The 65,835-nt window shown below is 55.1% G+C and overlaps 1 long non-coding RNA gene across 5 annotated transcripts; it reads right to left on the bottom strand.

Annotated features, from left to right (window-relative positions):
- Positions 1-11,336: 11,336 nt before the first annotated feature.
- LOC130595102 (uncharacterized) lies at positions 11,337-58,975 on the bottom strand. Of its 5 annotated transcripts, XR_008971225.1 has the most exons (4): positions 58,759-58,975; positions 22,606-22,729; positions 19,206-19,453; positions 11,337-11,660 (listed from the first exon to the last, which is right to left on the bottom strand). It is a non-coding gene; the product is annotated as an uncharacterized LOC130595102 (long non-coding RNA). The 5 variants fall into 5 exon arrangements; XR_008971221.1 differs by lacking the exon at positions 11,337-11,660 and having other exon boundaries at positions 19,043-19,453; XR_008971223.1 differs by lacking the exons at positions 11,337-11,660; positions 58,759-58,975 and adding an exon at positions 58,513-58,705 and having other exon boundaries at positions 19,043-19,453.
- Between the last annotated feature and the right edge of the window lie 6,860 nt (positions 58,976-65,835).

Below are 65,835 nucleotides of genomic sequence, written 5' to 3'. Positions count from 1 at the left end.
CACCGCGACTCCCACGGACAGGGAGTCCCCAAGGCCTTCAGAAGGGGATTGCTGTGGGGACAATGACAGCGACGGAACTGGGTTGGCTGGGGAAAGGAGGCCGCTGTGGATTCCCTTGTGTCTTAATACAGGGCGAGTCCTTCCCCTCCCTTCCCCAGACCCCACCTTGCACAAAACCTGTCGGCACAAAATCTGCTTGAAATCACCCAAAGCGGTCAGAAGGCAGCGGCAATGGGACAATGCTGCATGGACACAAGGGAGTGGAACCCATTCCCACCCAGCCAGCACCCACTTACACCCCAACCTAATAGCCCCAGCAAGGACTTTCTGTGCCCAAACCAGAGCTGCTCACCCCAAAATCCATGGCACAACCAGGATGCAGCTGCTATGCCAGCGCCCCTTGCCATGCTTCCGTGGTGCCTATGTGGAAAACAAAGGGAGATCCCACCTTTGGGAAGCAGCTGTGACCCTGGGACAGCTTTTGGTCCCTGTGGAAGGCCCTGAGCATGCTTGGGGTGCCAGTGACTCCAGAGAAGGGCTGATGGCAGGGGCTGGGAGCATGCATGTAGTTGGCTGCAGAGCTGGGAATGCTGCTCGCACCCGGTTTGCTTTCCAGATTTTAAAGCAATGAGGCTGTCACCAGGGTAAGGACACTGAGCACAGGGCTGATCCCAGGGTGGGCTGGCATTCGGGGAGGTGCATGGGGATGAGCATCCCACACACACAGGTACTTGGACCACCAAACCCCACCAGTTTTCCGCTTCCCGAAGCCACCAGCAGCCATTGCATTCCTGGTTGTCACCTGCACTTTCAAGCGGGCTCTGGAAGTCCACATCCCATCCATGCCACCTGTTTCCCATGGGAGCCTACCTTATTTGTTCCCCTGCTTCCCCCCAAAAAGTCAGTTTTCTCTTTCTCTTTATCACGCTGCACTGAGGCTCCTTAAGACCTTTTCCATCAAGCCCCAGCCACCACCTCCATCCTTCTCCACCACTGAAGCCCTTCATGGTGGCAGAGAGGGGAGAGTGCTGAGGCCCTGCTCCAGCCCCTCAGACTGGAGCATTGCTCTCGGTCCTCGCTTTCCCACCTAAAACTCCATCTGCATCCAGCCCCTGCTCCCACAGCCGAAGAGTCAGGACAGAAACCTGGTGCTGGGCATCTTCTGCACACACGGAGCTCTGCAGAGGTTGCTTTGAATGGGCCGATCTGCTTGCAAATGTTCCCTTTGATTTTATATTCTAAGTATTAAGGCAACAGAGTGTGGCTGGAAATTAAGAGAGGAAGAAGAACCCGGTTGAGCTCCCCTCAGTTCCCCTGACCCCAGCAAAGAGCCGGGGCTGGGAACAAGGGTCCCCCCATTGAGGATGTGCTGCTGAGCCCCACTTTCTGCTGAAGCTGGCTCCAACCTCGGGGCCAGTTCGTGCGCAGCCAAGGCTGCACAACCCGTGTCAGGAGCCGCGGCTCCAGCAGCTGCTCGCTCCCCTCCGAGGCTCAGCTGCCTCCCTGTGGCCTCTGCTTTGCCTCTGACCGGTTTCAATCTCCTCACTGAGCGATTCCTTGTGCTACGAGACAGAAAACACCCCCTAGACCCCCTTCTCCAGCCCATTTGTTTCCCTGCACACTCTCCTCCTGCTCCCACTCACTCGCTGCCTTTCAGGGTAATCACCAGCACCACAGTCCCTCCTCAGGAATATATCTATATATACATATATATGTATTTTTCTTTTCCCCAGGTGCTTAATCACCCTTATTACCCTTTTCCGATTAATTAAGTCTAATTAATTTTGCACTATCGTTTTCGAGGAGAGGTGACCAGGATGGCACATGTTGTTGCAGGTGATTTGCAAGGCAGGTCCTGCAGTGCCAGCACAGCCCTTCTCTCGCTGGCATTTAACCTGAGTCTGGGCACCTGCTGCCCTATTTGCTGCCATTAATAGCAATTAATAGAGCAGTGAAGCCCTCTGTGACCCTGGGAAGAGCCCCGAGGTACTCTGCTGGCACTCACATGGGATGCTCCCATCTCCTTTGCTCTGCTGAGGATGCCGGGTTTGACCCTGGCCAAACCTGCCCCTGCATCCACATCCACCCGGCTCCTCCAGCCACCCCTGAGCCAAGGCTTGGGCAGTCAGAATGGGTTAGGTCAAGGCTTCTCCTTGCACTGCTGAGAGCCACCAAGATGCTCAGAGGGGTGGCAGAGATGCAGGTCCCTTTGCACCAGCCATGCTCCATCACCTCGCATCCTCCAGCACTGGTACCAGCCCTTCGCTGAGCCTCGGCACCAGCTTTTAGGGCTTGGATTCGATACCTCCAGAGGTTCCTTCCACCCTCATGATTCTGTGATTCAACCTCTGCGTTGTCTTGGGGCCTGACATGGTTTGGGTGATCTTACCCCTAAATACCCATGCCCTGAGGAGAGGTCATCATCCCTTTGCTGTCTGTCCCAATGGCTGGTACCACCTCGCTCCCTCAGCCACTGGCTCTCGCTGGGAGGCTGAAGCATCACCACCAGCAGTGCTGAACCCCCAGCAGCCCAAATACAGAACGTCTTTGTTATATATAGTGTAATATATGTGACACACTACATAGCAGATAATAGATATAGTCTGGTAGTGTATATATCTATATGTATAAATATAAAAAACCTCTATGCACTGTGTGTGTAATATTGTGAGTGTAACTGTGATTTATGTGTATCTACACATATATAGTGTATATACACATATATAGTGTAAATGGACAATTTATGCCTATATGTACATACATACATAAAAATATACATATACATATAAATATACATATACACATACACAGATATATGTATATATACAGCATAACATATACACCACACATATATACCCATATATTTGCACCCCAGATAGGGGCATATGCATGTAGAGATATGTACATGGTTACATACATATATATATGTACACACACCGATATATACACATATATGAAACATTTTTATGTATGTATACATGTGTACATGGTATGGTGGGGGAGAGAGTACATATATGTGTGTATATATACATATATGTGTGTGTGGAGTGTATAGTGAGGCTGTGTTGGCTCCATGGCTGCTGCAGGGCAGTGGGGAGGAAGAGGAAAGGGAAGGGGAAGAGGAAGACACAGAGGCAAGCACACAGCAGGCAGGAAGAGGGTGAATACAAACTGCTCCGAGTTCCAAACGCTCCCCCCTTTGATTAATTGTACTTTCTGTTTGATAAATGGGACTCGCCAGTATAAAATATGCAAAGCACTTTGCAAGTTCTCACTGTTTAAAGAACTCAACCAACGGCATTAAAATGTGATGACCCCACCAGAGCTGCTGAACTGCAGCCTGGCAGTGCTGCTGGGAGCTGCGCCACGGCCACAGTGACCACAGTGGCTCCAGTGCATCACCTGGACCCCAGAACTGGGGGGGTCTGGCATTGCTGAGCCCAGTGCAGCACTGCAGCATCCCCATCTGTGATCCCCTGCCTTGAACAGTGAGTGTGCTGGGGAGAATGCAGTGTGCTTGGGGAGGATGCAGTGTGTACATTAGGAGGATGCAGTGTGTGCACCAGGAAGATGCAGTGTGCTGGGGAGGGTGCAGTGTGTACTTTGGGAGGATTCAGTGTGTACATTAGGAGGATGCAACGTGCACACCAGGAGGATGTAGTGTGCTGGGGAGTGTGCAGTGTGTACACTGGGAGGATGCAGTGTGTGCACCAGGAGGATGCAGTGTGTACATTAGGAGGATGCAGTGTGTGCACCAGGAGGATGCAGTGTGCTGGGAAGGGTGCAGTGTGTACTTTGGGAGGATGCAGTGTGTGCACCAGAAGGGTGCAGTGTGCATGGGGAGGATGCAGTGTGTGCATTAGGAGGATGCAGTGTGTGCGCCAGGAGGATGCAGTGTGCTGGGGAGGGTGCAGTGTGTACACTGGGAGGATGCAGTGTGTGGACCAGGACGATGCAGTGTGTACATCGGGAGGATGCAGTGTGTACATCGGGAGGATGCAGTGTGTACATCGGGAGGATGCAGTGTGTACATCGGGAGGATGCAGCGTGTGCGCCAGGAGGATGCAGTGTTCACACTGAGCAGTTTCCCTGGCTCCCACTGCATGGCATGTGCCCTGTGGCACTTCTCACCCTCCTCAGCATCCCGCTCTGTCCCAGGCGAGTGGCACTTGCTGGAGGCTGCAAGCAGCAGCAGCAGCAGTGTCAGGCAGGTACCAGCTCCCTTCTGCCTGCATCTGAGAGGAAACGGGAGGAAAACCTGGCCTGGATCTGGCCTGACTGAGCTTTGGAAAGACTTAAGAGCCCCACTTGTGCTGTTTAAGCATGGCCCCAGAGCTGCCACTGGGCACCCTGTTGGGTCCAACAGGACCCCAAGACACCCTTACCCTGGCTCACGCACAGGAAACCTGTTTAAAAACTGGAGCCTGAACACTGACAGAGCTTCACGTTTGGGATGCCGACAAACCCCGCCAGCACATTGGTGCTCATGGGCCAAGCATCTTCCCACCTTACTGCCCACAGGGGCTTTGGGATGAATGAGCTGGTGCGGATGGGGAGCGTTACTGGGGAGCCAGCCCTGAGCCCAAAGCCCCCAGCACATCCCATTACAGCCCATTGCCCGGCTCAGCAGCAGCTCAGCTTATCCTTGCAGTTAGAGCAATGATGTAGCCCCTGTGAGCCCACCTGGCTGCAAATCCTCACACAGACAAGTCCCCAGCCCTCGTGTCATCTCAGCATCACCATTTACACTCGTATTAATTAATACTTGTTACGCTGAGGCTACGTACAAAGAGGGTAGCTCCTGGGCTCAGCCATCGCCTTGCCTGCAGTGATGGGCTCAGACCTGGCTGCTCCCTTCTCCATAGCCACAAAGGAGCAGGGGGGAAAGCAGGAATTGCAGCAGGAATTCTGCTAAGGCAAAAATCACCCCTTTCTGCCCAGCCTTGGTGGGACAAATGGCTCGCCCAGCTATCGCTAAGGGTGTGCAGCAGCACCAGGCTCATCTTCACCCCGGGATGAGCAGTGGGTAATGGGGATGGCAGCAGAGTTTAACCTTTATTTTCCATTTCAGCTTCTGAATGTTTTTCCTTTGCTGGTTTTGGCTGTGTGGGTTCATTGCACTTCCCGTTGGGAGCTGATTCCGTTTCCCATGCGGGACACCCCAGGGGAACTCGTGTCCATAAGGAAATGGTTCAGTGTGGTGGGCGCTCGTGGGCTTTGGTGCCTGCACACAAGCACGGGCTGCCCATCAGCATCCCTGCAGATGCACGTGTGGGTTAGCACTGCTGCTGGAGGGCTGCAGAGAAGAGCCCAAAATAGGGGTCAAAAAGGCTCTGGGGAACCTCGCAGCCAATGCTGCTCCCCACTGTACTCCAGCCAAGCGTTGTTAAACCCATCAGGTTCTGTATTTCCTCCCTTCCCCGTTGCTGGAGCTCTTGGGCCCCCTTCAGACCTCAGCTTAGCAAAGAAAGCAAAGTCTCAGCACAGGCTGCTTCCCGTATAGGTTCATACATCACACACGGATCTATAGCACACAGACCTCTGGAGCGTACAGAGAGGGGCCATGGCCAGCACCGTGAGGCTGGATGGGGCTGTGCTGACTCTGGCTCCCCAGTGCTGTTGTGGGGGGAGGCACCCTCGGCTGCAAGATTTAATTACATTAAATTATAATAAATACATTAAACTGTATTGAAATATAGAAATAACAATAATAATAGAAGAAAAGGAAGAAGATGAAGATGAAGATAGATGAAGATGAAGATGAAGATTAAGAAGAAGAGGAAGAAGAGGAAGAGGAAAAAGAAATAGCCAGGCTGCAGCTGGATGGGGCTGTGCTGAATGTGGCTCCCAGATGCTGTTGCTGGGGGAGGCAGCCTGGTCTGCAAGGTTTAATAACATTTTTAATAATAATAATAATAATAATAATAATAATAATAGAAAGAAGAAGAAATAGAAGAAGAATGTTAGTTAACCTCTATTAATGAAACGTAAGCCCTGCAAACCCCTGTGAGTCTAGGAAGGGCCTGGGTCACCAATCTGTGTGACTCAAAGCACCAACCCTTGCAAGACTTGGCCGTGCTCTTGCTTTGGGGCTCTCCCTAGAGCCCCTCAGTTTTCATCTGCTGGAAAAGCCAAAGCTCCAGCAAAGGATCCCTCATCCACAGTGCCCACGCATCCCAGTGGCAGAGGGGGTCGTCCCCCCCCCGGGTTGATGCTCAGCCCCCCAGTGCAGCGGGGTCGGGTACCGGAGCTGGCAGCACCAGCTGCGCTTGGCGATGCTCACACACATTGGGGATGGATGTTAACAGTGCTGAGCTCCTGGGAGCAATGCTCAAACTCTGCACAAGGCAGAGAGCAGAGAGAGGGGAGGGGGAGGAAGGGAAAAGAGCTCCACAGATTGATTCTGCTGATGAGAATCACGATTGGGCATTGCCAAACCAAGCCCAGGGTGAGCTGAGCTCAGCCCCAGCCTCACCACAGCCACCCTGCCAGGGTCTGTGTCCAGGAGCCTTGCTTGTGCCCACAAAGCTCCCGCATAAGGGTCCCTGCATGGGGAATGGGCTGCAGCCTGTGGGGCAGGATCAGGCCCCTGGTCTCAGGTGGGCTAACCCTAACCCTGTTGTGAGCATCCTGGCTTGAACAGCGTCTTTCTCTTCATCTCTGGTGCCTTGGCTTTACCGGCCCAGCGGGGAAGTTGAGCACGCGGAATTCTGAGATTCATTTCAACACCAAAACTCAACAGAATTCAATGTTGAGGGTTTCTATTTGTTTTTTATTAAATTCACAATTTTGGGGCCTTTAAAGACCTATTTCCCCTCCTCTTCTCTCCAGCAAGGACGGCTCTGGAGGTCCCTCCTGGCCTGAAACGAAGGCAGAGACTCAGCAGTGACCACGGGACTTGAGGAGCTGCTGCTTTAAAAGGAAAACAAGGTAAGAGTTTGGGAATGCAGGATCTGACCCTCCTGCCAGCAGCTCCCTCCTGCTTTGCTCCTGTAGAGCTGGGAAAGGCAGGAATTCCCATGGGAAGGATGTGACTCTGGCATTCCCAGGATGGCGCTGGGGGCACACGGGGTCTTGGACCCCCATGGGCACATTGGAGGGCACCGAGGAGGGCGCAGGCCTCTGTGTTGGGGGACACGGCAAAGCCTCGAGGGTCCACGCTGGGACTGGGGGGCACCCATGGGTGGGACCCCCCTGCAGGCCCCGCTCTGCTGCACCCACATTCCCGCTGCGCTCCGGCCTTGCCCTCTCCCTGGCTGTGATTTCATTCTGATCTCGGCTGTTTTCCTCCCTCCTCCATCCCTCCTCCCTCCTCTCCCTGCCAAGTCCGCAGGTTCCTGCTGTGACCTTGAGCTGGTTTCTGGAGCCGGTTGTGGGTTTCTTAAAGGAGCCGTGGGGGGCTCCCAACGACCCCTTTCTGCCCCCCCAAACCACAGCACTGGGAACCCCAGGGATGGAGGGGAACTGGGAGCAAGAGCCCCAAGGGCACAGAAACTGGGAGAGGGTGGAAGTGGCCAATTCTGCAGCCACGGAGCCACGTCTTGGCCATGGTCACCACCAAGCACTGTGTTTTCTGTGAGGACAAACAGGGATGCTCCTGGCCCCATGGGTGTGCTCACACGTGTGTGCTCATTGGGAAGCTGTTGCTTGCACCCAACAGTAGGTGTTGCACATAAACCCCAAATCCCATGAGCATCCCCATGCCCCAGTGTGAAGGTGGAGCCTCAGCAGGGCTGAACCCCCCCCCCAAACTGCCCTCACCCCAACTCCTCAAGGCACCTCAAACCCTTCTCTGGGTTAATCCCTCTTTGGGGACCCCCAGAATCTGGGAATGGCATCGCCTGAGGGGGAACCAGCTCTTGAGCTGAGATTGAGAAGCCAAAAAGCATCTTGAAATGCCAACAGCTCTGGTGTGGACATGCACATGTAGTCCCTGCACACGGAAGCAGACGTGTCCCAGGGCCTGTGCCATGGAGGTTTGAAGCCACTGCTTAGATGTCAGCCTTGTAATAGGCAAGTAATAGAACTTTGGAACTATGCAGGCAGCAGTTGGTGCTCCGCAGAGATGGCGTCTTTAATCCATGGGGATGCTCTTGGGGAATCAGGGAGAGGGGTCTTAAATCAGGGAGAAGGAAGAAGGGGCTGCATTGCTGCTGCCTGCACGGGGTGTTGTGCTTTGACGGGCTTGGAAGATGCTGCGGTGACAAACCCACTGCTGAGGCTTCCTCATGCAGCATCTCATCCATAACCCACTGGAGATACTGGAGAGATCCAAAGGTGCCCACCGACTCAATCCTAGGGATTGCTCCCTGCTGCTCTCTGGGTGCATGGACCAATAGGACCCTCAGATCAGCCTGGGGACCCCAAAACCAATCACTGCCCTGTGAGTGGGCACCAGCAGCACCTTCTGCCCTGGACGTGGAGCCCATGATGGCTCCTAATGCTGTGGGAAGAATATTCTCAGCCCCATCTATTATAGATACATATGGGGGAAACTGAGGCACAAGGGATAGAGCATAGTGATGGGAGAAACTCAGGAGGGTTTGTGCCCAGACCAGCCACTCAAGGGATGAAACCCTAGAGATATCCCTCTGCATCACTATAAAAATAAGGGTTATATTTGCACTACATCACCACCAATGGGCCACCAAAAGCCCCAGCACAGTAGCCAGGGCACCCTTGGGAGCCCCTGATTCCATCAGGGAAAGAAGAAGCCACCCCTGCTGCTTTGATCTGAGCTGCTGGGACTGATGCTCTGCAGGTGAGGGCTGTGGAGCCAGCACAGGAGGCTCAGCCATCACCACCACCACGGGGAAAGCCCGAGCCCGGCGGGAGGACACAGCCCTGGGCTCAGCCAGCGCCACACTGGGAGGAGGAGGAGTGATGGAGCAGGAGGAGGCAGGAGAGAAGGAAGAAAAGGAGAAAAATGAGTTTTCCTGCTGGCCCGGCGGCGCGGGCATTGATCGGGAGCGGAGCGGGGCTCAGAGCCTCATTCCCCACCGCTGCCTCACAATTATTGGAAAAAGCCCTGTGCTGCTGCTGCACTGAAATTAGTTATTGATCTCTTGTCTGGGTGACAGGCACAGCGCTGGGGCTGCTCTCCCGCAGCAGCCTCCGCTCGCACTGGGGCTCAGCATCCCAGGGCTCAGCATCCCGGGGCTCAGCATCCCGGGGCTCAGCATCCCGGGGCTCAGCATCCCGGGGCTCAGCATCTCAAGGTGATGAGGTCCCGGTGCTTGTGTCGGCTCCAAAGCTGCTCCCCAAGGAGGTTTCGCCCACCCAGTTGCATGTAATGGAGACATCAGTGGGAGAAAAGGGAGCTGCCCAATGCAGGATGGGACCTTCCCCCCTCCGCTTTCACCCTTTGCCCCCCATCCATATCCATTTCCCACCACAGGGATTGGGGTCAGGGTGTCCTGAGGCCATTTCTACCTCCTAATAGTGTGGCCATGGTGGAGAACAGCGGGAAATGAGGCAGCTTTTGTTGCCTGGAAAGGTTCTGCACATCCCTGGCCGCAGCCATTGGAGAGGCTGGACCAGCACTGGCCGCCTGGCCCTGCAGGGCAAGGGGCATGAAGGGAGCTCTGAGGCTGGGCAAATGGTTTCTGCCCATCCCAGGGACACTTCCACAGCTTCCACAACAAAAAAGGGTACTTATTTCCTTGTTGTGATGCAGGAACAGGGACATTTCAAACAACCCCATTATCCTCCAAATGTCACCAGAGAGATGCTTCGCCCCAGGGCAAAGCTGGGGTTTGGTTTCCAGTGGGTTCATTTGGAGCCTCACCTTTGATTTAACTGAGGTGTTCCCTTTGCACAGAGCAAGGGATTCACTGGCAGTGATGGGGGTTTGAGGCTGGCACTGATCTCTTTGGTCACATTGGGGTTGCTGGAGCTTTTATAGGGGTTTTATCCACCGACTTTTTTACCCCACAAAACAACGACCTGAAACGATCCCTCCACGGGGTGCAATTAAAGTGGCCAGGGGCACAGCCAGCTCTCACCTCCTCCTTCCCCCTCAGCATCCCAGCACCCTAAAGATGGGTGTCCCTGGTGAGAATGGGGGTCCCGGCCCCTTCCCCAGGCCCGGACAAAAGCCTGCGAACAAAAGCCTGTGGGATGCAGGAGGCATCTCCCAGCCGGGGGGTATTTGTTTAGCCCAGGGGAGGTGGAGAGGGGAAAGGAAACTGCATTTCAAAGTGAAGCCTTTGTAGCCCCCCAGTGCCCTCGGCATGGCCTCATACCCCTGGGTCCCCTCCGGGAGGGAAAACAGAGAAGATGGGAAGTTAAGAAAAGGCAAATCCAGCCGGGAGGAGGGAGCTTCCCCCGGCTCAGCCTGTCTCTGGGTGGGTTAAGCTGAGGATGCCCCAGCGCCAGGGACCGACTGCTGGGCTGAGTGAGCTTGGGAACTCACGTGTTCCTCCCCATTCCTCTCCATCCTCACACTTACACTGGGTTGATATTTTAAGGGGAGGGCGTTATCCTGGTGCTGGATCAAAACCTGCTCCTGGCCCCTTCCCGGAGCAGCCGGAGCACAGCTGCGGGCACACAGGTCCCTCAGAGGCACCAAAAGAGGTTGGCAGAAGCCGGCCAGGCAAAGCCCAACCCTCATGGACCTGTCCAGGCTTCCCACCAAGGTGCCCCCAGCACTGGGAGGGCTATGACCCAGGCTGCTTCTGCAGGTCCTTTTGTCAAGTCCATCACCCAAAGCTGGGCACATCCCTGCGTGGACAAACCCCGGGTGCCTCCAGCCCTGCCTTTGACACCAGCCTGTGGGTCCCCAGGACCACATGAGGTCTCCCGGGGCTGTTTTGGTGTTTCCCAACCCTAAAAGCACCCATTTCCTCCCCACCAGGCAGGGAGGTGCAGCAGGAACAGCCCGGGGATCCTCTCATGAGAAACAGCTTCCCAGTTTGTAACTGGGCACTCTCCCAGTGAGTTCCCCTCACGCCAGCACTGGCACAGGCAGGCACTGTGTGGACAAGCCTGCACAGCCCCCAAACCCCCTAAACAAAGCTGGGATGTGGCTCCCAACCGCTCCTGACAGAGCAGAGCTTTGCACTCCATGGGCTCTGCTTAGGGATGAAGGGGTAGGTGCGGCGCTGAGCCCATCCAGGGGCTCTCCTGCTTCCCACTTCCCTCCGGCACGCCGGCGGAAGCCGAGCCCACGGCGGCAGCGGCGCCTGGGCAGATGGAAAGACCAAATGATGGCTTTGCAGGGGGCCTGGGATTTGTTTGAGCCATCGCTGTCTCAGTGAGTGACTTCGAATAACGGATACACTTGAGAAAATCGCCATCTGCTCCCGGACAATCCGCAACCAGAGGAAAAGGTGAAATACATTCGGTGACTGCACTATCTGCCCGTCCCCGGCTCCAACAGCAGGGTCAGGCTTTGTGCAGCGTCCTGAGAGTGAGTTAGGGATGAGAGGATGGTTTGGGATGAGCAGGAAGCAAGGAAGAGGGGAAGCGTTGGATGCTGCGTCTGCGGCAGGGCTCTCCCCGCATCCCAGGTTTGGTGAATTTGGCAGGAAGACACAATCTCACCAGATCTGTTATTTTTTTTTCCCCCATCTCTGAATTTCAAGTGCCTCCTGCTTCCAGCTGGGATGGAAATACCACAAAAACAGATGCTACAATGCAGCACATTGAGTGCTTTGAACCTGGGGAGAAATCAGACATGAGAAATACAGGCAGGGTTTGCAGCGCCGGTCCCATCAACCGCGCCAGGGATGAGCCTGAGGGTGGTTGGAAGAGTCCTCGCACCCATAGGCAGGCTCCAGAAATCAAACCCCTCATCCTCAGCCAAAACCCATCCCAGGAGTAGATGAAGTGCCCCCTGCACCTCTGCTCGGCCATGCCTGTGAGCACAGAAACCCCCTCCTTGCTTAGACGGCTGAGGTTTAGCCATTTGCAATTAGAAGGGGGATAAATCCTACCCCAAAGTCACAGCACCTTGCGGCAGTCCCTGGCTGGAGGGATCCCTGGTGCTCCCAAGAGGACTTTGCTGGGCAGGAAAAGCCTCAGCACTTGGTCCTGCAGGCGTGGGAGCAGCTGGGGAGGAACCGAGCTGGATGTGACCATTTTCGGTGGCCTTTCACTCCTGGCAAGCCCAAAGCAAGAGTGCAGCGGTGCTGGACACCAGCGCTGCCCTGCACTCCTCCGGCACCAAAGGGAGCCTGTTGCATGGGTAAAAGCAACGACTGGGTTTCTTCAACCCTCTTTTCCTCACTGGGCTTTACCTGTGCACCAGGGTGTGTTTGGCACCTGCGGAACACCACCCAAGCTGGCACCACCACCAGCCATTGCCTCGGCCAATGCATCCACTGGGGATGCAGCCCTGGGTGTCTTGGGCTCTGACTCAGCCCGGGGAGAAGCTGCCAGGCCCTGCACACCCAAGATACCGCACTGAGCCCTACTGAGCTGCTGTGGCCCCATGGACATGAGCCAGCGATAAACCCTTCCCGAGGGGCAGCGGCTCCCACTGGTGTGGATGTGCTGGTGTGCCCAAAGCCGGGCACAAATGGAGGAGAAGCCCCCTCTGAGATCTTTGCTGCCCATGGGGAAGATAAAAGCTCCCATTTGGATTTACAGCAGGCAAAAGGTGGGCACGGTGCAGCCTCAAAGTGCTGCCACCATGCTCAAAGCAAGAGGTTGGCATAGCCCTAACCACAGTGTCATTGGGAGTCCCTGGCTAGGTGTCATTGCACGGGGGACCCGGCAATGTGTCCTGGGCAGCACCATAGCCACACATGGGTCCTATGTGCCAGCAGAGCATCCCTGAGCATCCCAGCCGGCGACGGGCATGATGCATGGTCGCCATTGCCCTCCACAACCAATCCCCTCCTCATGGTCCCCAACTGGCTTCGCACCAAGCACCGTGGGCACCTCCCGCTTGGCACGGGCACGATCCCGGTGGTCAGGAAGAGAGGATGAGGCTGTGGATGAAGGGCAGAGCACGCCGCTGCGGCGTGCGGGAGCGGGAAGGCGATGGAGAGGGAGCAGGAATCTGTTGCCCAGGATGTGTGCTTCGCTGTCAGCCGGCTCTGATTAACGGGCTGCCTTCCAGCTCCGCGCCGGCTGCGTTCCTGGCAGGAGCGGAGCCCCCCGGCTTCCTGCCGTAGGAGCGGCTCGCTGAAAGGTTACATTTGCACAATGTGCCGCTGGAAAAGCGGTGCCAGAGGTTGCAGGCGGGGGAGCCGGCGAGCGGCGGCTCCGCTCTGCCTCTGTAATGGAAAAAACCCTCGGGGGGACGCGCAGGGAAATATCAGCTTACACTCCCCCCAGCACAGCCGAGCTGGGCCTGCATGGATGGCCACGGATGTGGGGAACAAGAGAGAAGGCTGGGGTGATGGCGGTGAGCATCCCTAAGTCCTTAGCACCGCTCTGGATCAGCCCCATCACCGTGGGCTGCAGGGCACTGAACCCCTCCCGCGTGACACCAGGCTCCCCGGTCCGGTTTTGCACTTGCTGTAATCAAGATCCCACTTCTCTATGGCTTGGTGTGGAAAACTGAGGTTGTTGAGGGGAAACATCCCAATATTCCAAGGAGGAATTTCCTTCGATGGAGCTTCGCTCCGCACCGCTGTGATTTATGGGGTTTGGCACAGCCACGACTACATCCACACACAGGCACACGTCTCATCGCCACTTTTCCCAGCCTCATTACCCCATAAGTTTGGGTCTGGGAATATTATTTTGGTGTCTGGAAAGTCCAGGTCCTTGTGGGATTGCTGAGCCCGCCATAGCTGCCCCCTGCCTCACAGCATCCCCTAAAACCTCTGCTCACCTCCTCCACCATCCCTCTGGCACCAAAGCAGTCTCCTCCTGAGCAGCTCAGAACCCTTCAGGGTTCTCCCTCCCTGCACAAGAACCTTCCTTTCACCTTAGTGCATCTCACCCTGGTCACCTTCTTGCCCCCAGCCATGGAGGGGGGCTCAGGGCAGCAGGGGCAGCACCCACCCTCACCCCAGGGTGCTGGAGCCAGCTCGCTCTGCCTTGCAGGAGCCGACATTTTCCTTTTTGTCTCCCTTGTTTCCTTGGTTTCAAGGTTTTTCTTCCTCACCGAGCCCCTCACTAAAGGAAAAAGAACAAACTAGGGAGGATCCCCAATTCGGGGTGCTCCAAGGGGACCACAGCTGCCTCTGCAGGCTCTTGGCACCCAATGGTCTTGCCCTGGTTCCTTGGGTTTGCCCCAAAGCTTTTCAATCTCACCCTCACCATGTGCAGCAGCCACTCAGACTCCAAACCCCACCAGATCCCCTTGCTCAGCACCACCCATCCCAGTCCCTGCAGTGCTGGGGTGTGAGTCCTCCCTCCCCGCTGTCCCCGGCTTCCCTCTGTGTCTGTTTTCATTAGGATTTGGAGATAAGCTTCCAAATAAAGGCAGTGTTTTTAACCACTCTGCCTTATCAGCCAGCATCCAACAGCATTCCTTATCTACTCAGCAGGGCTTGGAAGATGCTGGGAGGGAAAAGGAGACCCCAAATAGCCAGACCTCTCTTTGTTTAAGATGCAAACCAGCCCTGCAGCCTGTGGCATGGCTCCGGAAGGTACTGGTGGCTTTAGGAAACTACTCCTACCATGAGCAGCTCCTGCCCCGGGACAGCAGTGTTAAGACGAGCACATGTGTGAATACAACCCCAGGACCAGCTCAGCACACCTGGATTTTATTCCTGGTTCTGCTGCTGGCCCAGGGATGACCTTCAGCGAGTTGTTTCCCTTCCCTATGCCTGCATTTCCGCTTGCTCTCCCACTGTCAGCCCTTTCCAAGCCCAGCGATGCTCTGCCCAGTGGGATACACCCCAGTCCAAGGAGACTCCACATAACTTCACATCACCCCTGCCAAAGGTGTGCAAAAAGCAGCAGCTCTGAGCATTGGCAGGTCCTACATCCTCTGAGTGCTCACCAGAGCCCCCCCACCACTGAGCCCCATCCCCATCCCATGGCTTGATTTTACTCTGTGTGTGTGTGTGTGTGTGTGTGTGTGTGTGTGTGTGCAAAGGCCTGAATATAGGAACCAGCTGCTGGCAGCTTCCAGCCCCCAAACTGCTCCTCACATGGGCCTTGCCACAGGGGTGTCCCCTGGGATGGGGCTGGAGCCAGTCTCATTCCCTTCCTCTGTGCCTTGGGGCCTATGCTTGGGAGAAGTCCATAGAGGAGTAACACCAATGATGGCAGCAAACTTGCCCCCCTAAAACATCCAGCTGTTTGGAGGCAGCAGACCAACCAGAACAGCCCAGGTCTGCCCTCTGCAACGAGATTAACCAAAACTTGGCATTCTTTATTGGGCTTTACAGAAAAAGGGCCTTTTGCACAGGGATCAGAGGTCAACAGAAGTCCAGGGTTGAGCTAGAAATGATGGGTAAAATAAGCCCTACTGCTGTTGCCCAAAGAGCTCCCATGCCCCACAGGGTTCCCATTAGGGATCAGCTCTGTTAGGGACCCATTACTGGTGGTGGAGGAGCACACCTACCTAGATGGCACGGAGCTGTTTCCAGCCCTCACTACCCGGATCTCAGTGCACAGGATGCAGATGCTGCCCTGGGATGTGAGTAGGGAAGGCAGGAAGCCACGAGCATCCTGTTCCTACTCCAGCCCTGCCATGCTCCCTCCCTGCACACAGCAGAAGGTGCTAGTGGTTGGCTGGAGGGGTGGATGGGGAGAGTGCAGGGAAGGAGGGTGGTGGTGGTGCAGGCAGGCAGGACCCACATCCATAACAAATCCAGTCCTGGAAGCACTGCAGGAACCCGGGACTGGGCACAGCAGGGGCCAACGTGTCCCATGTTATTGCCTCCAGTGCGGAGCAGATGTTTAGAAGAGCCCGGCTCCCAGAAACCCCCACTGTAAACCTCGTTGCCAGAGCATGCAAAGAATCCCAACGCTGAAGCACAGCCAAGACACCCAGCTCTTTGGGGAAGCAGCATCTACAGATGCAGGCAGCACAGTGGCTTTTGGGGACAAGCGTGTCACGCTGGGCGCTGTTGGGTCCTCTGGCCTCCATCCTGCACTCACTGCCTTCCTTGAGCCACAGCCTGTCTCAAGGATGAGGTTGTTTCCCTGCTCTTTTCCCAAACAAGGTCTCCAACCAGACCAAAAACCCCCTTGAGTCCACCGAGCCTTCGCTTGTGGACAGCAGAGATCTGGCTGATTGCATGGGGTTGGATTTTTTTTCCTCCTTTCCAGCTGTTAAATTGCATTATAGACAGTTAAAAATACATCACATACTTTCCTAATGTGACTTTTCCGTGGTAAGCGAGCAGCACGGCAGCACCGAGATGCTGGAGGTCACAGAGAGCTGCTCGCTCATGCCCAAGGGTGACCAAGTGAGAGGCTCTAATTGTGTGGCCCTAAATTTGGGTCCTACAGAGGGGAGCTGAGTGGTCCCACAGCAGCTCTGGCCTCGGCAGCCTGACCCTCAGGCTCACGGCCCTCTCTTTTGCCTCAGTTTCCTCCCTTGTCAAAGCATTTATGGTGTGTTCCCTGCAATGAGATCTCACATGAACCAAAACCTGGCCTTCTCTGTTGGGCTTTACAGAAAAAGGGTCTTTTGCACAGGGATCAGAGGTCAATACAAGTCCAGGGGTGAGCTAGAAACGAGCTGTTAACAGCATTACAGCAGAAAGGCCTAATTCCTGAGTGACATGCCAGTGGGACACGACCTGGCCAGAGCCCACAGCAGGCATGGGGCAGTGCCAGGGTGGCTGAGCTCAGCCTAAGGCAGCAGCATTGCTGCAACCCATGTGCGAGCTCAGATTTATCTCCCCTTCTCGCAGCACAGCAAGCTGCTCCGAGGTCTGGGTGGGTGGAAAAACCATCTCCTTTTGGCTTGCTACAGCCCTGGAAGGAGCAACCTACATCCCCAAGGATGTGGTCCCTCGTGGCTGTGGGGAAGGCAAGGGGAGAGCAAAGATCCTGCCCTCGGTTCCCAGTGCTGGGAAGGTGTTTGCATCAGCCCCCTTCATCCCAGCCAGGCTGCATCAACCAATTCCAACCCCGACAGACACCGACCCAACCTCTCACAGGGCTGATGCCACAGCCCCAGCATGGGGTTGGGCTGCAGAGAGGAGCCCAGCGCCCCAAAGCAGCCGGGGCACCCTGGACCCCAGTGAGGAGCTGGATGGGGAGGAGAGCCTGCGAGAGGGCAAGGAAGGAGTTAACTTCCCAGCACTGCCAGCCCCCCCTCCTGCTTCTCTGCTAACTTTGGGAGGAAGGGAATAGCATAAAGGTAAGAGTGGAGGAAGGAGAGAGGAGACAGATGAGAGAAGGAGCAAGCGAGGGAGAAGGGGGAGCGGGAGAGAGGAACAGACGGCAGAGAGGGAGAGCGTGGGGGGGAAGATGCTGACGCTTCTCCTCCATCTCTGCGAGAGGCAGATAGAGGGGAGCAAGGGGAGAGAAAAAAAAGAAGGCAGCAAAGACCAAGGGAACATGGGAGAGGGAGAAGGAAGGAGCCCGAGCAAGGGAGCATGTGTGAAAGTCGCAGTGAGAGAAGGGGCCTCTTTGATTCCCCTGCCTCATACCAGACAGTGTCTAGACTGCAGCAATTATTGTCAGCTCAGAACACCCAGGCATTGCCATTTCAGCTGAAAGGGAGCTTAACAAAGAGCGAGGAAGAAAAAACCCTACCCTGCCGGCACAGAGCTGGTCTCCCTCCAGCACAAGGGGCTCTTCGGAGGGTCCTCCATCACCCCAAGCCCCCAGCCCCGGGTGCCCTCACAGCGAGAGGCAGCAAAGAGCTTGCTTGGAGCGAGGTGGCCACAGTGTGTGAGCAGTTCCCGGCCCAACCCCGGGGTCCTTGGCTGGTTTTGGGGTGCACCCGCTGAGCTCAGCTCTCCCTGCAAGCCCAGGTTATGGGGTGCAGGGCTGAGGAGCCCTGGGGAGGTGCCTGGTGGAGGGGGAGCTTCCCCAGCGGGCAGCATTGGGCTGTGAGTGCCCGTGGAGCTGCTCCCCAGGCCAGTGGCAGATGGTCAGAGAGACACCTCAGCATCACCAGAGCCTGGGGGATGAGCACGCCTCCTCTGAGCAACAGGGATGTGGCCCATAGAGCTGGGGACCTTCTCCTGCTTGGGGGACCCTGACGAACGCTGCTCCGGCAGCTCCCCGGCTCCCTTGGGGGTCAGGAAATGACGGGAGGTCACTCGTGCAAAATCACAGCGATAAAATCATCCCTCCTCTCCTCCATCCTGTTTCCTCACCCCCACTGGGGGCGTTACCCCTTCCCCTCTCAAGCCCTTTGCCCTCTAAGGGGCTTTTGTGCCTTTGGAGGTCTGGGATGCGGCCGAGCCTCACAGGAGGGAATTAACACCCAGAGCTGGCAGAGAGTCAGGAATTCCTGCCATCCGCTGGAAACACCACCCCGTGCCCACCCCGGCTCTGGTGAGAGCCAGCTCCAAATACCTCGGAGGGGAAGAGGTCGGGAGGAGAGCTCCTCTGCGCTGTCTCTCCCGTACCCAGTTTTGGAGGTGGTGATGATGCCACCCCACTGTCTGTGGGGCTGTCGTGCAGATGAGCCCATTGGGCTTATCCCCAGCACCACCCATCTTCACACTTAGGGTGCAAAGAGCAGCAGGGCCAAGTGACCTTCCCCACTGGTGGATGGCACCAGGGACTGGCCCCGCAGAGGCTCAGGACCAGTCTGCTGGGAAAGACAACTGATCCCTGCAGACACCAGAGCTCAGCTCAGGTTTAATTAGCACTTTTAATGCTTGGAAAGGAGGCACCAGGGGATACTCGGCGGGTTGGATGCGTTTTCCTCACTAGTGATCCCGGATGGCAACAGGGAAGTTCCCCAGTTCCAGCTTGGTCAACATTGCCCTGGGGTCTAAGACAGCAAATACCCTTGGTAAACCTTTCTTGGAGCCCTCAGAGCAGGGGTACCTCTGTCAAAAGGGGGTTTTGTATGAAAGCCAAACAGTTGGCATGCTCTGCCAGTGTGGGATCTAGTTTGAGAGGTGCCTGAGCCCACATGAGCTCAGCTGAGCTGTTTGTCCTTGTACCCTCTCTGTTATTGGGGAACAACATCCATTCTTTGGCCTCCTTGGTCTGCTAAACCAAGGACTCCTCCCTTGGGTACAAGGCACTGATGTTGCTGTGTGGATGAAATCAGCCCCACTCAGGATCTGAGAGACCAGAGGAGATGGCAGCAGAAGTCCCACAAAGGACCAGGATGGCAAAACCTGCCTGGGGAGGGACTCATGCCCTTGGTTTACCTTGGTTGGCCATGGTGTGTCTGCAGAGACAATGCTGTTTCCTGGTGAGGATCACATCTCCCATCACCATCTTTCTGCAGCAGTGCCCTCAGCTCCCAGCACCACGGTGCTGAGCTCCGTCACATGCTGTTGCAGTGGCATCACTTCTGCATCTCGGCGATGGGGTCTCCATCTCCAGCAAGGCCTTGCACCCAGAGCTTGCAATGCTCCAGCCACGGAGGATGCTGAGCTTCCAACAAGTGTGGGTGCTGCAGAGAAATAAAATACATAAAGTACTTGGTAAGAGCAGTGGCAGGCCTTCACACTGTGAGCTCGGGACATAAAGTGTTGGACTCAGGGGACCATGAGGGGGACCTGCAACAAGACAAGGCTGGAGAGCTTGGGGAAGTGTTTCCCCAAAGATCTGCCAACTGCAGGGCTTCCAAACTCTGTACCACAGACCAAACACAGCCATGGAATGCAGTGGGGCTGCCACTGAGGCCTCCCTGCAGTTCTCTGATGCTGAACTCCCACCAAAACACGGTGAGGCAGTGCAAGGAGAGTCTTGCCTTCTCCATGATACCCCCAGTGTCCCTCCCTCACCTGTGTTTCAAAGCAACTTGTGCCCCTGTCAGACCCAACCCTGCAGAGACGCAGCCCCCAAAGCCTCCCACATGTGCCCATTGTCAGGCCCCTTCTGTGTTCCCCGGCTCACTGAACCAGCCGCGGTCCCAAGCTCCCAAGCAGGGATCCAGGAAGCCACAGCCGCCGGTGTACGTGCCCTGTTCGTGTGCGAGGGAAACCGGCCGCATCCTGCTCCCCGAGCACGCAGACATGTGCTGGGAGAGGATGGAGCTGCTGAGGGCACAGGGAGCAGCCGGGACTCTGCGGGCAGAGCCAGTCCTGGCCCCGCTGCATCCCGTCCCTGCCGCCGCACCAGGACCACGCGGGGGACCCACGGGGCATCCCCGCACCACGCAGGGCCCTTTCTCGCCTTCCCAGCCCTCCGCAAATGCCAACTGCCTGTTTTCCAGTTCCTGCAGATTTACCCCCTCCTCCCCCCCCGTCCCCCCCCCCCCCCCCCCTTTTCCTTCCTTTCTTCTTCCTGGGTTAAAAATAATCAAGTTTCTGGGAAGCGCAGCCCCTGCTGCGCCTGCCTCCCTGCACTCGCGCCCCGGAGAATAGCTCCGCTCCCGGCTCTGCTCCGGCCCCTCCTCGCTGCTCTCTCCTTCCTCCTCCCCACCCCCTACAGGGATCTGACTAATATGCTCGGGCTCTGCTTGCCAGCTCAGCTGGAAAGGAATTTAACCATTGCCTGGCCTGGAGGGAGCGAGCGGAGAGACCGGACGTTCCCCCCCTAAGGAGAGGAGAGACCCTTCCTCCATCACCCGGCACCCCTGGGCTGGGTCCCTGTGCAGCCATGCTCCCTTGGGTGCTGGCCCGAGGGTGATGGAGGAGGAAGGATGCGTGGTGCCAGCACCCCATGGTGAGTGGTAGTCCCAGCACCGAGCCCCACATGGGTGCAGTAAGCCTTGTGGGCTCACTCAGAGGTGTCCTGCCATTCCTTAGGCCATGCAAGGTGAAATGCAGCACCCTAGGTACAGTGGTCCCCAGGGGTTGGCTCACGGGAGCAACTCATCCAGCCATGGATGCTCCCTGGGCACCCTGCAACTCGTCACAGGCCTCAGTGCAGGGTGAGGGTGGAAGATGGGTATGACAAAGTGCTGCTTGGGGGTCATGGTACTGCTCGAGGAGCGTAGTGGGACCCACGGCTCCAGCCCCACAGCCTTGAGGAGCATGGGGAGAGCCCTGGGCATGGGGAGCTGTGGCTCAGCCCTGCTGCAGTGCAGCTCTGGCAGGAGCCAGCAACCCTCTGCCGAGTGCTGGGACTCAGCTTCTCCGTTATCACAGTGGGTAGGAAGCTGCAAGCAAAAGCAATGTCACACGTGGGTAACAAGCAAAAGCTTCTCTGTTCCCATGGCTAAACCCTGGTGCTAAAAAAGCTGGTGTTTGTGCAGACCCCCTGCGTGCCCCCCCTTTGCCAGCCAGGCTCAGATTTAGCAGCACAGAAGGAGCTGGAGCCATGGCTCTGCTTTACTGCAGGATAAGCAAAGTGCAAAGCTTTGACCAAGGTTATCCCAGAAAGGCTGTGGCAGAGGTATGAGCTGACCCCCCCCCACAAGGCTTCACTCATTGGTGTAATGAAGCATCGCCTGCTCTGCCACAAACTCCCCTTGATAACTCCTGCAAGGCCAGGAATCCTAAGCCTAGCACCCCATAGGCAGTGCTCGGCTCAGCTAACCCCCTGTGCTGGCTGCTTCAGCTCCCTGCCGGGGCACAAACCATCCCAAAGGAGGATACTACCTTCCTGGAGTCCGATGTTGGGTGAGCTGTAAGCCCAGACTGTGTGGAGATGGGTCTGGGGAGGAGGAAAAGGCACCGGGCGCAAAGCCGGGACCAGGAGAGCACAGGAAAGCTGCATCCAGGGATGACCCTTTAGCTGCTGGGATGCTCCATAGAGTGGGTCCAGCATATGCCAGGGGAAGGGGGTTGCCCTGGCAAGAAGGAATACGAAAGAGGAAGATGTCTCCTCTCCAAATCCTCCCTTAAATGGCAGTTCTGCTATGAAACAGGATGGGGCTCAGTGTTTGTTTTCTCTGCAGGACCCGAGCGTGGCTCAGCCTGGAACTGCAGAGTCAGGCTGGGCTCCTGGCTCACACGGCCCCAGCTCGGCTCTCACAAACATCCCTGCAGAGCCATTGCTCCGGGTGAGAGAGAGGAGGGGAATAAGCATCATCTCACTCCCACCTCAGCTTTCTGCCCCGGTTACAGGGCTTGAGGCTGCGGGATGGATGTGTGGAGGACGTGAGCCCTTGTGCACCAGGAGATGCGCAGCAGAGCCCCTTTGGCCCCTCACGTTATGGGATGAAACAAGAGATGGCAGGACAGAAGCAGGACCCTGACCATCCCTTGGCAAGCAAGGACACTCTTGTTTGCTCCTCCATCCTAAATCCCCCAATGCCTTGGAGCTCCCCCCCAGCTCTTCCATCCCCACGGGCCCCACAGCAACCTCAGGAGCCAGGAAATGCTGGGATTGAGAAACTGCAGGCAGCAGGATGAGACAGGAGCCAGCGCAAGCAGGATGTGACTCAGGGGTGACTGGGACCGCTGCAGGGGTGTCACCAGGAAGCGGTACCTGGGGCCCATCCTGTACCCTCCCTCTCATGCTCCTCATGGCCAAGCCCCAGCTCGCCACAGGAGACAGCAGGTCCCGGTCATGTTTCACCACCTCAGTCCTCTGTTAACAGCACAGCCCCTGTCTTCTCCCTCCATCCACCACAGGGTTTTGCCTTCCTGCCCTTCCCAGGGCTGTCCCTGCCACCACAGCGCCCCAGCCCTGTCACCCATCTATGTGGCAAACCTGATAATTCCCAAGGATTTTTCAGCACAGACTGGATGGCAGGGATGGGAAGTTTGGAATGAAGGAGAGCTCAGACACTGGGTAGACCTTCCCCTCGTCCTGCTTCACATCCGCTGCTGTAGCACTGCAGGAAAGGAGAAAGAAGAGGATGAAGGAGAAGAAGAGAATAAAACCACCACCAACAAAACAACAGAAACGTGGTTTTGCCTGTCCCCTCTATGTGCCGTGGTCCCTGATGGATTCCAGCACATCCTCACATTTCCTAGCTCCAGCATGGCCAAGGAAAGCCAGCTGAGCAGCCACTGCCGCAGCATCGCCTGCTTGGGAAGAGAAATCCAACCCCAGGCACAAGCCATAGCACCCAATCTATTAAAAGCAAGAACGAAAGGCATTAAACCCATTACAACCCAAAGACTGGACACAGACTCACTGGCTTTGTGGCAGTTCAACCCCAGTTTCAGCTCACCCGGTCTGAGAGCAGAGGAGTTGGTATTGCGCTCATCCATCAAGTGGACCCATTTTAGTGGTCCAGTGAGGTCCTGTGGGTGCTCAGAGCCACCCCATGCTGTGCAGGGCATGGGACAGCTTTGCAGATGGGATATGTCCCTCTCCTTTGCAGGGGAATGGCTCATGGAAGTGTCACAAAAAGCCAGTGCTCAGCAAAGAGCTTTAGCTGCGTTAGTGCTCTTCCAGCCAAGGAATTCAGTTCAGTTCCCAACACCCCGGTTCATCAGCCATCCCTCCACACAAGGAATTATTTGTCCCAGATGAGGAAAAACAGAGCAACAAGGAGATGGATGCAGCAGTTGAATCCAGTAATGCCCACAGACGGATGAACTGCTTCCTTGCTGTGGGGCAGGACACCAGGGAGATGTGGGACTGTGGGTGAGCCCAGGACACCCAACCCACTGCAGCCCCTGGTAGATAAGGGCAGCCCCCATCCCTATGGAAAGACATATGATGGAAAAGACCCTGTTACACAAACAGCTCCGACCCTGCCCGCCAGGCAACAAAATCTCAAGGGCTCCAAGATGCTGCAGTTCTCCTTTTCCATTTCCCTGCACAGGCAGGTCAGCAAAGCACAAGGACACGCTCCCAGGGGAGAGAAAGCTCCAAAGCTTGCCTGGGAGAGAGGAATGGGAGTGCAGTTTAGCCTGAAGGCCTGGAGACCCTCCTGGGAGGTACCTCTGGACCCAGGAGGATGCAGGAGCCAACAGCCACATCACAGCAGCTCCCTCGGACATCACAGTTGCTCTCTGGGTAATGCACTATCTCCAATGTGGAGCCAAACCCTTATCTTCCATCTGTGATCCAGGAGAGCCTGCCCTGCCCAGAAAACATGGGATGTCTTTCCATGGCCAACTCTAACCCAGGCACGGAGGCACCGGTGGTGGGGCTGAAAGGGACTTGCGCTCTGCTCACTGGGTGACTCTCATCTGAGAGCTGATGGAGATTGTGTTTGCTTGGCTCTGAGGAATAGTGGATTGATCACCAACTGGAAGATTCAGAGAGGCTGAATCATCCTGAAACTCAGGGTGAAGCTGAGAAAGTGTTTGAAGTGAAAAAGAGAAATACCTGCGTAGCGCAGGGGAGGAGGCTTTGAAGATCTCAGACTATCTCGTTCCCTCTCTCGCAGGATGAATTGTTGTATTTGGGCATTTTCTAAAAGAATCATTTTGATTTTCTCATTCCCCCAAATCTGTATTTTTTCAATTCAAAAAGTGACCCCCATGTAAACAAAGAGATCTCATTAAAATCAGGCAACCCCCAAACATAACCAACCAAAACCCTTTCAGGCCAAACCAAACGTTCTGGCTTTACCCAGCCCAACCACTTACACTGCTTTGGGCTATCGTATGGATTCTTTTTTACATTAGTTTCCATTTTGCCAGAAATTGCCTCCTAATCCCTGTTCTGGGTTGACATCATCCGATTCCCACACCCAGAATGTTCTCTTTGTGCACCAGCCGACACTCTCCATTCATTTTCCCAGCAACATGGTACTCCATCAATGGGCCAGACCCACTGGAGGAACTACCTCCTCTGAGAAGGATGAACGCTTTGGTTCACCTTTCTCACAGAGCTCTGAGCATCCCTCGCAGGACCTTCACCCAGCCTCCAAACCCTGGTTATTGAGGGACATTTAAGCCTCCTTAATAACTCAGCAGCCCAACAGCCACCTCTACTCTTACGTTACTCTTCTCAGGAGACCTGCTTTCCAAGCCAACTCAATTCTACCCAATCCAAACTGACTCAACCCAACCCAACTTTCTCCCGCAGTCTCCATCCCCATCACCCACACCGGGTAGCATCATGCCCAACTCCAAGCTCACCATACAGCCATAAGAAGAGGGATTTACCACCCAAAAAGAGCAGGTTTCCCTAAGGCTGCCGCAGCGGAGGTTGAAAGGGGGGGTGTCAGACAAAGAGATGCTGGGCTGCACTTGCAGCTCCTGCCCTGGCTGCAGAGACAAGGAGCAGCAGGATTGTGCTCTGCAACCCCAGGCAAAGAGGTGAGACCCCAGGAAAGTAGCAAACAAGTTGAGGTGTAAATGCAGGCTGTATCCACGGCACTCGAGCGCGGTTCGTTATCTCTGCTTACACTGGAGCCGGTGGAGCCGGGTTTGAGAGGAGCAGAAATCTCAGCAATTAAAGATATGTCGTGTCAAAAAACCTCTAAACTGATTAAAGTTGAAGGCTCCGTTTTCTTCTTTTCATCAGAGAACGGAATCAAAACCTGCCTGGAAAGACGCACTCCCCCCGTTCCCAGCGCTCCGAAGGCAGCGCCTGCATCCGTCCTGCTGTGTCCCTGCATTTTAATTACCACCTTATTAATATTCATGAGACTAGGCACTCAAGGGGGATTGCAGTCTGTCATTCTCTCTCTTTCTCTCTCTATTCCCCCCCTCTCCAACCTCTCTCGGCTGAATCCATAGTTTTTTTTCCCTTCCCCTTCCCAACAGTTGGCATGCAGCAGATCCGTAAGGCTGCGTGTGCATGCGTCCCCGAAGGCGACGAGCATGCAAGGGGCTGCAGGGAGGATGCTGGTGGTGGTGGCAGGACACAGGGTGAGGATGGGTTGGTTGGTGCGGGGTTGCCCCCATCACATGTGGTGGTCCCAGCATCCGGAGACAAAACTGTCACACACGTGGGGTGTGATTAAAGCACAAGAGCAGAGGGGCCGGTTGGGAGCAGGAGAGCTGGAGCACATGGGAATGGGCATGTGAGGAGTGTGTGCAGACAGGGGGTATATCTGCGTGTTCTCACATTCGTGTGCATAACTCCTGGTAGCAGCATCACTGCTGAGTGATGGGTGATGATGTAGGACCTGCATGAGAAGAGGATGGCTGTGCAGAATGGCACTGGGTGAATGCAGATGCTTTCAGCCTCCATCCCACCAGCTCTCCTTGGCGACTGAGCACCCTGCACCCCAGCTCACCATGCTTGGGCAAAACCAGCCACTGAGAGCATCACAGCACAGCCAAGAGGCCACCACGTAGGTTCCTGGTGGAGCCACAGCCTTGGCCGTCAGGGTGAAGTGGGACCTAGGAGGTCTTGTGTGCATTCAGCAAGGGGGTGACTCCCCCCACGGCTGTGCCCCCTTTGCTGGTGCAGTTTGATGGCTGCACAAATTGGATCCCATTTGTTTTCTCAGGTCCATGGCGCCGGCATGCCCCAGGAGGAGAGAGGGCAGAAAGCCTGGCTGGAGGGCACACAGAGGGAATGGGCTGGTGGTGGAGCTGAAGGTAAATCGATTTTCTCATTCCTAAGTTGAGCAATGTGAGGTTTGCCTGCTCCTCGCTGCCACGGAGTGCTTAACCCTTTCTGTAGTCATTACTGAAAGCAGTGGCCACATGGGCAGCGAGCAGAGAGCTTGTGGGGCTTTGCAAACCCTGCTTCTCCCTCAAAAAAACCACAGGAGGGGCCAGGCTGTCCCCTCCCAGGTCCCTGTCCCTGGGGACATCAAGGACATCAGTGGGGTGATGATGCAGAGCCCGGCTGCAGGTAGTGGGCAGGTTCCCACATCACCCCACACTTCTCAAAGCCACTGGCAAAGGGGCACATGGGTCTCCCCATCCCAACAACCACCAGTTGCAGGCTGGAGCCCACCTCCGTTCTCCATGCAGCCGCAGCCAGACCACAGTCCCACCTTCCCCCAGCATCTTCCTCTTGGCTAATGCCACCCAGAGCACCATCAAGCAGCCCAAAACCCCTTTGCGGACGGATGCGCTGCCTCCTCAGCACCAACCACCTGCGAGCAACCTGTTGAGAGACACTCCAACCCGGTGGCTCCCCAACGCCCCACTTGCTCAGCTCCACAAATATTTGAATTAAGGTCCCCATGGGAGCCGCAGTCACAGAGTAACTGATTTCTCCTCCTTCATTATATCTCTGTGTAATTTACCGAGGGACGGCGGCGTGTGCCTCCGTTCCAGCGAATTCCCAGCAGGACTCCCCAGAGCTCACAAATCAGGCAAAGGCAAGGCATTAGAATATGAAAGGTGAGGCTGGGCTCTCCACCAAGGCTCATCCTGCTCTTCCCCGGCTCTGCCAGCCCTGAATTGTGTTTTATTTCCGCCTGCTGCCTCCTGGGCGAGCGGGGAGGTCACGGGTTGGGGATGAGCCACGGGGCTGTGTCCTCGGCTCCTGCTCCCTTCTAGGCAAGAAGAAGGGGGAAATGGGTGCCGTCCCTCTGATGCCAAGGAAGCTGATGCAGCAAAGGTTTCCGAGTGAAACCACATCACCTGGCCCTGAAGTCTGACTTGCTTGCACCTGGATAAGTAGCCTGTGCCTCAGTTTCCACGTCTACGGAAGTAGACCGATTTACCTATTTAAGAACCCCCAACACTTAGATGTTGGAGGTCTGTAAAAGGCAACCGGCATTATGGATCCATCTGTGCTGTATCTCCAGCAAGGAGGAGCTGGAGGACAAGTCTGCCAGTGTAGCTCTATAGTTACCAGAAAGAGCTCAAAGAATCGCCAAGGAGAAAGAGAAGAAACATGAAAAAATGAGGAATTTGGACCGAGGAAGCACAACCGAGCTGCTTGGTGCTGTTAACACAAGATGGGAGGACGTCTTCAGCAGACCCACCTCAATCCAAACCCAGCCCATGGCCAACCACCCTATCAGCCCTGTGCTGAGGTGCCAGGGTGGGATAGTAGAGGATGACCAGACCTCTCACAGATCTTTGCAGCATCTATGGGCTGAGTAGGGGTTGCCCCTCTCCAAACCCTGGTCACCACCAGGGATGTGACAGCAGAGCAAAGCGCTGGCCAGGCTCGGACACAGCGAGCTCTGTTCCAACCACGCTGCAAACAGCGGAGGGCAACATTTTGCTTCCTGGAAACCCAGAGAAAGAAGTGTTTTTGCTGAAGAGCTGCAGCTCGCAGGCAACCTGCAATGGAGATTTCGGAAAGCTGGGTGTTCCCTCTTCCACCTCCTCTTTGCGAAGACAAAGACTTGGCAGATGGTGGTGGTGGTGCTTCGCAGGGCTCCTGCTAGGCTTTGCTTTGGGAGATGGGTGCATGAACCCTCGCTCTCACGCTTCACTTTAGAGGTACGAGCAATGTGAAACCTGCCCGTCCCCAAATCCACCCATCCCTGGGCTACCTCAACTTCTCGAGCCCTTCACCCGGGCTGACTTAAAGACCTGGTACTGCTCAGCCTTTAACAAAGAGCTCCTGTCTCCCCAGCCTGTGCCAGTCTTGGGAGTTAAATAGGCTGTGCTGAAACCAAAGCAAACAAAGCCCCTGCAAAGCAGCTCCAAATCCCCATCCCCTTTCCAGTGCTGAGCCCGGGCACAACGCTCTTGGCACAACGCTGTGACTCACTCCCTGCTCCGAAAGGCAAGCACGATGGACTGAAGCAGTGAGGTTGTGTTCGCACCTATGCTTCTTGCTGCTGGGCATCCATGGGAGGCAATGAAGGGGTGTTCTGGGAGGGAAGCTACTCCAGCCTCTGCCTGCAAAACCCCTGCTCCAGTGGATTTGCTCTGGCCTCCAGCCGGTACCATGAATCCCTATGGAGTAGCTCTGGAGCAGCCCTCATGGGCACCACATGGCTTTCCCAAGCATGGGGACCCCACTGAGACCTTTCCAAACACGCTGCTCAACCAACCCCACTCACCTTCTCCCATTCTGGGGCACAGCTCCCCATCACTGGGCACTGAGCCCTCCTTCCCCCTGGCATTACAGCTCCCGGTTTGGGGAAGCACAGAGGTGATGGCAGATGGGGGGGGGGTCTCCATCAACCCCAGGGGGGGATTTGGGGCACGCCAAAACGCTGGCTCCTGCATCCCAGGGGCCTGGGGTGTGGTGTGTGTGTGTGTGTGTGTGTGTGTGTGCAGGCAGCGCTGATCAAAGCACCGAGCACAGCCCGGGGCTGGGGGGGGAGGCAGGCGGCGGGAGATGAAACGGAGCAAAAGTTCCTTGGGTTCGGACGCGGGAGTTGGAAAGGATTCGACGGCAGCTTGGAAAAGGAGGAGGAGAGAGCCGGGAGCAGCAGCGTTCAGCAGAAAGGAATGTCCTGATGGGACGGCAGCCTGAACGCTGGCCAGGCCCCCCCCCCCCCCCCCTCCTCTCCTCCTTCCCAAGGCTGTTTAAAAGCCCCGGACCTCTCCAAGCCCTTTAATTGGTGCTTTAAAAAACTTCCTTGTTCCTTGACGCGGCGAGGTTTGCGTTTCATGCCCAAAATGACTCAATTCCCCCCTTCCCCCCCCCCCATGAAAAGAAAAATCCCCTTTGAAAGGTTTGCTCTAAGCCAGCTCCATCCCCTCCCCACCAGCCCCAGTAGCCCCCAGCCCTCACCCCACCAGCCTCTTGTGTGTATTCTTGTTCTCCCCTAATAATCCACATCCCAGCTGCCTCCCTCTGCTTTCACCCTCCTCCTCCCTGCCTCTCTCGCTCCCTCTTTCTCTCTCCTCCCCCCTTCCTCCCCCTTTCCATAACTCAAAAGCTTGTCAGGCTGGTTCCAGACTGCTGGCGCCAGGCTTCACTCCAGGAAAAAAATAAAGCAAAAGAGAAAGGCATGCAAGGCAAAACAGCCCCGCCACATGAACACACATCAAACCAGCCCTTTATCTCCCCGGAATGCTCTCCCCGCTGCAGAGCTCCCTACCCCAGCCCAACAGCCGCGCTCTCCCCATCCCTGTCACCCCAATGCAGCCCCGCCAGGCTGCGAGCGTGCCCGCCCCGGCACAGGAAAGCGAAGGAGCAAATACAAGATGTATTATTTATCAGTGTTATCAATTATTTAGAGCCCCGGCGCGGGGAAGGGGTGGGGAGAGGAGGCCGTGGCACAGGCAGCTTTTACCCCAGCAATCAGGCAAGGGGTTTGTGCCCACGTCCACCTCCCCGCTGCCCCTGGCGTTTGCCTGCCGGTTGGGAGGTGATGGGGTGTCTGCAGCACCATTCCCTGCAGCCCAGCACGCTGGTGTGGGGTTGTTTCTTAGCCTGATCCTTCCTGCCTTCAACAGAGCTGGGTGGAAGCACTGAACCCTGATACCCACCTCCAGGAGCATCCCAGTGCTGGAGGCATCAGACCCAGTGTCCTCCACCACCCCTCACTGAGAATCAAGGCTCTCCCATGTGGGGACCCAGCACTCTGCCTCCTCACCCATGGGACCTCCTCACCCCAATAATGCACATTTTAGCATCAATATCCACTTTCCCAGGCACTCTCAACAGTGATCTCCTGGTTTGCTGGTGCATGTCTCCATGCCACCTCTACCCACAGCCTTGAGGATGCACCACACTGCTCATCATCACCCTCCAACAGCAACAGTGGCCTATGCAGGGCTCTGGAGCTCTGAGTCACTCACACATCCAGCCAACCGTTATGGAGCTGCATCAGCACAGGACAGGAGGCAAACATCCATAGCTCTCCACCTCATGGACCTTTCAGGTCAGTCTTGACCCCAAAAGATCAAACCCAACATTCCAAACCCAGCCCAGGCAGTGGGATGAAGATCACACCACACTACCCAGCCCCTTCCAGCTCTGTTTTCTCTTGGATTTGGGAGCAAACACCACGCCACCATCGTTATGATGCTGCTGGCAAAAGGTCCTGGTCACCAGGGAGGTGACACCTCACCTCACTGTACCCATAGGGCACGGGTTTGTCCCGGGGCCACTGCCGCAAGCACACAGATGGCTACCGCAGCCTCCCCTGTCAGCTCGCACTGAGGAGCTGCAGTGGGAACGTGTGATGAGGTGGGTGTGCTAAGAAGATTCTTTTTTGGCAGACTTGGAGATGACTTTATTGCTCACAAGTTCTCGAGTCATGGCTGAGTAACACACTCATCACATGGCTGAAACAAAAAATAGCCCTTACCCCAGCACTAAACCATGGACAAAGGGGGTTTGCTTTGCTCCCCTTCCCTGCTCTGGCTTTATGTGGTTGGGGGTTTGCAGGCAGCAAACCTGCCTATGGGCTGATATTTAGTTTGGGCAAAGAGATGGACAGCAGCTCCCACCATGCACACAAGCACCAGACCCATCCCAAGACCTCCCTTTCCGGTCAATGGATTCTGTACCTGAAGCAGAGCAGCAGCGTCCACTCCAATGGGATCTCTGGGAAGCAGCTTTCATTTGGGTGGCTGAATTTGTCCCTCTGCTTTCACACAGGGCAACCTCAGCCTGCCGTGGCCTCAGGTGTTTTCTTCTGAGGACCAAGAGTTGTGCCCTGTGGCACCATGTCCCCAGCCAAGCAGTGTGAAAGCTCCTGGGCTGGGTCAGGCGAGACCCTCAGGTTCCACCAAGGATGAGTTCCTGCAATGCAGTCGGTGGTTTGGATGCCAAGAGGGTGCAGAGAGTGATGTTATCTAAGGACAGGAGCGTCCCCACCTCCTGTGCCTTCCACTCTTGAGAAACCAGTGGGTGCTTTTGAAGAGCAACCAATGGGTTCCTAACCTGGAAGGAAATCCACTGTCCTCTGCTCCAGCCAAGCCAGTGGTGGCTGATCAAACCCCTGCAGCAACTCAGAGTGATCAAAAAGCATTAACAAGCTCTTAAGGCCCTGGGTGCAAAGGAAGTGCTCTCCCCTTTCCCAGGTAGGGAAATGAAGGTGATGAGGGACAAAGTGGCTTCCCCAAGGTCACCAGGGGAATGTTGCTGGAAAGCTGGGAACAGACCTCAGGACCAGAAGAGAGACCCAAACACCAGAGGTTTGTGCTCTCTGGCTCCCAGGTCCTCGCATCCATCCTGACCTACCCTTGGGTCAGCCACAGACCCCTCAGAGCCCTGATGACTTCAGAACACCCCTCCACTGGAGAGAGGAGAAGGTTGGGAGCATGAACCCCTCCAGATGTTGGCTTTTGGGTGCCAACAGCTCTCCAGCCCCAAAAGACCTCAAATGGGATGGAAAAGCTTTTCCCTTGAGTAAAGGAAGAGTAGGAGCAGCTCTCTGCCTTTGACTGTCCCAGGTCTCCCATAGCAAAGGCTAAGGACAGATGAGAGCTAGTTGGAAGGGGGAAACAACTGGAATTATTAATCCCATCCCATGTTAATGGGTTCAAAAGGGATGTTTCTGTCAATTTTCTACTACATTTTCCTTGTTTCCATTTTGAAAAACAACATTCCAGAAACACCAGCCCTTACAGTTGCTGTTCCTCCTCCTGAAAGAGCAGATCTTGGAGAGGAGAGCAGGGTGGCTTAGCGAAGGGAGAAACTCCACTGAAGATTGAGGGAGGAAGAGCAGAAGGCCAGGAGGAACCCTTCATTTGGAAATGTCACAGTCAGCTTCAGGAAGAAGAGAGAAATCCCATTATGTGGGGAATGCTGCACAAAACTTTGTGTTTTAAAGCCTTTGTGTGGTTTTTTTCCCAGCTAAAAATAACCACCCCCATGCAGAAAAGGCAGGCAGCTGTCCCAGGGCAAAGCAAAGGGTGCTCGGAGGGGCAGCAGCCACCCCAGGTCAGCTTGTGCTGCTCCTCAACAGGCAACTCTGAGCATGGAACGACTTGGAAGGACAGGATCTGCCCTGTGCTGCCTTTAAACAAGCCCAGGGAGCCGGGGTGGCCTCGCACAGCACCGGATCCTCAGTGAGTCAGAGCTGGCCATTACCAGATTGGGGCCACTTCCTTGCATCCAGCTCCTGGAAATGGGGAACGTGGATGCCCAAGAGCATCCCATGGGGATGCTCGGTGGCTTCTGGCCAAGCTCCAGAGCTGCCCCACTGGGTGCGTTTGCTGCAGTCCCTCTGGGAGCCCCACTGTGCTGTGGATAGCCCTGACCTGGTCCATTCCTGCAGCCCATCCGGGGGGAAAAGCGGGAAGCTGGGGCAGAGCACACGCGTGCTGCAGCCCATCCCAGCTGTATCCTTTTCCCATTTCCCTTCCGTGCGTGCAGCCGGGCTCCCCTCCCCGCTAAGGTCAGCCCCGGCTATTCTCTCCCCTGTTTCCCCTGCTCCTGCCAGGCACTTCCCGTCTCCCTTTGATATTTCACCTTCACTGCGTCATTCCCGTGAGCCATTTGTGGGCTTGGGTTCACGTGGACGTGCTGTTCCCTGCTGTTAGAGCCAAGCCAGGGCCAAGCTTTGCTGTCGGGGACCACTCGTGGCAGGGAGCACATGGAACAAGCCGCCTCGCGCAGATAAGTGTTCAGCTGAGCCAGTATGAGCCCCGAAGCTGAGCTTGCACCAACAGCCTCGAGCAGCACAAGATGGGGGAAAAGGCGTGGAAAACAATGAGGAGCTGGAGGAAACAAAGGCTGGGTGAAAGAGGGAGAGTTTCCAGCAGATGAAGATGGACAAATCACGCAGTGCTGGGCTTAACCAAGGCTGAGCAGGACCTGGAGCTGGCCCGGGTCATGCAGAGGAGCTATGTCCCATCACTGCCCTAATGCCACTGAATCAAGGAAACCCTGGCATCCCACCCAGGGGCAGATCTATCGCAAGCGTTACAGACTGGACACCCGAGCACCCACTCGGCTGACAAGAGTGCAGTGCTGCCAATACACAAACAATATCCCCAGTGGGGTTTGGGAGCCAGCAGCCTCCTGATGCTGCCACAAAGGCCCAGGGAATACAGTGCGGAAGAGAGTAGCTGGGCTCAGGTGGAGTGACCACCGTGTTCACACACACCCACATTTTGGCCAATGGTCCTTTGCACCGAGGAGCCAGGATGCTGAAGAGCAAACATCCCCAGCACTGCTCCATGTGGCACCCGGCCAAGCTGTGAACAAAAGAGGACTGAGAGGAGAGCACGCATTAACCCCATGGTGGATCTGCTTCAAGGGGCTCCAGGGAGGAGCATCATCCACCCCGCCACAGCGCAGCCCCCTGCCCATAGCACCAGCACTCACCCATCAGGGCAGCCGTGGTGATGGGGTCACTTGGAGCTCCCCGGACCCGTGGCATTCCCAGGACACCACCAGCTCTTTGCCATCGACAGCCGGTGACCTCCTGGACCTCCGAGCCGTGTCAGCGAGACGAGATGCCACATCAGGGGCTGCTCCCTGTGGCTTTAGGGGGAATCCCATGACATGAGAGCCTGGCAGAGGGGCCTGACCCTCGGTTATAGATTTCCCCCTGCTTGGATGGCGGTCACTGACAAATGCTCATGAGTACATTGCTTTGGAGGAGCACAGGCTCATAGAGATGAGAGAGCTGAGGGAAGCGCTGCAGGCTGCTTCCCTGCCCAGCCAGCCCAGGTCACATCCCTGCCTGCTCCAGGGATCACAAATGGTCCCATCCTGCTCTGTAGGTGGTTCCCAGTGAAGGTGCCACAGGGGAGCATTCACTTTGCCAATTGGCTTTAAAGCTTCTCCATGCCCTCGCACTGCATCACCTCTGCCACTGCTAGGGAAGGACCAGGCTGTCCCCAGGCTCGCCCCTCCTACCTCCTTTCCAAGCAGTAAGCTCTCACATGGTCATGGATGTGCTTCCAAACCGTCACAGACAGCACTCATTGCTTAAAGTCTCTATTAGTCATCATCCGTAGGGGGAAAAAAGCCCTCAGTGCCCTGTCCACCCTTATTTTAGCTCAGGGATGCTCAGGATAGGATTGATGCCTTCAAACACAGCACAGCCATCTCTCGGCCTGGACCTTGGCGGTCCTTCAGGAGCGAGGACAGGGCTGGGAGATGAAAGATGTAGGAGAAAATAGTCCATAATGGGAGCCCACAATGGCTTGTGTACTTCACAGCCATGTAACCCCTACCCACCTCTGAGTGGTGATGAGCCCATTGCAGGGGACAGCAGCAAGCAGGGCACCATTTTGTGTTTTCAGGCTCAAAAATAGAGTGTTCAAGTGAGTCACAGGGATTTTTGGCCCTCTCCTGGAGGCCTTACATTCATTCCTTCTTCCTTTCCTTTGTCCTATTTGATAACCTGAAATATTAGTCAGATGGACTAAATCTGTAGGTTTTACTCACCACCTTCAGAGGAAAATATGACTAAATAACACACCAAAACGGCATGGCCAACCCCAAGCATTCAGAGCTCCTAAAGACCTCCAGACCCTGGAAAAATCAGGGAGCAGTCTTTAAAATAATGAGATTTGCAAGGGAAAAAAAAAATAGAAAGAAAAAAGAAAGGAGACCAATGGCTTGCTTTTATCTCCCATTGGGTTTGAGCCTGTAGGCCACACTAGCATCATGCTGCTTAAGCTCGTCTCTGCAACCATGAGGTAAGAAACCCTAAGACCAGCAAAGCCCCCTTCTAGCTTACTGCAATTACACATCTTCAAGTGAAAGAAGGAGGTGAAGGGAGTGGAGGGAGATCTCAAGAGGTTTGGAGGACCTCTCACAGGACCAGGAGGAGCATCAATGGGCAATGCAGAGTGAGCGGTGTCTCTCTCCACCATGGGGTGATGGGGAGCTGGGGACATGGGTTGTGAGCACCAGTGTGGCCGTGGTGTGTGGCTGAGTTGCTCTTGGCTATCAAGGACTGTCCCAGGAAAGGGAAAAGACTTCCAGCACACCTCAGCAGTGTCTCTCCATTCCCAAAGGAAGAGTGTTGACTGGAAGCCATTCTATGCATAAATGGCCCTTTCCTGCTGTTTCCCACAAAAATCAGGCTTGAGGACCCCAACCCCCAGTTTCCTACGTGGATGCACAGAGCTCAACCTTCAGCAAAAGACTAAAGACATCCCCAAGATCCTTCCTAGAGCCCACCCAGCTCCCCCAAAGCAGAGGTCTTACATCCCTTCCCAACAGCTCTTGTACCAACTTCCAACCACTTCAACACAGCACTTTCCCTTCAGAGGTCCGAAAGCCCTGTGAAACCTCGAGGCCGTTCAGCCTCCACATGTGCTCCAGAAGGAAGCATGGCCCCAATCCACTGCTCAACATACACGGAGCTTGCTCAAAGACCCCGGCAGTGCACGCTCACAGATAAACCAGTCTTCAGCCCCGAAGGACTGGTGTGCATGGGGAACAGCAGACCTGGAGGCAAGGTGACCTAAAGGCGATGGAAACAGGTCCCCGTTCACACAAGGAGGATGCGGAGGTGCCCTGAAGGTTTCATCTTCAGCAACAAAACCACTTGAAGACCATGACCATGGTGGTGAAACCCATAGTGCGTGTGGTCTAATCATCCCCAAAGGAGCCACTGCCCTGTACTCCAAAGCCAAGCAGCCCCATGGACATCGCATGACAAGCTGTTGTCCTTGAGTTTATGGCAGGGAGGACTGGGAAAGTCTCTGTTTGGAGCTGCTCTGGGGCTGGAGGCAGAAGGACTGCAGCACTGTGGAACTGGAAATGGGCAGGACACAGTTAACGCCTGGTTTCTCGTGCAGGATCAGGAGGAACTTGGCTTCATATTTCAAGCGTGGGATGTTGCAAGAGGACACCGAGCCCTGAACCCCAGCGGCACACACTCCCCACGGCTCAGCTCGGCTGTGGGGTGCCCACCACAATGCGCCCCACTCCATCAACGAGCGCGGGAGCCTTCATCCCAGCGCATCGCCATCAAGGACGGTGCCGCCACACCAACAGACACAGCGAGGCCATGCCAGCTCCGTGGTGGCAACTGAATTCACAGCAGCAAGGGCCCCGTGCACGGCGTGGGGCTGGGGGCTTCGCACCCACCCGGCTCCCCTGCTCTTGAAAGCAAATACAAAGGCTGGGCTCCCCCAGCCCTGCCTGATGCTCGACCTCTCCGTTGTCCTCGCTGCACGCCTGTCCCAGTTCCAGCAGCCGGTTGCTACAGCAACTGAGCTCTGACTAATCATTTGCGCAATGACCTTTTTTCCCCCCAGAGAGAGGGAGGGAGGGAGATGGAGAGGAGGGAGGGAGGGAGGGAAGGAGGGGAGGAGAGGCGAAGCGAGCCGAGGTTAGCGAGAAAAAGCAGGCAGGGAGAATGTGGGGGGTGGTTTTTCTTTAGGCGATGCAAGATTTTGGAAGGGGAATTGGGGGGATGCGGGTGGTGGGATAGGGACAGGAAAACGGGTGTGGAATGGGGGGGGATATTGGAGTCGTGTTCCCCCCCCCCTCCTGGCTCTGCGCTTATAAAGGATGGATGGGGGCAAAGCTGACTGCCAGTGGGCAAAGCGCCTCGCTGGGACCGCGTCCATGGGAGAGGGGAGGGGATGATGCCTCCAGTGGGGCTGACACCACAGCTCTCCTCCTCCTCACCCCACGCTGATCCCGGCCACCCCAAAGGGCCAGAAGTCAGGAATTTGGCTCTGCCCCACCAGCGAGTGCCTGCAAAGGGCTGGTGAGCCCCGGGTCAGGCTGGATTGAGAGCGCACAACCTCAGGGGGAGCTGCACCAGGATGAGCTAAAACATCCCCTTGTCAGCGTTACAGCAATGGGGGGGGGGCATGGCTGGGTACTGCTGAGCCAGGAGAACCAGCTGAGCCCAGCTCCAGCGGCTCGGATGGTGTTACTGGGAGGGCTCCGCTCCCACCTTCAGCTGAGCAAGACCAGGGTCAGGTCTGGCTCCGGCTCCAGAGCGGTGTAAATAATGCAAAAGCCTCTTCCTGCATCGCACTGCCCCGGTAGGGAGAAACAGCGCAGGGGCTGCCCATTGCTCCTCGCACGGAGACAAGAGAACCGGTGGAACCAAAACCGCAGGGCAGGGAGGGTCCTGCTCACCAAGGGGTGGTTGTGCCGCCAGTCCCAAGCTTCCATGGTAAGAGGAGCCGGGCTTTTCTCCAGTTGGATCAGAAAGCAGTCACATCTGACCTTGACCAGCCACAAAGGACTGAAGGGAGCCGGGATGGACAATAACGGAGATCCCTGGTGACCAAGAGCAGAAATCCATGGAGTGTCACAGAAGAATGGGTTGGCCATTTGGAAAGAAAAGGAAGTTTGAAGAAAACAAACTGGTTTTGTGGACGGATATTCCACAATGGAGCCTGACAAACTGCAGCACTGGTGTGTGAGCTGGAGGAGAAGGAGGGCTTGCTATGACTAACAAGCAAACCAAAGAAGAACCAGCTATATCCTGACTGGTGCTGAGCACACGCTCTCCACAGGCAACTCCTGCTGCCACATCCTGGAGCTCTGGACAGGGAGCTCTCGTTGGATAAGACAAAATCTCATTCAAAGAGGCATGATGGTGGGCCTTGGCTCTGTCCTTGCCCTGTCTTTCTGCACCAAAGACAGACCCTTTCCTTAAGGAAGCTCAGACAAAAGTCTTTGCTCCAGAAGGTCCTGAAGCCAACCTTCCCCTTGCAGCTCACCACGCTCCCCTCTGCCCATCAAAACAATGCAAAGAGCAGAACATCCCTAGCAGGAATTCCCACTGCAGCTAGAGTTTGTGCAGCTAGGAAATGTAAAGCAAGGCTCACAAAATCATCTGCGTTTTATTTAAGGCACATAAAGGAGAGGCCGGGTTGTGAGGAATACTGCACCCAACATATTCCCTTCTCAGCATGACTTGGCACCTACAGAAATTCCCACTGCAGCATCTGATCCCAAACGTGGAGAGACCCACAGGAGGGTTTGCATGGAGCTCATAGGGGTGCCTACACTACACAGGGCATTGCAGGCAGCCCCAGCTCGCTCTGCTTGAGCGGATCAAAGCCATGTCAAGCTCAATGTAATAAGTGCTGCTGCATGGCAAGATACCTTAAATCAGGCTTGGCACTACATGGCCACGGTCACAGGGCTTTGCAGATCCAGCCCAAGCTCTGATCCACCTTGTAGATGAAGCCAGGGCTGCAGCAAGCCTCAAACACAGCGTGTAGGAATAAAACTCCTCTTCCACCTCTTTTCGGTTAAATCACTGCAGCTCACACAGCTCCACCAAGGACAATTATTTCCAGCGTGTGCCGTGCATGAACGCTGCAAGCAAGAGAGAGCTGGAGTTTCATCAGAGCCCCGCTTTGTGTGCGGAGCAGAGAGGGAGCGAAAACAGAGAGGAGAAAAAAACACACACACACAAAAAAAGGGAACTTGGAGCTGGAGCTTCCCCCCCCCCCGGCCTCACCCTGATCCCAAGGAGGCTCTGCTCTGCTCTGCTCTTGCTCAACCCGACACCGGGAATGAGGAAGCAGAGTAGACAGGCGGGGGAGGCGGAGGAATGGTCAAGCTGAAGACAAACAGCCTCCGAGCAGGGCAGCTTGGAAAGCTCTGGGAGCAGCAGGGCATGGGAGCAAGAGAGCGGAGCCAGAGCTTGCTCCCCATTCCCATCCCTCACCCCAGGGGATGCTCTGGGGTTTGATAACCTGAGTTCAGGTCCTAAAGGAGATGGTGTCCAGCACGGAGATGTGCCAAGCCCAGATCTCGTGTACTCAGATGATGGCACATGAGGACGGTGAGCCCTCGCTGTGCCGTGCCGGTGCAGGCAGCCAGCACTGCCCCTGGCTGGCATAGAGCAGCTTTCAGCAGCTCGCCCCACGCTCTGCAATACCAGCAAGCACAACATCACACTGGCTCCTACCAGGAGTTCACATAAGGAGTTCATCCCAGCCAGGGGTGAGATGTTCCAGGCTCAGTTCCACATGCCCAGGACTGGTCCTTTCCCATCCCAACATCCCTCTCCGCGCTGCTCCAGGAATCACACACTTAGCTCCACTCACCGCATGTGTCAATGCCCACTGTCACCTTCCCCATCGTGCTGTCCCCGTTCATGCACAGGAGTCTCTCCTCCTCCTCCTCATACCCTGGGGAAGAAGAAATCCAGCTGATGGGAGCTCAGCACTGCACAGCCCCACTGGTGACAGACCAAGACCCCAGTGTGATGTTCTCTTACTGATTTGCCTTACTATCTCAGTAGGCCATTAAAGAGGTACCTTGATCTCATCTCTCTCACAGCAAAGGACATTGTAATAGCGACACAAAGGGACGTGCCTGAGGCCAAGGAGGACAGAGAACCAAGCAGGGGAGTTGGTTGCACCCATTTGCTTAAATATCTTTATGGCAAGCAATAATAGCTGTACCCCAGCAGTGAGGGATGGTCTGATGACCATGGCCGATCAGGTCAGGACAACCCCACAGTGCAAGAGGTTGCCCACCAGGGATGCAGGCACTGTGCATCTTCCCAGCCAGCCTGCCTGGGATCCCACCCAGCTTGTAACCCTCCCACACCATGCAACACAGCCCCCACAGCACAAGGACCTGGGAAGAAACATGGCTTACATGGAAAGGAGCAAACACATAAGGCTGGGGATGCAGCAGGTTAATCTCTGTTAAAACCACATACTGAAATCCCCACATCAAATATCCCTAGTGGGACGCACACCAGTGTAACTGGGAAGACCAAAACCAAAGGCCCATAAGGCAAACCCCACTTCCAGTCCTGAATCTCTGTGGGTCCACCAGCAAACCAAGACACCAAGATGGATCTGCTCAACTGCCTGGTTCCTGGAGGCTCACACCAGTGATGGAGCAGTTTGGGAGCCACCACGTCCCCCTGAGCTCATGCTACCCCAACTGCCCACCTCCCCAGCACCCCAAGGCGAGGGGAGCTACAGCAGGAGGAAAATGAGAGGTTCCCTTCTCCAGATGGGAATGGCCATTGCTGGGGTTGATGAAACCCATCCCAAGGGAAAGAGTTTGCTGCTTCCCAAGAGAAGTTTCAAATCCCATGGAGGGAGAGCTGGAGCAGCCCTTCAGGGCTGCAAGGAGGCAATAAACTTAACGAGGGACCAGATAAGAGAGGGGAAACCCAGCAAAAGCTGGGGAAAATGGAGTATCCCTGGAAGATTCAGTGCCAAAAACCAGAGAGCTGCATCTGCCCGGACTGTGGAATGGAAGGAGGGTTTGTTTGCATTTCCAGCTTGGCTGGAGAACTGGAAAAACACAGCCCTGAAAATCCTATTCCTCCTCTGAAACCCACTGGTCTCTAACCCAGAAAGACGCTGGAGCAGCACCACTGGGGACCTTTGGACACATCAGTGGGCAGGGACCAGGGGGGCTTTTGGAAATGGGGCTGAGGGGAGAGCAAAGGTGCCAGGATGGGGCCTGGTGCCACCTCCCTCTATCCACCATTAAGGCACCCATGGGACCTAGGAAGGGGGGAGCCCCTTGGACTAAATAAATAAATATAATTCTGCCAAAAGGGGAAAAGTGGGAAAAAACAGGGAATAAAGGATGTGCGTCTCCAGCACCTCCTCCCCTCCCAGAAACCTGTGCGCTATGCAGATATATGCAGATGAGACATGGAAGAGGGGATGCAACTGGCTTTCTAAACCAGCCTGGATTTTGGCTGGGAAGCGTTGGAGGCAGCTTCCTGGAAAGTTGAGGCAGAAATAGCTGCACCGTGAGGGACAGGCAATGACAACTGGAGGGTACGTGTCCCAAAACGCCTTTGGCGGAGGGATCAGCTGCTGCAGCACCAGCACAGCACAGCAAATACAGCCCCAAACGTTCCTCTTCACACCCTGGTTCAGCAGCCGGGCTTAAAGCATTCCCCAAATCCCCCTTTCCCTCCAATACAGGGGAAGAAAAGTGCTGTTTGTGATCCCCCCCCCCCCCTTCCAGGATTCCCAGGAAGGGATGGCAAAAAGAACTGCAGTGAATGGAAACTCAGGCAGGTCATCCAAAGCAAGGGCTGGCCAACATGGGCAGCCCAAGGTGATGCTCCCCAGGTGGGCACTTTCCCCGAGGACTGCTTAAGGAGCGATATCTTTCTCACATGAAGAATGGGATCAGTACAAATTCCAGCTCGTTTGTTCCAGGCAATTTATCCACCCAAGTATTGCCTTGTTCCGTAACGTGCTCTCAAGGGGGTTCTGCAGAGAGGCAGGTGAAATGGAGAAAGTCTGAAGGCTTCGGGGTGTAAACACCATTTGCCTGAGCAATGCTGCTCACGTCGAGAGTCAACGCCTGAGCGTTCGCTGCTCACAAACAGGAGGGGGTTTGTGTTAAACGCGCTCTGCTCCAGAACAAGACGTGGCTGGAGCAAAAACCCCTTTCCTGCCTCCTGACCCAGCGCAGGACTGAGCACAATGGAAGCTTTGGGATGTGCTGCCAATGTCCCGGGCAGGCGTGGACCACAGCAGCCCCACTTCACCTGGTCCTTTACATCAGCATCACTGGGATGTGGTTGGAAAGTTGCCCCCTGTGACTGCAGGGCTTTCAAACCCACCCCAGGCACTGGAGATGGGGCGAGAGGACAGGGCAGCAGAGGGGGGATGATAGCAACACTTTTGAGGCCAAAGATGCAATGCGGGGTGCCTGCTTCGTATCTCACAGTGGGATGTAGAGGAGTAGGATATCTGCAAAAGGCACTGGGAAAGACTCGACCACTTCTCTGGCATGAGATGACCATCTCCTAAGATTCACCTCTCCAGTACCTCTACCACTGTTGGCAACCTCAGCTCCCCCCCAGGAAAGTCACAGCACCGTGTTCAAGACAGCTCTCACAGCCCTGCATCTTAATTTGCTTTTCACTTTGCTTTATCTGTCTCATTAAAGGCAATCTGTCTCATCTCCAGTGACTCCGACACCAGTCTCTAGCATGGTGGGTGCTTGTGTTCCCACCGTTGGGTTGAGCACTGTCAGCAGTGACAGCCCATGTGCACGGGTGCCACTCTGGCTCAGTAGTGCTGAGCATGAAGCAAAGGCACCTTCCATCCCACACGTGCAGCCATTGTGGGGTTATTGAGGTATGTCCAGTCCCGGCCTGCACCCCAGAACTACCCCCTGACAGATATTATGGCTTCAGCATCACACGTCCTCTAGACAGAGGTTCTTTGCTTGCTTGGCTGCAGTGTGGTGCAGTCCACCACATCACCTTCCCTGGATGAGCTATATAAACCTGGGCTATTCCTATGCCACAAACCCAGTTCCTTCACTTGAGCTGGTCTGTAACACAGGGACAAGCTTGACATCTTTCTCACTGGTGTTTATTTGAGGCAAGAACGAAGCATCTTTAGTTCTTCCCTGTGTTTTTCCATCCCTTTTTGCTGTGTTTCCCTGGTACCTCTCAGGGACCTGCCCCAGCACTGGGGCTCCAGCCCAGTGTCTGTCAGTGCATGTACCCCAGCAGTGATACACCAACCTTCAAAGAACATGGCAGCCCATAATGACAGCATTTTGTGACTCTGTATTAAAAACACAGCCTTAACCCACCTCCCTGAAAAGCGAGATGCCATAAAAGAGTTGTGGGGTGACAAGTCCAGGAGACAGATACCAAAGGGAGAGGAGCTGCTGCTTGTCCAACCTCTTCCCAACCCCTTCTCCAGCTCCTTTTTGTTGCTTATGAGCTGCTTATTTCTCCCCTTGCCCACATGGCAAAACCTGAAGAATAAAAGGTGCAGAGTAGCTGGGATTTTGAATTCTGTGATTAAGGATGGAGGCAATTCCTCCCCTCCCTGGGCTGATAGAGCAGGCAGCGGATGAGGATGCTGGCAGCAGCTGCGATAGGCGCCTCTGCCGTCACCAAGCAGGGAGATTATTCTCTGGATCTCCTGGGCTGTTTATCAGGAGCACTCACGGCTGCAGCTCTAAACCAGCTTAAACACCAACATTAAAAAATAATTAAAAAAAGAGAGAGTAATCTTTTCTGTAACCTCAGGAGGAGAGGGCTTGGGGAAGGGGAGCTGAAACCACCCGGGAGGCGAGTCAGGGTCTTAGTAAAGGAGCCATAGGCACAAGGCAAAACAGGCTCCACAGCCACCACTGCAGGGACCAACATCCCCAGGCAGAGGGATGGAGCAGCAAAACCCACTGGCAGGGGACCAAGGGACCTGCCAGCCTCAGCCCAGGGGCACATCACTGGGAAGCCAGGACAGAGTGAGCAGTGCCTGGGCTGGCGCATCGCCTTGCTGCTGCCTTCAGCATCATGGGGTGGGAGCCATTGGGAGCAGCAGCTTCGCACCGCAGCCAGGCTCTGGTACCCAAGCAGCAGAGCGATGCTCCCACCCCACGCACGGCCAAGGAGGGAGCAGCACATGTTGGGGATAATAAATTACATGAGAGTCCGGATCTAGGGACTGCCTGGGAAGAAAAGGCACAAGGTCTGATTTCCTTGGGCATCCAGAGCCTTTGAAGATCAGAAAGCAGCTAAGTGCAAGGCAGGCTTTCAAGCTGCCAGTGCGGGTTAGTGGTGGGCCAGGGACTCCCCAGGGAGCAAGAGCTGCAGGATGTTGGCTGCTGGGCTGGATCCTGCCGCCCGGCCTATAGGAAGGTAAAAGGGAACAGCTCTATCAATACCACATCAACATGCTCCTCAATGGGTCCTTAGCACATGGGTGTTAACTGGGGAGCACCAAGCTGCTCATCCTGGCATGTCCCCCTCCTTGACATCCCCGCTGTGCTGGGGATGGTCCAATCCCCTAGTACCAGGGGTACAATGCCCTCTTTGTGCAGAGAGATGCCTTCTCCCCATCAGAGACCAAGCTGGATCCTCCAACCCTCCCACTGCCCTGAAATCCAGGACAAGCAAGACCCTTTCTGGCAGGCAGGAACAGCCCAGTCACTTGCATGAAAGGTTGAGACCACTTTCCAATTAGAGAGGCAGGAGCCATCGCAATAAAGCTCTTCTGAGGGGATATTAATCAGGGCATCTTCCTCTCACGGAAATGCAAATCAGCACAATGGGAATGGGAATGATTAGAGCCAGGGAATAATGCAAGCATTCGGATCACGGCTCCACAAGGGTGCAGGAGAGATGCCCCAGGCTCCTGTACCAGCCCTGGGACCCAGCTGGAGACATGGGGGAGCCACAGGCTCCACCTGGGAACATTCAGCACTGGGTTTTCAGGTCAACACTGGCACCAAGACCATGGGACTACCACCAGTAACAGCAAACCAGCCCCCAGCTCTTGGGCTGGCTGCAGGGGTTTAGTCCATCCTCACCCAGGAGGGAGGTTGGAGGAGATGTGGGCACTGCAGACACATGGGTCAGAGACCTGGCTGGAGAGATGGAGAAGACAGCGAGGAGGGCAGGAACATGGGATAAACGATGTAGAAGGGAAGGAGAGGGGATGAAGCAGTGCAGAAGGGGGCCAGGGCATGGGTCAAGGTGGTGGGGTGCATGGAGCATCTCCCTGTCCTGCCCAGGGAAGTGCCGCACCGAGTCCGGCTCTGCTCCTCGCTGCAGGAGGCATTAGATCCAGCTGAGCTGCTCCAACGCAGCGTGCATGTAAATCAGCTGGACAGGCAGAGGAGAAAAACAAGGGGGATGAGATAAGAGGATAGAGAGAGGCGAGGGGAGGAGGAGGAAGGAGAAAAGGGAGGGGAAGGAGAGGAGCAGGTGTGGAGAGAAAGAGAAGCAAAGAGAGGGCAAAGGGAGAAAGGGAGAGGGAAGAGGAGGAGGGATGGGGAAGCAGAGAGCAGCAGGAGGGCAGCAGTCTGGGCTGGAGGTGGTCAGTGCACCACAGTCCAGCTCCCACTGCCCCAGGCAAGGAGCACAGAGTGAATGGGGTGGAGGTGCCAGACCACAACGCAACCTGGACCAGGATAACCTTGGGCTTGAGCACCCTTCTCCTGCCCCTCGGCTTCCCAAGACCCTGCTGTGGTCTTGGATAAACCAAGAACAGAGCTGATTTTCCAGCCATGAGGAGGTCTAATGGCCATGCAAGTAGCCAGGCTGCCGTCCTGTAATCTCTCACCTGCAAACGCAATCCCCTCAAACCACCAGATGTACATTTATGATGGAAGATTTGGCAGGGACCAACCTGGAGGGGTCTGCATCTGCGGGATGAAATGACATGAACACACCACTCCTCTAAGTCAGGAACATCTTGCTAAAGCACATCAAGTGATTCCTGATAAAGAACAACTGAGCTCTGGTCCTTTCAGCCAGGGAACACAAAGGCTGAATATTGGTATTAAAGCCCAAGGCTGAGGATCAGCAGCTTCATGAGAAGTTCTTGTGACTGGGCAGGAAACGGGGATCTGACATCAACACGCGCTAAGCAACCGATGCTGATGCAAATACCATCTGCTGTAATCATGACATCACCTTTAATTACATAAGGAATGAGAATGTCACCACATGCAGAGTCCTGATGTCACCAGCAGAGCTGGGAAAAGGGCTGGAGTAGGATCATCAAAACAATTAGTCCACAGAAGGAAGATCCCAGCTTGGAAAAACAACAGCTAAAGAGGCACATTGGAGGCCTCGAGAAGGTGAGCAGAGATTGACTGCTCACTGCATCTCCCAATAAAGGAATGAGGAGATATCCAATAACATGAAGAGGCAGCAGGTTCAAAAGAAACAAGAGAAGATGGTTCCTCACGTGGTGTGGGGTTCAGGAGTGGAAGTCCTTGCCACAGCTCTCTGGGGATGATCACAGCTTACGTGTTTACAGAAATCAACCAGACCAATTCATGGGAAAGCCATTGAGGGGTATTAAAGACAAAATGCTGCTTGCTTAGGGAGTCCTGAGCTGCCTTGTGCTTGGGGCTGGGGGATGCTCCAGAGATGCGTCAAGAGCTGATCATCAGGGGAGCAGGCAGAGGACAGTCTGCACAGGTCCTTACACTGCACTGGAGCCGGCAGAGGACATCTCCAAGCCAGCACACGGGTGTCAATACAGTCTGCATCACCCAAAGTTCCAGCAGCCGAGTGCATTTACAGCCCAGCCTTGGGTGGTGCTGGACACAAAGTCCATGAGAGCAGGACCACTGAGTGCCACTATTAACACAACACAGAGGCACCCCTAACCTCACCCAGCCCAGCACTGGGTCACCCCCCCATCACTTTGCCAAACACTGTTTTAGAGCACCCCACCGGAAGCCTGGCTGGACGCAGGGCTCCATCCCTCAGGATCCTGGCCACGCACTTCCCCATGCACAGCACCCCTTCCACGCACGCAGAGTCCATGCACGTAGCAATCCCAATTAAACCAGGCTCCATGGCAGAGGGGCCTGGCAGCGCTGCATTTATCAGCCTGCCTGGAAGGGTCTTGTGCAAGCTGTCCCCCCGGCTGACGGATTAGACAGCAGACAATTAGGTTTCAGACACACACACGCAGGCACACAAATCCTTTCTCTCCATCCATCCATCCATCTGCAGGGCCGAGGTGGCCGAGCCCAGCTGCGCGCCCGGCCCGTGCTGCTGGAGCTGCGTGCGGCTGAATAAGAACGAGCCCCCGCGCCTGGGCTTTGCTCACACGATGAGCCCGAGGTCCCCAAAGAGATGACACAATTGCAATGGAAATCATTAACCCTCGGCAGGCCGGTTTCGCCTCCTCCTCCCTGCTCCGCAGCTCCCACTCTTTGGGATTCAAGGACAAAGGCGGAGCAAGGCAGAGCTCAGCCAACATCGCAGGGAATGAGCAACCTCCTGTGTTTGTGCTCCGAGGTGAGCTGGGCTGGTCTGGAGCATGGATTGTACCAGATACACCCCCTTGCTGCTGAGAGATTCCCAGCTCCTGGAAACAGGGACAGCATCTCAACATGAGCATCACTTCTGTGACATCCCACCAAAAGCATCCCCAAGACCAAAGCCATGATTGCTATATGCAGATCCTAGGTGCAACACAAGGCAGTGTTACTCCTTCAGGTTGTTCCTTCAAGGACTGTTGGGAACAATAATTCAGGATTTCAAAATGAGTTGAAATATGAAATAGCAAAGATAGCAATGGAACAAGCTGGGGTGGCTCCACTCTGGGAGAGGATTTCTGATGGACTCAATAGGACAATGGATAAAGGGAAAACAGTAGGTATAATGTACTGGGATTGTCCTAAAGGCTTTGAATAAAATCCTGCAGGAGATGCTCTTAAGGAGCCCAAGAACTGGGCAAGATGTAAAGCATTGATGGGGAGGAGAAAAGAGTAAAGTGGCACAAATCAGTGCGGGATGATTAATACCCTGCTGGGAAGGATTGTGGGGAAGTGTGTGGCCAGGATCCTGAGGGATGGATTAATGCTGGTTTGGAAAGCCAGAGCATGGCCATGCTCCAAGCCCAGCTCCCGCTGGGATCAGAAGTGAGGAACCAGGACCCCCAGAAAGGCAACACTGCAGATGCTTGGGGCACACCAAACCTTCACCATCAGCCCCCAAGGATCCCTTCCTGCTCCTTCCTTGCTTCCCACAGTCTGTCTCAAGCTGTTTGTCCTCCCATGTGGGCAGGGGTACAGGGCTGGGAGCATCCCCCCACACCTACTTGAGGGCAGATAAGCTGAACATGACACCAAAAAGGACCATGTCAACCCTCAGCCTTGCTCCTCACACTCACAGCCCTTGATCTCCCCGTGTCCTTTCAAGATGCCTTTCAACTGTCTATCTCCCATCCCGCATTAGGAGAGGGACACAGCAGGGGAGGGAGGATCCTCCGGAAGCACCACTCTCAGCTGTGCAAAGAGCTTCTAAAAACAGCACCATGCTTTAGTTTTCCTTGAGGACATTTTGGAAGAAAGGCAATGCAGAGGAGAAGAGCCCATCCTGGTGCCTGGTACCCACCTCACCCAGAGGGGATGCAGCCAGCTCCAAGACAAGTGATGCCCAGGTAGAGATGACCACAAACCCATCCCTCAAACGAAGTCCAGCAATTTTTGGAGGTTCATTTTCATAAAATACAGACATAAGCCCTAATGTTATAAGATGCATCATCCACTGAAGGTAGAAGCTTTCCAGATGCACTGGGGAGCATCTAGATGTTTGCCAAGGAAGACTGCTCCTCTCCCAAAGCTCTGATGATTATTAGTAATAGCTCAATAGTGGAGACCTGAGGATGGACAGAGCACGTTATACAGGAACCTAGGACTGAATGGAAGCCACTGTGTCCATCACCCCTGAGCAGCTGGGTCTGCCCCACAGACCCATCTCCAGACCCATCAGCTCTTTTACCTGCTCCAGGGGCTGGCCCAGAGCCTCATCCTTCTCTTCACCAGAAACCAGCTCCTCAGTGTTCAGCCTACACTTATTTGTTTAAGTTCCTGGTCATTTGGTCACCAGCCAGCAATATCCATCAGTGAAAGAGCTCCTCTCCCGCCCTGCTGCTCCGTGTCCCCTCGTCTCCCAGCCCTGCAAAGCTGAGTGTGCAGAGTCTCGGGAGATGGGCCATTTACCACTTCTCCTTGGGGACATCACCATCATTTCATGTATCAATCCATAAATCACCCCTCCGGGTTTATCAAGGACCTGTGTTTCCCTCTGCAGCACTAAGCAGGGTAGGGGGGAGAATTTTCCGACCACTACACTGTGTTTTCCTCTCCTCCTCTCATCCCATTACCCACAGCTATATCCCTTAGACCACTCTAAAAGATTACTGAGCCGGGTGGCTATGACCTTCAGATGTTTGTCCATCCCTGGTTTAAGTGAACTCTGAGCCAAGCAATGCTTAATATTTAGACTGCAGAGAAATGCTCTTGTCCAAAACACCTCCAGGCTGTGGTGGGGAAGTCGATAGAAAGGGCTGATCCTGCACCATTTGCCACAGCTCTGAGGCAGTTTTTCAATCCCAGCAGCTTTCTGCTTCCTCAATGTGATGTTTTCCCATTAAAACCCCCCAGTGCCTGGAAACCTCCCTGTGTGTGCTTCCCTCTGTCCTTTTCTTGGGGAGAAGGGAGTGAAGGGACAGTTTAAATGGAGCGGTTCATGCAGAGGTGTGAGATCTCCAGATAAAGGTATCCAGGCACCTCCTTTGGGAGGGAGAGCTCTGAAAAAAAGCCCTTGGGAATTACAGGGAAGGGAGGAACAGCTTTAGCTGCTTGTGAGGAGCCAGCGTCCAGCTGAAGAGTTAGTGGGACCCAGTGCTTCCCTGTGTGCCAGGAGCATCACCGCAGATGCCGGTTTCCTCCCAGGGAGGAGAGCCTGGGCAAGAGGAGGGTCAGGACCGCAGTAAGGGATGCTGAGACTGGCCATGGGAATGGAGGTTTACAGCTCTGAGCCCTATTAGCTGGGCCATCTGGATACCAAGCAGTAACACGGGTTGTTAGAGACCACAGCCTGATGTGTCCCACAGGCACGAAGGCAGGGAGAAGTGGAAGATGCTGTGATAGCTTTTTCCCATGCGGGAAGAAGTAGGGAGCTCTGGGATGTTTTCTGCTGGAGGAAAACCCCAGAGGGGGGGAAGGAGAAAGGGAAATGCTTAGATATTGCACAGGCACACACAGATACCAACACAAACACGCTGGTGTGCATGGTGTGCATCTGAGCTCACAACTCCATGCATGGGAGCTCACACCCGGCACAGTGCTGGTGTCCACTACAGAGGCAGGAAAGGGGATTGGGAATGGAGGAGGAAGCAGGATGAGCTCCCCATCCACAGCACCACCAGCTTCAGGCATTCACCTGTCATTATCAAGGCCTAAACAGAATTATGAGAAGGGTCTAAGAGAGCTTGTGTCTCAAGAGTGTTCACTTGAGGTGGCTCTGATGCATCTTCTGCTTTTTGATGCTTTGAGAGGTCACGTTTTCCTGTATTGCTTTCTGCTGTGGCCCCAAGAGTTGGAAGCACTAACACAAGGACACGTTCTCCTTGTAGCCAGCCTAGGTTTCTGTTCCTTTGCAGAGAGCTTGGGTTCAACGTTTAGTCCCAACATAAACCCCGCAGGAGGCCCCAGTCTGACTCATGGAGGGGAAATGACTCGCTGTGGTTACAAAGCATCACTTTCCCAAAGAGGAAAACAATCCAGCACGTGGACCAAAACCTCTTTGCTTCCTTAACACTGGGCTGCACCTTTCAGGAGACAACAGATGACCCAGCCCAAGCCACATGTGGTCTGGGAAACAAAACCTGGCTGGATTGTGCTAAGGAGTATTTCCACTGTGCCAGCCCCTGGGATCTCCAGGTACCATCCCAGATCCTCCACCATCCACATGACTAAACCTGGACCCATTTCAGTCCTCTGCTGGCAATGGAGCTGCCTCCAAACCCTCAGCCCCAAAGGAAACAGACCTGGCCACATGCAGCCCTAGAGGAGAGCATCCTTGCTGCATTCCTTTCAGTCCTCCACCCCAATAGCACAGAGAAATAACTCCCTGGTCACAATGGCTCTCTGGAGAGGGGCGATTCTGGCTTGAGAAAATCAAATAGCATGAGGGGAGAAAAGCAGAGAGAGAAAGGAAGGACAGGAGCAGGGCTGGGATGCAGGGGCTGCAGGTCTCAGCCCGGCATCGGGCTATTTTCTGCCTTTTCCTCTTCCTCACCGCCGCGTCGCCATGGCAACCCCATCAGCTGAGCGGCTCCGCTCCCGGCTCCGCTTCCCGCTCCATGGGGATTTTTGGGGTTGTTTTTTTCCCCATCCCTTCTTCTCACCCTGGTTTCCTGCTCAGGCCCCATCCCAGGGAGGCTCCCAGCCATTGCCGACCAGGGATTCTAGGGGTGCTCATAAGGTGCTTGTGCAGCACAAGCAGAGAGCACTGGCAGGACCCCCTGAGCAGCTCCCATGGAGGGGTGATGGCAGCCAGCCTTGGAAGCAGAGCCCTGCACGCCTCTCACATTCCCTGTCTTTCCCTAGGAAAGGTTCTTCCTTTCAATACCTTAAGCCCTGATGCTCCAAACACCTCCCATTGCAAAGGGCAGGCGTTGAGCCACGCCACTGGAGCTGTGCTGCCCTGGGATGCAGGCATCACACAGAGAATCCCAGGAGAAGCCTTCTGCAGGTGATGGACTCTGCTGGGGGGAAGTTAAACACTGACTGGGTGTAACTCCTCCTGCCACCAGAGTTTGTCAGCCTCCAGAGGTCCCTTCCGGCCCCTTGTTCCAGGGCCCAAGGTAGGTAAACCTCTCATCAAAAAGCTAGCTGAGACAGAATGATGGGGACCTCAGTGGCTTTAGAATGAAACAGAGAGAGAGAAACATATCAAGGCGAGAATGGTGATGGAGGAGCTGGAAGAAGGAGTGGGAGAAAGGAAAAACCCAGCCTTTCCTGCCTTCAGTTCAGACAACGTGTCCCTGTGTGACAAAAGAGCCCTCCGAAAGGAAAGAGGGGTTTGGAGAGCATCCCTTGGCATTAGATACCTTCTGCCACTTAACAACACTGCTCTCCTCTTGCCCTTTGAAAACCTCAACCTCAAATACAAAGCAAAGTCTCTATCCTCTTGAAATCCCGACCTTGAGGAGCCCAGATCCATCTCCAAAGTACGATCTCCTCTTCCTTGCCTGGAGTTTGGCCCTGCCCAGCACCGGGCTGGCACATCCCCAGAGCGCCATGAGCTCATCCTGCCTGCTCAGCTCCTCGCCAGGACATCAGAGTCCCTTTGGGGTGTTTCGCATTGGGTTTGGTGCCTTCAGAATAGCTGTGGTTGGAAATCGGAGGCTCTGTTAATCTGACCCTGTCATACATATCAGATGTGCAGCAGAAACAGCCCTCCAGAAAGCGTTACCACGACATTTGGAAAGGGGTTTTTTTCCTCCCCCCCCCCCCCCCCTTCTCTCTTTTATAGCAGACATCTGCAGCAGGAGAAGGATGAGGAGAAAGGAATGAGAAGAAACAGCAAATTCTTCCACCAGCCAAATCCCACTGACACAAAGCCCCCCCCCCATCATCCCCAAATCCCAACTTGTTCAGGGTCAGAATGCTGCTGGAGAGGCTCTGGATGGCTCGGCACAGCCCCTGGCACCGTTATCCCCGCACACATCCATGCCAGGCTCCAGGTTTCTTCCTATGCAGAATCACGCTGACTGAACTGAAGGTGCAATTTTGCAGCCGCTTGCTGGGGAAGCTGAGGGGGTTTTTTCCATGTGGTTTAAGTCAATTAGGAGCAGGTTGAAGCTGAAGTGAATTAAGGCATTCAACCCCAAATAGGAGCGAGTGAATGCCTGGAGGAAAGGGGAGGGGAAGGCAGCTCTGCACCACTTTTAGCTAATCCAGTGCAACTTAACCAATATAAACCCGAGAACACACGAGGCAGCATCTTTCCTTCCTCCCTCCTCCCTGTTCTCACTTCTTCTCCCCCCTCCTTCCTTCCCTCATCCTTCCCCCAACCCCTCTGAAGACTTTTTCTCCTGCTGTTCCTCTCTTCCCCACTTTCTCAGCCCCCCTCTCCCAGTGCTCACATGCACAGCGGGGCCGGGAAGCAGTTGGAGATCAAACTCCTGGCAGCACTGAAGCATCGGCCATGCTGAGAGCCCAAAACAGCTCTGAAGCAAGGAGGAAAAGCAGTGGGATAAGTGAAAACCAGGAGGGTTTGGGTGCAAGCAGAGGAACCACTCGCTGCATGGGAAAGATAGAAGGTGGCAAAGGAGGGAGTCTGCTTTATAGCACCAAGGAGTCACTGGGGTTTGTCCCCACACAGACCTGCCTGTATCCATCCCCTGCCTGGATGTGGGACAGGGAAAGCCATGTGCCCAAGTGACTGGGCTGATGGCACGAGAGCAGCTCTGCTATCAAGGAGGGAAGTGCTGTGTGGCAGCAGGCGTCCTTCATGGCACCCCTTGCTTCTCTGTTGTCTTCCACAGGGACATCAGACAGCACTTTAGAACCCAGTTTTTAGAGTGTTTGGAAGCCTGTAAGGACTACTGATAACATGGGTTAACACAGGGTGGGTTTCGAGTTTAAAAGCTCCTGCAGTACCACCTTTCTCTGGCCCCCCTCAAAGTCCTTAATCTCCCAGATTAACATCCAGAAATAAACCCAGCTGTGTTTGACTTCTAGACCTCATCTGGCTACTGAGGTGCCAGAGCCTCTGGAAGAAGGATGGCTTCTGGCCTCACACCTCAGTGGTGGAGGGAGCCCCTGCACACACCAGGATCCAGCTCTAGCTGCCGTTACCAGTTTCCCTTCAGCAAGGACAAGGGCACAGAGAGGATTAAGCAGCTCCAAGCCTGGGCTGTGGGACTGTACAAGTTTTCTTTGCTGGTGCAGGCCATCTGCATCCATCCCCTAGGGCCCTCAGTGGTGTTTCCCCAGGCAGGGGAGGAGGAAGAGGATGAGCCCAACCCCATGGAGCTGCTCAGGGGATGCCAAGGCTCTGTGCAAAGGTACCGGCCATGCTCTGGCTGCCATCAAGGACTCGCACATCACACAAACACCCTGCCCAGAGAAAACGCTGCTGAGAGAACCCCCCAGCACCCTGCCCTGCGCCACAACCTGAGCTGCAAAACCCTCATCCCTGGGTGCTCCCTGGAAAAGGGCAAAGACTCCACCTAGATCCAGTGATCCCTGCTGCAGGTTGAGCTGGGAACGCCGTGCAGTTGGTCTCAGGTTCACAGTATTGGCTGCTGCCAGCAAAGAAAAGGAGGAATTAGGGGGGGGGAGAACAGAGCAGGCGCAGCGTGGGGTCAGTTAGGAAAGCCAAACTTTGGGATGTGCCTCCGTGTGTCACCAATGCAAATGGAACAGGAGGACCCAGGAACACATCCTGGGCTCCCCATTGGGTTTATGCCCAGGTAAGTGGGTGACAAGGCTGGGTCCGGGCACTCCGTGGCCTTTTAGTCCCCCCCAGCACCAACTCGGATGAAGATGTGGGAGCTGCCACACACCAGTGCTGTGCTTTAAATGGTGCAGCTCCAGAAAGGGAAGTGGTGTGGGCAGGCTTACATAAAGGAGCTTGTGACCCATCACAAACATCTCTCCCCTCTCTGCTACCCTCCAGCTGCCTCAGCATCCAAGCACACCCATCTCATCCTGGGGACACACAGCCCTCATCCACCTTGGGACCACTGCAGTGCTGAGGCACTAAATGCCAGATCATTACCTTTTACCTAAATACAGGCATTTTTCAATGCTCTCTGATTAAACATCCCAAAGAAGCCCTTCCCATGAAGGAAAAGGAGGACCCAGACCTCCCTGTGTGGGGTCTGTGCTCCCTTTCAGGACACATCAGGGCTGGCACAGACATCCCAAGACCTGGTGCAGGATTTCAGGAAGCTCCAGCTGAAAGGACATGAAGCAGGCGTGTGCTAAGGGATAGAGAGGAAGGCTGGACATATGGGACAGGAAGCCCGATCCCATTCCTGGCTCTGTCCCTCACTTCCCCCATGACCTTGGACAAATTCCAGGGGCACCAGGTTTTCATGTAACTTCTCCTCCTGTTTAAGCCCAGATTTACCCAAGCAGAACAGGTTGCTGAGCAGGCTGGAAAGCCAAAGCCTCGTCAGCACCTTGGTTCCTCCTTTTGAAGGGCATCACCACGGCTGCCTTTCTGCTACCCCATTGCTCAGAGGTACTGGGGTGGGCAGGAGATGCTTCACATGCATGCAGCTCTCTGGGAGGGAGAGGGAAGTCCTTCAGCTCCAGAATGGGTTCAGGGGAGTCATTCAGTAAGAGCAGCAATAAAGCAAACCCTCCTTAGGAGCCAAACCAAAGCACAGGGTGTTTGCACAGAGCAAGGGTGGATTCACAAGTGCTGTTCTCTTAAGGGAGGCCAGGCACAGCTAAAACCTTCTTGTGTTGAAACCCAGCAGGGTTTGCAAGGGACTGATTTCTCCCCAGTGCTTTGGGGTACCTGGAGCCCAAAGCTGCCCCAAGAGGGACAACACCTGTGCTATAAACCACTGCTGCGGATGATGCAGAAGGAGTTTGGAACAAGCAGCAGTGAGAGCACCAGAACTGCCAAGCCCTGACATCCTGGACCCTGCTGGCCTTGGCTCCTTGTTTTACTGTCCCCAATAGCTGTGTAGCTGTCAGCCAGGACAGCTTTTGGGAAACCCTTTGGGGCAGGACAGCAGGGGCGAGCCAGCACCTCATCGTGACATTAGCTCTGATGGCTGCAGCAAGGAGGAATGGAAAAACACAGAGAGGAGGAGGATAAAGCTCCATTGTAAAGGGGCTCAGACCACACTTTGAACCCCATTTCCCACCTTTGGTCCCTTGCCTTGCCGGCTGCACGATGCCTCCATAGGGAGAGCGTGGATCCGAGCTGCAAACTTAGAGGAAAGAGAAAGAGAGAAAAAAGCAGAGAGGGAGCAAGCGAGTGTCTGCCTACAGCCCTAAGGGCTGTCACAACAGATAAAACCTCAGCCAGGCTTCGCAGTTTGAGCTCCTGCACGCTAATGCACAGCAGAGCTAAAAATACCGACGTGTGGAAAAGCAGAGGCTGCTGCTGCTGCTGCCTTTGAGCTGATGGCAGGAGCCAGCTTCCCGGCCAGCCGGGAGCACGGCCACAGGGAGGGAATTGCAGCACTGGGAAGAGGCAGGGGCACCGTGGGGGTCCCCCAGCATCACCCGGTGCCAGCTCTATCTGTGCCGTCCCGCACAAAGGGCTGGAGCGGGTTTGGGCTGATGTGAAGCGCAGTATCTGGGCCACCTTCTGCTCTGCAGGGATGGCAGCAATGGGATGATGGAGCCTTGGGGAGAGGGGCGGACACATGGAGGAAGGGGAGGATGGAGCCTGCACTGGGCGGGAGGATGAACAAGGCTTCATGAGATGGCAAAAAGGGAGGACAGATCCAGTGCTCCGGCCTCGGGGCTGCGAGACAAGCAGCCCAGTGCTAATCCTCCCGTGCAAAATGGGAACAAGCTCATGGCCACGCTATCTCCTGGTTTACCCAGCCATCTTCTCCCTAGCAATCCTTAGCCTATCTGAGGCCCAGGAATAGGAACACACTTAAGCATGCACTTAAATTCAAGCATGCACTTAAAATCTGTTTTCTTCAATGGAGCCGAAGGACATGCTCAAGGATTAGCACACGATGAGCTGCTTTCAGCAAAGGTCAGTTCTCTGATCCAGGGGCTCACTCAGGACTCCCTTCTCCCAAATCCAGGCAGGGCATCAGGGTGCCCTTGAGCTGTTTCATCCCCTCCTGCAGATCCAGCCAACACTGCCTGCTCCTGAGGACAACCATCCTCAAGGCACTGACTAACATCAGGCATCGAGCAGCATCCTGCTTCCTGCAGCAGGTTTGCGTTGTGCCCATCAGTGAGTGGAGCCTGCACACAGCCCCAGCTCTGCAGCCCAGCAAGGTCCCGGTCTCAGTTTAGAAGCCATCAGGATGGGGAGCACTGGGATGGTCACCCTCAGTTCTCAGCTGCATCTCATGCTCCTGGCTCTGTCCCACAAATGAGACAGACACAACCATTTCAGGGTGATTTCACCCCAAGATGTGGAGCCCAAACTCAACCTCAGGGCACCAGATTGGAGTCTCCAGAGCCCCAAAGTCCTGGCTGATAGAGCCTGCTCTGCATTCCAACACGTCCCAGGGATCAAATCCCCCCCAAACCCCTGATCAGCACCCCCAGCACTGCACCTCCCACACCAGCACTGACCCACCAGGGTTCACAGCCCAGTCACCCCATGCATCACCCAGTCCCTTTCCTGCTCTCAATCATTCAAGACACCAGCGCCAAGTCCCCGTGGATCTGTTTCAAGTTGCATTATCAGCACATTTGGCATTTCCATCATGCTTAGGATGCAGTCCCCCTACAAAAGGCCAATGTATTGTGAAAGCAAACCCCTGCCTTAGAGCCTGCCCTTCACAGCAGGCAGCAGTGGTGCCAACACAGCCTTTGGGCAGGGAGCAGGGTCCTGCTGAACCCAATGGCATGGACCACACAGCCAGGGAAGGAGCAACAGCCCCAGCTCCACGGATAACCCACATTGATAACCCACATTTCCCAGCACCTGCACTGGTTGTTTGCACTGCACCAGCACAAGGCACAGGAGCAGATCGGTTCCTGAATGATAACTGTAACTTAGAATATTAATTGATGTTTCTATGGTGTGTCAAGGAATTAAAAGGAAGGGGAGGGTGAAGGAAGGGGCACATCAAAAATTGAAGTGGTACCTAAGGCCAGAGGGTGAACACCAGGTTTTAATAGTAATTAAGACATCAGAATTGATGAGTTAGGCAAAAATGGTCCCCTCAGGCACTAACTACAGCTGGGTCTATCTGCAGCCACTTGCACAGGATGGGGCAGGAAAACTCCCTTTCTGATCCCAGCACAAGCTGAGCATCAGATGCTCCTCTCTGTTGTGTTTTACAGCATGACAAGCACCCAAAACATCAAATTTCAGGGGGTTTAACCCATTTCCAAACCAAGCAGACACCAACCAGCCCAGCCCCACACTTACAGCATTTCAAGGGCTCTTCCAGCCCTCTTGTTTGGCTGCACACAACACATTCATATTCTATCTACACTAGATACAGAAACCTTCTCGTCACCATCCAGCTGTAACCCAGTTGCTGGCAAGTATCACAGCACCATCACAAGGTGCTGCAAAGCCTTTTGACTTCCACAAGATCCCAGAGCCATGAAGTTATGGAAGAAAACACAGGCAAAACACAACCCTCTTCTTTCATTAAACAGGAAAATTCACAGCCCTCATGGTTAGAGGCAAAGAGCTGGAAATAGGAGGTTTGAAATGCAGCTCCTGGCCACAGAAGCTGGGAAGGACACGGAAATTGAGATTCTTCACACAGGGTTTTACAGCAGACTTTTGATCTGGGGGCAGCAACTAGCATTACAATCACTCTTACTTGCTTACAGCTGAGCATGCAAAGAAGATAGTTCCACCACAGCAGCATTCACAACCAGGAGCTCCTTTCCAGACTGAATCAGCTCCAGCAAAAGGCCGGCTGTCCATGGAAAAACCAGTGCAGGAGCTGATCCCATCCAACAACCAACCGTGCTCCCACTAACAAGGAGCCCCATGGCCCAGAGACATCAGACACTGAGCAGCCCCCTTGACCAAGCAAAAATCCCTCTGCAGCCCTCCCCAAAGCCCCAGCTCCTCACCTCCTCAGCTCAGAAGACCACCAGTGATCACCAACCCCTGTGCCAAACCACCAAATAGCTTCATCATCAAGCTTTTATCTGAAACCCCTCTCGAGGCGGTGCTGCACCAGCTGCAGGCACTCAGGATGGTCTCACACCATTAGCACCCTTGAGGGTGGAAACACACACCTGGAGACTCAGAGCTGCCCGTGGCCTGAAGGGGTTTCTGAGAGCAGACTGGTGGCCCCATGAGAGTGTGTTCCTTACCTGATGCTTTCATTTGCATGGCAAGATCTGTGAGACAAGGAGCATCTTATGCATCGGTCCAGCTGCCTGCAGCCAGAAGTGCAGCTGGGTGAGTTTCTAATAAATGCTTTCAGACTCATCACCATCAACATGTCCCTATTGGTCTTCCCAATGGAGTTTCCAAGCAAAAGAGAGGCTTTGGACTTTTACAATGTTGTCACCATCAGGGTCACATCCACCACAGCACTCCCTTTGCCTGGCTTTGGGACAGGTCAGTCCACCCCATCTGCTCCTCTGGGGGTCAGTGCAGCCCTCTCTGCCTTTGTGCCCCATCTTCAGCCTCCTGAGACCTGGAAATGCCAGAGCTGTGGGTGAAAATCCATTTAGAACCCTTCCAAACCTGCCTTGGTCCAAACTCCTAAAGATGCTGCTAGACCAGCACTGCCTGTTGATGCCAGTGCCGGCTCCCCTCACACACTCCTGTTCCCAAACTCATCACCAGCTCCGGTCTCTTGGAATCCTGCACACTAATAAAATCCCAACTAATTTACATCGGAGATGGGGAGTGAGTGGCAGCTGTTGCTATAGAAACCCTCTCCCAAGCCCTGGCTCCTGCCTGCAGCTCCGAGATGAGAGGCTGGAAGCCAGCTCAGACCCGATGGGCACTGGGACATCCCACGGTGCCCAGCCTCGGTGTCCTGTCCTCCTCCAGGCCCTGCCTGTTGCACCCTCAGTCACTGAAGAGTCTTTCCCTTCCCAACCTGCTCCTGGAGCCTTGGGAAAAAGGTTGGAAAGGCTGAGCTGAGGATTGCACCAGCAGAAGGAAAACTTGCCATGTGTCCAACGCTGCATGTGGTTTGGTTTGTTTTAAGTTGGACTGATGATTATTCAGTGCACGAGCTCTGGGGGTGTTAATGCTTTGGGCTGATAACAGCACCTTACATGAGACCTTCTCTCAGCACCAAGCAGGCTGAGTCTTGCTTTACTAAAGGAGCTCAGCTTACAGCATGAAACCTGGTCACCAGGGCTTCACCATTCCCTGCCAGCTTTGCTGGGCATGGGGACATCACATCTCCATGGCGAAGCATCCAGCTTCAGCAAAAAAGCAAGCAGAGGACGTGAATCAATATATCTGGTCCATGAGGCTGGATCCTGCTCTCAGCTGCACCTCTGTAAAGCTGCAAGGGGTCAGTTCTGAACTGACACATCAGTGTGTGTGGAGGAGCAGCAAGCACACACGTATCGGATAGGTACTGGTGGGGTGAATGTGCTTCCTCCCCCATGGGCATATTCCTCAGGTCTTCTCAGGAGCAGGATCCAGCCCACAGCATGGGTACTCCTGGGCCTCCCCTTTTTCCCTTGGCCAAGCTGTTCATGATGTGTGAAGGCTGCCCAGTGGAGACATCTCCCTCATCTCCTACATATGTGCCATGCACCACATGGGTGCCACAAGTCCAGCACTGCGCATGGTGGAAGGCTCCCCACCCATCACCTTATCCATCCCCAGGGACGGACATCCCCGGCATACCTCAGGAGCTATTTATTGCTCCCTCCATCCCTCAGCTGCCTGCTCCATCACGTCACACAGGGAAAAACTGACTCAGACCTCCCAGAGATAAGGCGACCACATCTGCAGCCCCGGGAATGCAAGCAGCATAGCGCCCAGCCGCCCCGGCCAGGGAAGGAGGGGGCAGAATTCCTCCTTGCTGACCCCCTGATGGACGGTTGCCATGGAAAGCCGGCAGCCAGCTGCCCCAGCTGGGGTCTGCTGGAGGATTTTCCCTGCTTGGCCTAAGGCAAGGGCAAGGGGAAGGGGGGGAAACGCCAGGGAAGAGCTTGCATCTGGCCCTCCCCTGGTAGCACGTGTGGAGCTCACCTCCCTCCTGGCTGGAGCATCCCGAGGTGGGTTGTGATCCAGCAGTGGGCTCAGACGCTGCTGGGCAGTGTTTGAAGCACAGATAATAAACCCCATAAACAGCTCTGTGTTAATGACAGAGCGAGCAGGGAAGGGACAGAGGGATGGTAACGTAGGACCAGGCTGCTGTCCTCTGCGATAGTGAGGGCTCTGGAGCACCCATCCAGCTCCTCTCCCCTTCAGCCTGTTTCCAATGCCTCATTTTTGCATGAAGAAATAGGACACTCGTTTCTCTCCTGCAGGGAGAAACAATACCAGAGCTGAAACCGTCCCCTCCCAGGCTGACATGTGCAGGAAGATGTGTACAACTTAGGGTGAAAAACCCCACCACGGGTGAAGGTTGCACGGAGCTGGGCACTGCACCAGGGCTTCTTGCCCCAGTGCATTGGGATGAGGTGGGAAAGGCCGGAGCCTTTAGCTGCATGCTCACACCAGGCACGTTGGGATGTGGTGCCAGCAGCAGGCACCCAGAGGAGCCGTTCCCCCTCCTGCTGCCTCGCCGGGAGCTGGCAGGAGGGGACAGACAGCTGCTGCTCCATAATCATCTCTCCACCAGTGACAACATGCTGGAGCTCAGTTCCAGGAGACACCTTGGGAAGAAGAATGCATTTACAACAGCCGGAGCACCGGGAAGAGCATCTCCTTCCAGTGAACCAAAGATGTGCAGCAAAACAGAACGTGGCTTCTTGTTAACTCTTGCCTGTACCCAAGCAAGCAGTGCAAGAGATGCTGGTCAAATCCTGCCCGTGCTCACAGGCCTGGAGCTTTGTTCATTGTCTCAGCAAAGACACGGTGGCTCTGAAGGTACATTAGTGATTGGAAGCTCTCCCTGAAGGAGGGATCATGCCAAGACTTACTTGCTTTGATACCTGCTGAGATCATGGTGTCAAGCGATCACCATGCACAGTAGCCAGGATGGGGAATGAGGTGCAAACCCATTGGGTCCAGATCCCAGCCCTGCTCTGGCTTTGAAAAGCATCCCTGGCCCAGGAGGAGAAAGGGGAGCTGGAGAAGGGAAAAGGAGGGGGAACACCACCTGTTCATTGATCTGTCGATATGAAAAGGGGGTTTTCTGCTGGTTCCTGAGCTGGAGTTGCGAGCCTATTGAGTGCAAACCTCAGCTCTCCACTGCCCTGCTCTCAGCCGCTCCAGGCTGCTGGTCATTAGATGAGCATTAGCAGGAAGGCAGCTGGGAGGGATCTGGCTTTCTGCACCCTGTAGTCACCCACTCAACGTGCACCACTCAACCGTACCCATCAGAGCATCCTCCAACTGCCAGGCTGACCCAGCCAGGAATGGGCAGAGAGGCACCAGGGAGCAGACCTGCCTGACCCTGAAGCCATTGGCACCCCAGTTGCCCCCAACAGAATTAACCCTTTCACCGTATTTCCACAAGCCCAGTGGCAGGGTTTACTCTTGCACCAGCCCCAGGTTCAGCTCAGTAACCACACAGCAGCCAAGGGGGCTGGAGCATGGAGCAGGCGTTTTTCCTGCCTGCATCCTATTTGGGAGAAATTACAACAAAGTCGTGAGGATTTGCAGCTCTTTTCACACTCCTTTTCCCAGATTAACACATGGATCCACTTTCTGTTCAGCAGCCTGGGAGCGTTATTGCTTTGTCTTTGTCACAACCTCACACTCCCGCATCCCAGAGCTTTCCAGCACCCCACCGATGGATTGGGGATATCAACAGGAGAGGAGGAGCTCACTTTAATTAGCATGCATTTCTTCCTTGGGCTGCAAGCCCCCAGCAACTCACATGGGTTTTTTTTCCCCATCCTGCAGACCTGAGAGTGAGGAAGCAATGGGAAGACCAAGGGACATGACCAAGGGTGGTCAGCAAGAAGGTGGTGGAGCAACGGAGTCCTTCCTGTCCCCATGACCAGCACTGAACCCAGCAGTGACATTACAAAGCACTCTGTTTGCAAGGAATAACAGGAAGATCCAGTTGCATAAACCAGCCTCTCTCCCTTGCTATCAACGGAGAGACACAGATTCGAGGAAACTGGGTTAGATCCACATATATAATGGGATGCAACACTCACAGGTTAAGTAAGCAAAGTTCCCCTGACTGTCACTGGTACCAAATCCCACCAGGGGAAAGACCCTGCCCAGATGAGGCTTGCTGTCAAGCCTTTACCAGGGGCATGGGACAAGCTCTCATTATGTGTTGTAAAATAAACTTCCCAACAAAGCCAGGACGAGCTGTTTCAGCTGCTTTCAGCAGAGGACATTATCCATGGAGCAGATAAATTCAGTTCAGCCTCACCTATGGCTCCCCAGCAGCGTCAGCACTCAGCTCGCTGCTATCAGCACATCTGCAATGCATCCATGCTGGTGTGGAGGGGGAAAGCCAGAGCCTCTGCATTGTCCTTCTCCTGCAGCGCTCCGGTCTGGCTGGTCTGAACTGGCTGTGGTGGGAACAGGAACGTGTTGCTCCAGTTTCTTACCCTGCCATCTCTTCCCATGTGTACTCCTCTCTTTCCATGTGTGCTCATTCCCAGGCCAGCGTGGAAACACAATGGGAATCTAATGGCTGCAAGCTGCCTTGTAACAGAGGCAACAACCGGCCACTGAGTCTTCTGCAGACTCTGGGGTGAAGGGCTGCAAACACAGGTGGAGGCAGCTGGGTGAAGGTGAGAGCCACAGCCAGGCTCTCCAGGGCCAGAAGGCAGGAGAAATGAGGGAGAAGAGCCTTGGCTTGCATGTCCCCCCACTCTCTTACTGCTCCTGCTCACTCCCAGGGGATGCTTTCATTCTACATCTGCTCAGAGAGACGTGTTAGCTGAGATGCACAATCCACCATGGGAGGCTGGGGCCAGCTCTGGGACCTCCACCCGGTCCAGCGAGCTCTAACTTGCCCTGTGTTGTGCACCTCCAGGTCTGAAACCCCTCCATGTAGCTCAGGAAACAGACTGACCAACGTCAGTGGGAAATAGGAGGGATTTGGTCAGCAGAGATGGGCAACAGCAAACCTATGAGCTCCGTGGTACGCTGGGGTGCTCAGTGTTGGCTCTGGGGCTGTGCTGGTGGGGAAGGGAACCTGGGGGCTCTCTCCTTCAGGCAAATCCAAAGGATAATTTTTCCCTGCTGTGCCATAAGACCCAGCACATCAGCCCCCAAACACCCCCCTGAACCCCAGCGCTGCACCCAGCAGCACTGTACAGCAGCGAGCACATCCCATCGAGCAGACACAGAGCTCCAGCAAGAGCTGCAGGGAGAACTGTGCCCACTCCTCCATGCAGCACCCATCGGAGCCAGGCACCAACGTCCCCCTCCAGCCCCCAGCGTGACTCACGCTGGTTGCCATGAAGAAGTCACCATCTGCATGCAGCAGCTACCCCACGGTAGAGATGAGAAGCTCCTTCAGCTCTTGCTGACTCTCTGGGGGCAGGCAGCAAGCAGTGGCACCTCAGGGGCCAGCGTGGTACCAGATGGCAAAGTCTGGCATTTCCACAGGCATCTCCAGGCTGCTTCCAACGCGGTGCGTACGTGCAGCACGCCCCAGACAATGCTCCCTTGCAAATGAGATGCTCAAAAGCGAGAGGGGAGCTGGGGCACCCAACTCCTATTGGATTTAGGTTGCTTTCAGCTCCTTTACACTCGCAGCCTCAAAGCTCCCACCCTTGCCAAGCACCACACAGCATTAGCTACCCATGGAGCGATCGATGCCGGCGAGGGAGAAGCGCACACACACGCTCGCACCCACTCGGCACATGCTGCTCAGCACACAGCGAGCTCCAGCACACGGACCCCAACCCAAAGCTGAGCTCACTCAGCAGCAAAACCCAACGCATCCGCAGGCAATTCCTCCTGGCATCAGTGCAGAGCCGTGCCCCGGCCCTGCAGTGGGATGGCTGCTCCCGCAGGCGTGTGAAAAGGCCTGGCTTGGGAGAGAGGGGGTAATTATATGAGAGGGGAGCAGCTGATTCAAACCCTTCCTGACCCCGGGCTGAAGAGTTCTCCTGATCGATCACGAAGATGCTCTTTCATTTTCCTCAAGCGTTTCGCTGACGGATGGAAAAATCAATGCCCCACAGAGGAGTCTGGAAGGGGGTGGAGCAAGGGGAAGAAAGGGAGAGAAAGGGAATGGGGAATGGAAAGGAGGAGAAGGGAGAGGGGAGAGAGGAATGTGCTGGGGGAGGCAGGGGCTCCTGAAGGGGGTGGTGGGAAGGTGGCACCTATGGTCATTTCCCGCCCCTGAGGTTTGGGATCTCCTTCCCATATGGAGCACTGATTGCAGAGCAAGGCTTCTCCTGGCTGTGTACCATGGGGCCAGGGCACTGCTGCTCCACGAGCCCCCACCAGGCACCGATGAGGACCCCAAATCTGTGCTGTGGGGCTCCCCCCCTGCAGCAACACTGCTGGTTTCCATGGAAACACCTCCCAGCTCCCCACACTGACATCCCTGGTACCCACCATCAGATGTGGGGGGAAGAACCCCTCCAGGTCCATATGGCTTTTGGGTGAAAATTCCCCATTTCCTCGTTTTCCATGCAAAGTGCCCTGCTGAGATCCCCAACTCTGAGTCACTACATGGGTGCAGCCCCCGGTGCCTCCCCAGGCACAAACGCTGCCTAAATGGACTTCATCCCTTCATGGCGGTGGAAGCCTTTGCTAAAGAGCAAGCTAAGAGCTGCAGCTCTTGGGTTTCAGATTGCTGCGGTTCACAGAGGGATGTCAACCCTCTCCACTCACACTTTGACACCAGCCACAGGAAAAGGCACCCCCGAATCTCCCCTTAGGCCTGGGGGAAGCCAGGCGCACGCTGCTGGACGCAGCTGAAGTGCCAGCCTGCCTCCAACAGTTGGGGTTTTCCAGTGTTGTCTTCCCCACCTCCTATTAATAATTAACACAACTGCAATGAGACCGGCTTTTAGGAGGCTCCGCTGCCATGGGCTGTGTTACAGTCCCTCTTCCAGGAGCAAAGGTTTGTCTGTTACCACTGGAAACCAGGAAGGATCCAGTGTCGGCCAGGGATGCCATCCTCATGGGAACCTATCGCCATATCCCCACCAGGCTGAGCCGACCCATAGCGCTGTGGGAGATAAGGCTCATGCTGAGCTCCTTCCCAGAGTCCCACCCTGGGTTAGGGACAGCTCACTGGGACATTTTATAACCACCACCCTCTTCTACTTGAGGCTGAGCTGGGTGTGAGCCCACCAAGCAGCAGAACAAGAAAT

This window comes from Pezoporus wallicus, unplaced genomic scaffold (assembly GCF_028554395.1).
Source record: "Pezoporus wallicus isolate ANWC-B61680 ecotype Strahan unplaced genomic scaffold, APGP_CSIRO_Pwel_v1 contig_8013, whole genome shotgun sequence".
In the NCBI taxonomy this organism is placed as follows: domain Eukaryota; kingdom Metazoa; phylum Chordata; class Aves; order Psittaciformes; family Psittacidae; genus Pezoporus; species Pezoporus wallicus.
The sequence above is the reverse complement of the archived record's forward strand: the minus strand, read 5'-3'. Positions and strand labels throughout refer to the sequence as shown.